This window comes from Pelobates fuscus, chromosome 3 (genome assembly GCF_036172605.1).
Source record: "Pelobates fuscus isolate aPelFus1 chromosome 3, aPelFus1.pri, whole genome shotgun sequence".
NCBI lineage: Eukaryota > Metazoa > Chordata > Amphibia > Anura > Pelobatidae > Pelobates > Pelobates fuscus.
In genome coordinates this window covers 249,851,095-249,923,183 of record NC_086319.1, presented here as the reverse complement: position 1 = coordinate 249,923,183, position 72,089 = coordinate 249,851,095, and the positions used below count along the sequence as shown (strand labels likewise).

At 41.1% G+C, this 72,089-nt stretch overlaps 2 protein-coding genes across 3 annotated transcripts in view; one reads left to right on the top strand and one right to left on the bottom strand.

The window, feature by feature from the left end:
* Positions 1-19,557: 19,557 nt before the first annotated feature.
* ZC3HC1 (zinc finger C3HC-type containing 1) lies at positions 19,558-60,190 on the bottom strand. Its single transcript, XM_063448308.1, has 10 exons — positions 60,064-60,190; positions 54,815-54,928; positions 53,049-53,200; positions 41,030-41,113; positions 39,486-39,613; positions 29,547-29,704; positions 24,746-24,965; positions 23,502-23,690; positions 22,030-22,239; positions 19,558-21,388 (listed from the first exon to the last, which is right to left on the bottom strand). The coding sequence occupies exons 1-10, from the start codon at positions 60,177-60,179 to the stop codon at positions 21,320-21,322; spliced, it is 1,440 nt and encodes a 479-aa protein (XP_063304378.1). The 5' UTR covers positions 60,180-60,190; the 3' UTR covers positions 19,558-21,319.
* Positions 60,191-69,507: 9,317 nt separating this feature from the next.
* Positions 69,508-72,089, top strand: part of KLHDC10 (kelch domain containing 10) — a 96,221-nt gene continuing 93,639 nt past the window's right edge. For both annotated transcript variants that reach the window (XM_063445472.1, XM_063445471.1), the window contains exon 1: positions 69,508-69,579. In XM_063445472.1, the coding sequence (XP_063301542.1) occupies positions 69,513-69,579 (67 nt within the window). In that variant the 5' untranslated portion in view covers positions 69,508-69,512. The remainder of the gene's footprint in view (positions 69,580-72,089) is intronic.

Sequence of the window (72,089 nt, the reverse complement as noted above, 5' to 3'; positions counted from 1 at the left end):
CAACATGTGGGGCTAGTGAATTAAATTAAAATATATATTTCATTTCCTCTTTCCCTAACTTGCGTATATAGTCCCCGCCCCTCCAGTCCCTTTTGACCTCTTTGATGGCACAAAAGAATAGATCCCCTGGATTCTGATCATGTACTTCTTTAAAATGTAGCGGAACACTATGGGTTTCCAACCCATTTCTAATATTTCTAATGTGTTCTGCTACTCTTATTTTCAGGGGTCTGATAGTTCTGCCTATGTATAGTAAATTACATGGACATTTTAAAACATATATATTACTCCTTTTGTATGGCAGGTTAGATGATATTTTATGCAGTAGGGTTTCTTTATGATGTCTCCTATATCTGTTAAATGTATTTTTTTATTATTAGTCGTTCTGCAGGGAAGACACATTCCACATCCAAAAAAGCATTTCAAGTTCTGTAAAAAGTGACTGGGTTTCTTTGGGCTAAGGCAACTTTTAACTAAAATGTTTGTAAAAATTTTTGCACCTCTATATGTAATTTTAGGTTCAGACTGTAGGATCTTATTTAGGATAGGGTCATCTTGTAATACGTGCCAATATTTTTTAATAGTTTTCTTTATTTGTCTATTTCGTCCATTATAGTTACAAATAAAAGAGATGTCACTGGCATTTTTTTGTTGTTGTTCTTTTTTTGGTTTATATTTAATAAGTTCCTTAATCTGTACTTTTCTTACTTCTTAGAAATTCTTTTCTAAAACCTCTCTGTTGTACCCCTTCTCTATGAATTGTTGCTTAATATAATTTGCCTGTTCCATATAGTCTGAATCTTTTTTGCAGTTTCTTCGAATCCTTAGGAATTGACCTCTTGGTGCATTTTTCAGCCATGGGTTATAGTGACAACTATTTCTTTCTATATACCCATTCGCATGAACCGGTTTAAAATAATTCTTGGTGTTAATATTCTCATCTTCTATATAGATGTGTAGGTCCAGAAAATGTATTTCCACTTTGCTACTGCAGCTTGTTAGGTGAATCCCCCAATCGTTTCGGTTGAGATAGGTAATAAAATCCTTCAATTGTTCTTGGTTGCTTGTCCAAATAAAAAATATATCATCTATGAATCGGCGATAGGACACCAAGTATGCCCTCCATTCATGGCCCTGGGTGACAAATGACTCTTCCCAGAATGCCATGAATAAATTAGCGTAACTGGGGGCAAACTTGGTGCCCATCACCGTTCCACATATTTGCAGGTAAAAATCGCCCTCGAACCAAAAAAAATTATTTGTCAGAATTAAAAAAATGCCCTCTAAAATGAACTCTATCTGTTCAATTTTAAAATCTGATTTGGATAGGAAATGGCGTACTGCTGCCATCCCTTTCTCGTGTGTTATTACACTGTAGAGAGAAGTGACATCACAGGTTACTAATGAGTAACCCTGCTGCCAAATGGTGTCTTCCAGAATTTGTAAAATATGGATTGTGTCTGTGAGGTACGATCGGTTTTTAGAGACTAAAAGAGTTGCAAAAGAGTGTCTATGTACTCTGATACCCGCGTGGAGATAGAGTCGATGCCTGATATTATAGGCCTACCAGGGGGCTCTGTGATGTTTTTATGCACTTTTGGGAGATGGTAGAAAACTGGAATTTTGGGATTAGTTACAAAGAGATATTCTGCCTCATTATCATTTAATATCTTTAAATCCTTCCCTTTTTCTATATATTCCTTAAATTTAGTGGTGATTTGTTTCAGAAGGTTATGCGTAAGCTTTTTATATGTCGAGGAATCCAACAAGATTCTTATGGCTTCCTCCAAGTAGTCAAACCAGCGGATAAGGCGGGTGGGGGTGGGGGGTGGGGGGGGGGGGTTGTGATGTTCAATAGACTGGGATCTATTGAACATCACAACCCCCCCCCCCCCACCCGCCTTATCCGCTGGTTTGACTACTAGATCAGTATTGTCTCTTATGTCCTTCAATGCTTTCTTCTCTCCTACAGTTAAATGTTGTTGATATTTATTCTTTTGTAAATTTAACCACTTCTTTCATGACCATGTTTTCAAACGTTTTCATTTCATGAGAAATTAAATGGCGTGGAAAAAAATGCGATTTCTCTTTTAGTGATGTGTGTTTGTACTCATCCATATTTTCTTTGGGTGCTTGTTCTATTTTATTAAAACATAATTTTTGTAGACATAATTTCATAATAAAATGATTCATATCTACAAAAAAATGTTAAAGCATTAAAATCCACAGTCGGGGCAAATTTAAGACCTTTCTTTAACATACTTATGTGTTCCTTTGTTAATGGTTCGTCTGCAAGATTAAAAATCCCATCTATATTGATGTTTTCCCCCTCTTCTCTCTGTGACTCCTTCCTATTTCTTCTCTGTCCTCTTCTTCTTCTGTTGATCTTTGTCTTTTCCCCTGCATGTCCCATAATTGTGAGTCGTTTATCCATTTTCTTCTGTTCTGTATCAGGTCCCTCCGAAAAAAAGAAGGTGACGGAGGAGTATCTGGGGGTAATGATTTCCTAGTGCTTCTATTCCTCGTTGTAATTAGTTCTGGTCTTTCACTTGGAACCTGCCTCGAATTTAGTGCTCTTCCCATTTGGTTTTTTTTTTGATGATGGCCTGAGATGCCTTCTTTTACTGCATCGCTATATGTTTTAGAAATAGTGGCATTATGGTGTCCTTTTGTCTCATGTGTTGTAGTATTATCCCTACTTGTGTGTTGCTGGGTTGCTATCGTGTATCTCTCTTTGTATGATTTATTTCTAGTTGGTGTGGTTGGTTTATAATGTGAAACAGGTGTGTCGTGAATCATGTCTCCTCCTATTTGTTTTCCACTCAGTCCTTATTCCACTCTTTTCCTGTGGGTGTTTATTCTGTGGGTCCCTTTCCCTTCTCATATTTGCCCTAGTTATTCCCTTAGGGGTCTTACGCTCCAATCTATCTTGGTGATTTTTCCTCCAATTTTGTGAGTTGTACATATCGTGGGTAAATGTTTGTTTATGACTTATTTTTTTATATAATTTTTATTGCTGTTTCCCTTGTTTTTAGGGTTCCTAATGTTTCCTGTTTTATAGTAATTCATATCTCTTTGATATTTACTTTTTTTTGTTTCTATGATTTCTGATTCTATCCTGTCTACTTTTTCTTTGATTTCCCTTAAGGTACTATTGTAGATTTCAGGGCTTGTGGATTCTATCAAGAGATTTTTCCATTTGTTTATCTCTTCATCCAGCTTAGGGATATTCTCCTCCCTTCTTGCCACTATATATCCCATGGTGCTGAATGAAAAACCGCTCACTGACACAGACGTGCTCCCTACAGACAAGCTCACTGATGCACACATGCTTCCTACAGACAAGCTCACTGACACACACTCTCACTACAGACAAGCTCATTGAAGCACATATACTCACTACAGACACGCCCATTGACACACACATGCTCCCTACACAAAATCTCTATGACACACACATGCTAACTACAGACAAACACACTGACACACACACACATGCTCACTACAGACAAGTTCACTGACACATACAAACTCACTACAGACAAGCTCTCTGATACACCCATCCCTTCTACAGACAAGCTCACTGACGCACACATGCTCACTACAGACAACCTCACTGACGCACACATGCTCTCTACAGACAAGCTTACTGATGCACACAGGCTTCCTACAGACAAGCTCACTGAGGCACACATGTTTCCTACAGACAAGCTCACTGACACATACGCTCATTACAGACAAGCTCAATGACACACACATGCTCACTACAGTCAAGCTCACTGACACACACAAATTCACTACAATCAAGCTCACTGACACACACACATGCTCCCTACAAATGCATTACAATCAAGCTCACTGACACCCACACACATGCTCCCTACAGAAAAGCTTACACACACATGCTCCCTACAAATTCACTGCAATCAAGCTCACTGAAACACACACATGCTCCCTACAAACAAGTTCACTGATACACACAAAGTAAGTACAGACAAGTTTACTGACACACACACACATATATGCTCCCTACAGAAAAGCTCACTGATACATGCTTCCTACAGACAGGAAACACTGAGACACACACAACAAGCGCACTTAGTAGCAGACACACACACACAATAACTGTTATGGGCTGAAGTTTACCTGGCACTGGGGGGGTGAAGTAGCCATTTTCTGACTTCTTCCTTCCAGCGAGGTCAGCAGCTTGCATGCAGGGGTGGAGCTAACAAGCAGGCAGAGCTTTTGCTTGGGAGGCTGGACTAATGTGCAGGGGTGGGGCATGCGGCGCTATATCGCTGTAAATTGTGCAGGGAGACTGACAGCCTAATCATGGTCGCACCAGCCTCCAGCACCTCCCTCCTTAATCTCCTGGAATTGACACAGACTGTCACAGTCCGAAGGGGAAATAATTAAAACGGCATTCGTGTAATGATTAGGGCTGCCTGCCCGTCGTCCCCAGGTGCTGCAGTTCACCGGGAAATTTCCCGATATCACAGTGGGCCAGTCCAGCCCTTTTCCCTGCCAGACACAGAGGCTTCCTTTCAGCTCTAGTGATGCACTCACAGCTTCGGCAGAGCTGCAGAGGTCATAATAAGCCGATCCAGTCACCATTCATTGGCTGAGAGCTTCAGCTGAACTCTCTCAGTCAATGAATGGCACACTATGCATGGAAATGTGCACAGAATTAACATAAGCCAACCTAGAACTCTTGTTCACGGCTGGCTAAGGATGCCCAATTATGCTGCTGGAGATAGAGCTATATATCCGGCAGCAACGGGGTTAAATTCCGTATGTGCAGCGTTTCATAGCAAAATTATGCACTATATACTCCAAGCACCATGATTACTTCAAATCACTGAAGTGGTCATGGTGCTTGGAGTAACCCTTTAATTGGATGACTGCACAGTTCTTCAAACTCTGTGCAAAAACTTTACATATTGTTTTCCTAGTGCATACACACCTCAGTGTCCTTCATGTCAATATTGCTAAACTCTTTGTCCATTCCAACCTTTCTTCTTTACACATTCAATTTCTGCTACACTATCTTAGCAACATAGATAATATCACCGCTTTCTAATGTTGCATGTAACGTGTTACGTGTATGTTTTTTGCACTCTCATAGAGTTTATTTACCACCTTGTTTACTGCAGCCTCCTATTCATCAGCCTTGCTCAGGGAGGTCCCTCAACATCTTCTGGATTTGAACTCAATTACATGTATGTATTGTATACATAGCATTGAGGAATAAGGAGGTACTTTATAAACCAATATAGTATTCTATTATTGCATACCTCCCAACAGTTTACATGAACAAAGAAAGACAGTTTAATTTTAAGCATGTGAATGTGGGTATGGTCACGGATGGGGCTGTTCTGAGAAATTAGGTGACTTGCAAAAAACTATTTATTTTCATAACATAAGTAAAATGTAATTTAAAACAAGAATAGTGTATCTTATTTACGACTGACTTCTAAAACCATTTATTGTGGTTTAAAAACACATTCCTGTGAATATTATTGCTGTGGAGCTTTGTTATATACTCGGCCACACCTCGAAAAGAGGGACATTGGGACAGAAAAGCGGAAGAGTAGGATTTGGGCCCAACATAGGGACTGACCCTCCTAAATAGAAACACATGTTAGGAATGTTATTGTGAGTGCTGTAGTACAACCAGACAGGCTTTTTAAAGGAATAGTTAAGGCACCATAACAACTTAATCAAAATTAGGTTGTTATTGTGCCAGAACCTCTCTGGTGCTGTTTATTTTCAAGCCAGTTGAATGAAGGGAGATTCACTGGTTGGCTGAGAGCATCAGCTGACATCTCTTAGTAGATTAGCGGCACCACTGCACTATTCTGTAAGAGCCTACCTGTTAAGACTTTTGAGGTTTAACAGTGCAAGTGCAATTTGATGAAGTTGCTATGGTGCCCGGAGTGTTTCTTTAAACAGCAAACTTGAAAAACAAACACACTCTCTCTCCTGATGCAAGCTGACTTATAGTGGAATTAATCATGTTCCTGTCGTAGTGTAAAACTGTTAATTGCTATTATGAAATATGTAGATAATATGTTTATGGAGGCCTCATTCTTTCTTTCCACTCTAACCAGTTCAAAACTACTTTTCTTAACACATGACTCAACCTAGCACAACCCATGCTAATCCACATTCTTTCCTGCTGGGTGTGGTGTTCTGTTTAACCTAGCTCGGCTAAGTAGGATGCTGTTGATCTCCATCCATAACCAATCTTACAGTATTTTACTTATTGGTGCTAAAGTGACCTACTAAACCATATAAGCCAGCAAACAGTAGGCTCATTGTTTTCATTAAATCCCCTCTGCCCCCTCCCTACTACTTCGTCTTTATTTTCGTCTCCTTCAATCTAATAAGTAAGCACTTACTTTTTGATGCTTTTTCTGATTGGTCTAGAAGAGAGTGTTAGCTTTACTTTAATTTTGCCATTGTTATCTTTTTTTATTTTATTCACTTGCTGCCACGTCTGAGCCATTCCCCCATTTTCCCTCCTCCCTCATTTTATTCCTTAGCATTCTGACACCCTCTCCCGCTGTTCCGAGGTTTACCACGTTTCCTTTTGTCCCTTTTTTCACGTTTGCCGTGTTTGGTAGCCATTTTCTGTTTTATTTTGGGGTTTTTTACGGGTGTTGCGCATCTTGTGAGATTTACTTGTTTAGCTGGTTCTCAACTATTTTTCCTGCCCTTTTACCTCACAGGCACTTCACCTCACTTGATACTGTTATTTGCCTCCCTCTGCTGCCATGTAATGTTTAAACGCTATACAGTTATTTGTTCAATATTTTTTTTCTGCATCAAATATTTTCAACCAGTGTTTCCCTTATCTCCACCACGCCCTAAAAAAAATTTCACATGGGATGTTACTTTGGTTAGTTTATTGCAATCTCTGGGACGATAATGATTCGTTATCGTTAAAATTGTCTTTTAAACTTACTGTATTATGGCTTATTTATTTCAAACATGTTTCTAATATTAAAGTTGAGTTAGTTAATGGACAGTTTTCCCCTACTGCTTGCTCGTTTACTATGCACACACTAAAATTGGTATTCAATCTGCCTTCTATACTTCCTTTCCTAATCATCCTGATCTTTGTGTAGTTAAATGTCTCAAGCTGTACAAGCAAAAAACAAAAACAAAAAAAAATCTAATCAGACACTCAGCCTTTCTTAACTCCTTATTTTATGTTTGTAACCCTTTCCTTCCGAGCTCTCCTGCTACTTCAGCTAAATGACTTGGACCAGGCTTCCTCAAACTCCGGCCCTCCAGATGTTGCTGAACTACAACACCCATGATTCTATGAATGAAATAGATAGGCTGAGAATCATGGGAGTTGTAGTTCAGCAACATCTGGAGGGCCGGAGTTTGGGGAAGCCTGACTTAGACTAACCATGGCTGGTAATCGTGTTTCTGTGATTGGTGGCATTCTTCTATAATCGATATGTCAACTCAAGTTTTTCAAGCTGGAGGTTGACATATTTAAAGCAGCATAGTTGGTCTTCTGAATGAACTTTTAAGGCATTCTATTTTAAGCCTGATGGCTCATGTGTCTAGTGTAATTCTATATAAAGCTCTGTTTATCCACCATAAAAAGGATGATTTGACCTTTCTGGGGAAAAGGGAACTGGAGACGTAGCATTAATCAGAAATTGGCTGCGCAATATACGGTACCTAAAGGGCAGTTCCTACGGATGCGTAGGAATTACTCAAACCAACAAGATTTTGTTTCTCAGTCATACGCCTTGAAAGAACAATTAATACAAAAGGGATAAGATAGTGAAGTCCTTGATAAAAGTATTAAGGATGTTTCACTTTTAAATAGGTCCCCCTTTTTTAAAAAAATTAAATGGGAATTCAATATAAGAGAAATTTGGGTAAAACTCTTTGAGATCTGTATATCTCTCTGGCTCAGCTTGAAAACGAAAACAAGCAGAATACAACAATATATAGAACAACCCAAATAAGAGATCTCTAAAAAATAGATTAGAGGGGGCCGAGCCAGACTGTGGAGCTGTGCAGACACACTATCTGTAAGCTACTGAGCCTGGGCCCGATTATCGGCTGTAATCGCCTCATCTTGAACCCCAACCTACCACATCTTGCAACATAGAAGCTGGTGAACCAAGGGATACCTTGCATGCCCAGAATGCCCGCTGGATTGCTTGAGCTGAGGCTTGGGGTCTACATTACCCAGAGCAGGGGAGAGGCAGCCGCTCTCCCAATCCATCAACGCACGCAGCATCCACGGTACCCGTCTACCCCCCCGTCTCCGTCAGGACCGGTGGGGGTTATCCCGGTCCCAACTGTCCCAATCCGCATACCTCTGTGGACTCCAAATGCTGGCACCGGCCACAACCATGTACCATACCTGCAGGCCGCTCGTCACTCCAAAATGGTGGATGCACATTCTAACGGGGTCTATGTGCCTCCGGAGTACCGTTACAGCACAAACAAGCCTCTAATCACCCGCTTGGACAAGTTGTTCGATAACTTCTGGGCACGGATTGAAGCCCGACACGCTGCTGCACAGACACAGCTGCAGGAGAGCTGGAGCACAAAGGGTAATCAGAGAGGCGGCAGCCGGAGAGGAACTGGGACACCCTCGGGCACTACTTTGACGAAGCAGTCCACAACTCTCCACACTAGCCCATCTGGGCCAAAGGCCATCAGGGGAACAACCCAGGTGGAGGCCTAACCGCCGTAGGTGGCACAACAACACCAAAGCCTCCAGACCTGTCCCAGCAGGGACGGATCCAGTCTTCGGAAGCCCCCGAGTCTGTGGCTACGTGATGCCGGCCTTACAGCAGGCCCGGAGCTGGAGGGAAGAACCGGCTAGCTCTTGGCTGTCTGCCAAAATCAGCAATTGCCCAGTGCCGTCGGCACAGATTTCACCTGGAGTAATAGGGTGACCCACTAGCCCCTGGGGTGGTCCCCCCCACATACATAAAACATGGACGCTAGCTCTATATGTCCTGATGCCTCACACTGATGCAGTACTCATATTTATATGCTTATGTTCCCTTATATTGTTTTTGTCCTTCTTAATCTACCTGTCCGAGGTCTTAAAAGCTTTTGGGTTTCACAGAACTATATTCAAACGAATAATGAGCTTGTATATATCTCCATCTGCAAAAGTTTGTGGAGGGGGATTAGAATCTGAAATATTCATGATAAACAATGGGACAAGACAAGGCTGTCCACTTGCCCCTATGCGTTATATCCTCACTATCAAACCCCTAGCCACAATTATTAGACAATCAAAAAAGATAATGGGAATTTAAAAAAATAATCAATATAAAATCTTGCTATATGCAGATGATATAATTCTCACTCTCGCCTGCCCAGAGGTCTCAATTCCAGCCATACTTAAGTGTGTAAAGGAGGTTAGTATTATATACAACTATAGAATTAATCTAACTAAATCTTATGCTATATATTGTAATGTAACGGATTCAGAGTTAAACATCCTAAAACAGAAATATAACTTTAATTGGTCTGACGAGTCTTTTGATTACCTGGGAATTAGATTGGCATTTAACTGGAATAAAATTATTCAGAATAACTACTCCTCTCATCTTCAAGAAATAAAAACTCATTAATTAAATGGAAACCATTATATAGATCATGGTTGGATGGAATTAGTGTAATAAAAGATTACATTATACCTAAACTCGAATATCTAATGAACATAATTCCACTGAGGATAACCAAAAAGATCCTGAGCAAGTTTCATGACATTTTCCTGAAATCCGCATGGGGTCACAAAAAAAACAAGAACTTCTTGTAAAAATCTTTGTCAAAACCAACAGGACGGTGGAGTCTCATTTCCAGATGTATTCATGAAACAGATTGCAATTATGGTTACGCATCTTTTAGCTTCTTATTATACAAATCCAGATCAAACAGCCTGGATAGAAATTGTAAAACAAGCTTTGGAATACTTAGAGCCTTCCTGTTTAATCTGGCTGGATACCATAGTTTTAAAAAGCTAAAAATTCAAAACAAAATTCTTATAGACCTATTTAGGTCTATGAAATATCTAAAAACACGTTATAAAATTGAAAATAATCTCTCAGTCTTGGCACCTATAGATGTACTTATGGGGCATCCTTCAGACATAAATCTAAGTGAATGGAAAGAGGCGGAATTTAAACTTTTGGGAGATCTATATATAGGTAACAATCTAAAATCCTTTCAAGAAATACAGGAAAGGAATATCTCTTTAAAATATGAGTTTTTAACCTACCAGAAAATAAAAAACAATGTAAGAAATAAAACAATAGCTCCAGATTTATTTGATAAAATATTCTCGATAGATGGGAATAATAATTTAATCTAAAAAATAAACAAGATACTCTATGAACATAAACCTAAAGGGAAATTAAATAGTATCATGAAACGGAAACAAGAAATTGAAGTTGATTTTTCAGATGAAGAGTGGGCAAAAGCATTAAAGTTAACCAAAAAAACTATTCATAATATTATCATCTGAATATTACATTAAGATCTTACACAGATGGTATATGGTTCCGTCAAAAGTATTTAAATTTCAAAAGAATATTTAAAATATTTGTTGGCGATGTAATTTAAACCCGGGTACACATAAACACATATGGTGGGATTGTATACAGCTTCTGCCTTTAAAAAATAAATTAGAACCAGTTATTGGTAACATTATGGGTCTTACATTTCGAATATCATCTCATACCTTTCTTTTTGATTTAGACCTACCTAATAATAATAAAAAATATTTTCACATACTGGTGATACAAATTCTAACGGCAGCAAAGATATGCATCATTAGATGCTGGAATACATCTATAATCTCTTGTTGGACCGAGATACAAATTCAGGTGAATTATCAAAGTTTGATGGAAAAAGCGGTATATACTAACCATGGTAATCTTATTATTATGTTATTTATATAGCGCCAACAAGTTCCACAGCGCTTTACAGTGGGTGGATGAACAAACATGTAGTTGTAACCAGACAAGTTGGACACACAGGAACAGAAGAGTTGAGGGCCCTGCTCAATGAGCTTACATGCTAAAGGATCTTGGGATTTACCATAGTATGGAGTGAATGGAGATTTTACAGTGGTGGCATATATGGACCTCCCCCTTGACCCCCCCCCCCCCCCCTCACTGACAGTGCCTTATTGTGTAAATGGTTTATCTGGCTGGTAGTAGATATGAGGAAGATTGTTACCCTATGTCTTTCGCGTAATTAAAAATAGCAAGTACATAGAGTTGGAATGAATGATGGGGGAAAGATATCTAAAATGAGATTCCACAGGAATGGTATAATGTAAACTGAGTAATGTACAACACTTAAAGATAAAATGGAACAAGAAAAAACAAATGATGATTTAAAAATACCAATTTCTGATGTAAAAAAAAAAATAATTAAAAATAGATCCCCTCTTGTAAAATATAGACAAGATAAGACAAGAAAAAATGAGAATCAAATTCCATTCATTTAATTTTTCAAGTAACGTGGATACTATTAAAAAAAATAATTAACAAAAACTGGCATGTTTTAAAACAGGAAGATGAAATTCAAGAATTTATAGGCTTAAAACCCAAATTTATTTTCTGAGAATTTTAAACAGATTTTAGCAAGTTTTATTGAAAAAGAAGTTCCAAATAACTTTCTGACAAATATGTCACAACAACAACGTTTTTCTTCACTCTGGATTGAGCAATGACTGTAAAAATGCTAATATATCTAACAAAAATGTTATGGAATTTAGTTCATTTGTTACGAAAAAAGGCATTGATGTTATGGACTGGCCCGCCCGTTCCCCAGACCTGAATCCAATTGAGCACATCTGGGACATCATGTCTCGCTCAATCCACCAACGTCACGTTGCACCACAGACTGTCCAGGAGTTGGCAGATGCTTTAGTCCAGGTCTGGGAGGAGATCCCTCAGGAGACCACCCGCCACCTCATCAGGAACATGCACAGGCGTTGTAGGGAGGTCATATAGAGCCCAATTCAAAATTCTGGCGCTTGCTTACAAATCCCTACATAATGCTGCTCCAACATACCTATCCTCCCTCATACACAAGTATGTCCCGTTGAGACCCCTGCGCTTATCCCAAGACCTACGCCCAGGGGCGGACTGAGAACCCTCAGGGCCCCCGGGCAAAATAAATCAAGGGCCCCCTTACAGGCCCCACCCATACTCCGCAGCAAGCGCCACCCATGTCCCGCCTCCATGCACCGCCTCCAGCCACACCCTACACAATCTTTAGACACAAGGAACAAAAGTGCAATAATCCCTTCAAGGCCCCAGTAGAGACTACAATTGAGGGCTAATGGGCCATGGAGGGGGGTCTTTCTAGCAGAGGCTATCTCAGTGTCCTTTAGAGAGTGTGTTAGAAAGAATCCCCTCCAGGCCCTATTAGAGACTACAATGGAGTCTAACAGGCTTGGAAGGGGGTCTTTCTAACAGAGGCCATCTCAGTGTCCCTGCTGGAAACAGTCGCCTCCAGGCCCCAGTAGAGACTACAATTGAGGGCTAATGGGCCATGGAGGGGGGGAGCATTCTAGCAGAGGCTATCTCAGTGTCCTTTAGAGAGTGTGTTAGAAAGAATTTCCTCCAGGTCCCATTAGAGACTACAATGGAGTCTAATGGGGCCTGGAGGGGGGTCTCTCCAACACTCTGGTTCCTATTCACAATATAGCAACACAACATAGCTGATACCTAGGCCAAGTTGGCTCCTCTTACCTTAATTACTGTTGCTGGCTGGCAGTCTGTGGGCTTGCTGGAAGGCTGTGGGCTTACTGGCTGCGGCTGGCAGGCTGTGGGCTTGCTGGCAGGCTGTGGGCTTGCTGGCTACTGCCAGCAGGCTGTGGGCTTGCTGGCTGCGGCTGGCAGGCTGTGGGCTTGCTGGAAGGCTCTGGGCTTACTGGCTGCGGCTGGCAGGCTGTGGGCTTGCTGGCAGGCTGTGGGCTTACTGGCTACTGCCGGCAGGCTGTGGGCTTGCTGGCTGCGGCTAGCAGGCTGTGGGCTTGCTGGCTGCGGCTGGCAGGCTGTGGCTTGCTGGCTGGCAGGCTGTGGCTTGCTGGCTGCGGTTGGCAGGCTGTGGGGTTGCTGGCTTTAAGCCTAACTGGTGGCCTGTAGACTGGCTGGCTGTCTACTGGCCAGCCTGTGGGCTGGCTGGCCTGTGGGTTGGCTGGCTTGCCGCTACTGGGGCACTCGTAGATTATTTAAAGAAATAATCCATGCACAATAACCACTACTACTCTGTGTAGTCGTTATGGTGCCAGGAGGGCCGGGCCCCCCTCCCAGAGTAAGTAGTCAAACCGTTTAAGAACAGTTTGACAACTTACCTGAGGTCTGCTGGGATATGAGGCTGTAGTGGGGTATAGGAGCAGTGGTGCAATGTGTAAGGGGTGCAGTCTGTGTGAAAGGTTCAGTGTGTGTGAGGGGGTGTAGTGTGTGAATGTGTAGGGTGTGTGGGGCAATGTGTGTACGAGGGGGCTGTGTATGTGTGTGGCAATGTTAGTATGGGGGGCTGTGTGTGTATGGGTGGGCAGTGTATGTGTGTGTGTGTGAGGCAATGTGTGTAAATGTGTATGGTGTGTGTGGGGGCAGTGTGTGTGTATGGTGTGTGTGGGGGCAGTGTGTGTGTATGGGGGGCAGTGTGTGAATGGGTATAGTGTGGGGGCAGTGTGTTTATGGGGCTAAAGTTCACTCTCACCACTGCGACCACCAGGAATACCTGGTGGTCACAGTGTTGAGAGTGAACTCTAGCCCGTAGCTCCAGGGCTAGAGTTTACTCTTGCAAGAGCCGTAACGTTGCCGTGGTAACCGCGGCAACGATCTGTGCTCGCGCAAGAAGGACCCAGAGGAGCTGCAGGCTGAGCTCCCGGGTCCTCTCTTCCACCCTCCCCTGCCGGCTGCCCGCACGGTGCCTGCGGACAGGGGAGGGGGCAATTGCCCTCCTCTTACTCCCCCCTCCCCCTCTTCTTACCCCCGCTCCCCCTCTTCTTACCCCCCCCTCTTCTTACCCCCTTCTTACTCCCACTCTCTTCTTACCCCCATTCTTACTCTCCCCTCTTCTTACTCCCCCCTCCCCCTCTCCTTACTCCCCCTTCTTACTCTCCCCATCTTCTTACTCCCCCTCCCCCTCTTCTTACTCCCACCTCTTCTTACTCCTCCCTCTTCTTACCCCCTCCCCCTCTTCTTACCCCCCTCCCCCCTCTTCTTACCCCCCTCTTCTTACTCCCCCTTCCTCTTTTTACTCCCCCCTCCCCTCTTCTTACCCCCTTTACTCCCCCCTCTCTTCTTAATCTCCCCTCTTCTTACCCCCTCCCCCTCTTCTTACTCTCCCCTCCCCCTCTTCTTACTCCCCCCTTCCTCTTTTACTCCCCCTCCCCCTCTTCTTACTCCCCCCTCCCTTCTTACCCCCTCCCTCTTCTTACCCCTCTTCTTACCCCCTCCCCCCTCTTCTTACTCTCCCCTCCCCCTCTTCTTACTCCCCCCTTCCTCTTTTACTCCCCCTCCCCCTCTTCTTACTCCCCCCTCCCTTCTTACCCCCTCTCTCTCTTCTTACCCCCTCCCTCTTCTTACCCCCTCCCTCTTCTTACCCCCCTCCCTCTCTCTTTTTACCCCCCTACTCCCCTCTCTTTTTACCCCCCTCCCTCTCTCTTCTTACCCCCCTCCCTCTCTCTTTTTACCCCCCTCCCTCTCTCTTCTTACCCCCCTCCCTCTCTCTTTTTACCCCCCCTACTCCCCTCTCTCTTTTTACCCCCCTCCCTCTCTCTTTTTACCCCCCTCCCTCTCTCTTTTAACCCCCCCTCTCTCTTTTAACCTCCCCTCTCTCTTTTAACCTCCCCTCCCTCTCTCTTTTAACCCCTCCTCTCTCTTTTAACCCCCCACCCTCTTTTAACCCCCCCACCCTCTTTTAACCCCCCCTCCCTCTCTCTTTTAACCCCCCTCCCTCTTTTAAACCCCCCTCCCTCTTTTAAACCCCCCTCCCTCTCTCTTTTAACCCATCTCTTTTAACCCCCCTCCCCCTCTCTTTTAACCCCCCTCCCTCTCTCTTTTTACCCCCCTTCCTCTCTCTTTTAACCCCCCCTCCCTCTCTCTTTTAACCCCCCTCCCTCTCTCTTTTAACCCCCCCCCTCTCTCTTTTAACCCCCCCCCCTCTCTCTTTTAACCCCCTCCCCCGGGAGGGGGGCCCGCCATCAGGGGGCCCGGCCGCCCCTTTAAATGCTGCAGCCGCCTGAGCGCTCTCTTAAGAGCGCTCAGGCGGCTGCAGCTTCTCACCTCCCCTCCCCGTAGCGTGGCCGAGAGGCTCTGCGTCCGCGGTGCCGACCGGATTGATAGGAAGGTGCACACACACTGAGTGTGCACCTTCCTGTCAGTCCGGCCGGGTACAGGAAACAGAAACTCCTGTTCCGCGCCTGCAGCATTTAAAGGGGCGGCCGGGCCCCCTGATGGCGGGCCCCCCTCCCGGCCGGGCCCTCGGACCATGTCCGAAGTGCCCGACCGGTCAGTCCGCCCCTGCCTACGCCTATCCTCTGCCCGGATCCCCACCTCTGACGCTCGCCTTTAAGACTTCTCCAGGGCTGCAGCTATTCTGTGGAACTCCCTTCCCTCCTCAATCAGACTTTCACCCAGCCTCCACTCCTTCAAAAAATCTTTGAAAACTCACTTCTTCATTAAAGCGTATCCCCCACCCCATGACTCCTTTCCTGCAACTGTCAAAAATGACCTACCAAGCACTCAATAAACCCTTCTCTAACAAACTATTTAATTCCCCTACTTTAACCCTTTGTGTCACTGTACCCCACTCCCTCTAGCATGTAAGCTCATTGAGCAGGGCCCTCAATCCCCTCTGTTCCTGTACGTCCAGTGGTCTGATCTCAATTATGTGTCTGTTAGTCCACCCATTGTACAGCGCTACGGAATTTGTTGGCACTATATAAATAATAAAATAATAATAATACAGGCATATGGAGGCCTTACACACTACTGAGCCTCATTTTGACTTGTTTTAAGGACATTACATCAAAGTTGGATCAGCCTGTAGTGTGTTTTTCCACTTTAATTTTGAGTGTGATTTCAAATTCAGACCTCTATGGGTTGAAAATTTTGATTTCTATTTTTACATTTTTGGGTGATTTTGTTGTCAGCACATCCAACTATGTAAAGAACAAAGTATTTCAGAAGAATATTTAATTAATTCAGATCTAGGATGTGTTATTTTTGTGTTCCCTTTATCTTTTTGAGCCATGTATGTGTGTGTATATATATATATATATATATATATATATATACACACACACATACATATATATATATATATATATATATATATTTTATTTACAAATTACACTATGTGTTGTACCATATCTTTTATAAACAGGAGATTAAAAAAAAAATCCTTTCTATTGGCTACTAAAGAAATAACTGATTAGAAGGCAAATTAAAGATCTCTGTGTGCGCTTATCACCGTGCTGGATTTTTATTTGTATCACATTCAAGGTGTAATTAGTGTCAATACACTTGGGTGTTTGTAGCGGCACCAGATTCAGATCTTTGTAGTGCCACTTTTTCATTCAGTTTATTACCTTTTCACAATTTAATAGAGGACCAAGACTCAAAGTACTGCTGGAGTGGAGATGTATCAATACATAGACATGAAAGTGCAATTCCTTCTTTAGGGCCTGGGCCAGTGTCATAAAGTAGAGACACTCAGAATAAGGATGGTTTATGTGTAAAACGTTAATTTGCTTGTAATTAATGACATATTTTGCAGCAAGTGGCCTTGAAATTAGGCTTTTTGATATAAGAACAGGGCTATAATATCTGGTCAATTGCAGAACTGTATTATACAGATAGTCTTCATATACTGATTATACACATCAGTGCACTGTATTGTAAAAAAATGAAACAAAAGAAAACACACGTAGACTTAGATCCTCTCCAATAATCTCTTAACTAGAACAATTGCACCTGTGACACCAGTAAATTGTTAAGGGAAAAAATATATATAAAACAACTTCAACTTATAGATACACAGCCTCCCAGATGGTAATCGGCCAAAATAGATATATACAATTTAGTGATCCTGCTGGTTTACCTAAAAACAAGGATATGACATAGTGCAATATTGTCTCTAACAAAAACTGATTTTGCAGTTGCACTTACAAATTTGAGAAGATAAAAGCACCTTAGGGGAGCCACACTATTTCAATAGGGGGCTGAAACTATTTTTTTATATTTTTGCAGTGCATAGGAACATTACAGACAAGCTTGAGATGCCCCAACAGCATTCCTCATCATCATGTAAGACAATTGGGGTACTTGTAGAGACACGCACAATTTTTTTTCATAGATAGAATAACACGGTAGCTATGTCGATTAATGCTAGAGAGGGTAGTTAACCCTAAGACAGTAACTTTGCTAAAACAGAGGTTAGTGTGCCACTGGCTGGTGCCTTGGGAGGTGTTGCCTTGGAAAGTTATCAAGCAGACAGAACATGGTTGGAAAACGCTATCACATAATGCAGTTAGTTTCAGGAGTGTTGTCTGGGGTAAGTGGTAGGTTGTACAGGGTTTTGCAATCCCCCTAGTCAGGGTGTGTGGGATTTAGCACACAAGGAAGACTGTATGACAAACTTGCAAGAGGGTGCTCTAGTATTAACTACGATTGGTCCGCAAGCGCCAATTCTCTAAAATAACAAGCTTCGCCAACATGGAAGGCCACTCACAGCGCTGCCGAAGATAGGGCACCTAGCTAAAACGCATAGAATAAATGGAGCACGCTAAGAAATACTAGGTAAACTACATATAGCACTATGCCAACATTAGGTTACTTTACAGTCCCAGAGCGTGGACTAGGTTGGTACCACTTGGTTAGAGTCACTCAACCTATGCTGGCTGTTGGTTTGGTCAGGGTATAGATGCTAGGAGGGTCCCAGGATTCTGCAGGAGCGCGTTGGGGGAAATACCTCCCGCCCCAGGCCGATTTGCAGGCCAGCATCTCTGATCCACGGACTCAGGGCTCAAAAGAGTCCAAGTCCAGCCCCATGTTGGAGAGACAGGAGGCCCTGGTGTTGTGTCTCCGCTGGCGGTCTTTTGCCAGATTGGTCTATGCATTAGGGTCTTGCCCTTAGTAGCCTTCGGTCCAAGTGATCCCAAATCAGGGTTACTTCGTGTTTGGGTCATTAGATCACCCGCAGGGGTCCCGCGACCTCAACTCCGTGCAGCATTCATCTGCCTTTCCTCCAGGATGGCCCAAAAGTGCTCGAGAATTTCATCTAGTTGCTGTAGGGAGCTGTCGAAGTCGGGTTGCGGCCTCCCTTGCTGACTCCTGAGTTCGTTGCCAGCGTGAGTGAGGAAGTTGCAGAATGTGCAGTCTCAGAGGCTCGTTAGTGTAGCAGGCCAGCCAGTGTGGACCGGGATATCCCCCACCGGTCCAAAGGTGGCAGGGGAGGAACTGAGCTGTAACTTGTCCTGTGGATGGCTCAGTGCCGCTCGGTACAGCAAGCGGCCGTCTCGCCTGTCCGACAGGCTCATTAGGCCTCACGCGCTCCACCAGGGTTTGCAGAGGGATCCGCTTCCAGAGATGCGCTAATGTGCTCCGGTGGGCTTCAGACACAGGTAAGTCTCGCATTAAGGGCTTCAGGGCAAACTGGAACTCGCTTTGTGGGCTAAAAATAGAGCTTGAAGCAGGAGCTCCAAGACGATGCTGCCAGTTGCCATGCTGCTCAGGTCCCGTGCCCCTGAAACTCCTCTTTTGTGCTTGCCACAGAACAGACTGACAGGTAAATCAGCAACTTGATCCAGAGATTTTTTCCTAAAAGTGTATTTAATGGTATATAAATTATAAAAGGTTGAATGCACAAAAGTGCTAAAAGAACAAGTCCCACGCATTTTGTTCTCATCTGAGAACTTCCTCAGGGACCAAGTTTCAGCCCCCTATTGAAATCAAGTGTGGCAACCCTAAGGCGCTTTTATTATCTCAAATTTGTGAGTGCAATGGCAAAATTAGTCTCTTGGTTTGTCACAGACAATATTGCACGGTCATATCCTTGTTTTTGGGTACACCAACAGAATTCCTCTATTTTCTGGGTTGTATAAATCTCTTAAATATACCTTGTTATATGGAAGACCCAATATTAAATAGGGACAACTAAAATACAACAACAAATTCTAAATTATTTCTGCTAGTAATGTGAACTAATGATGCAATCATCTAAGATGGGGAAAAAAGTCTACTAAGCAGGAGTAATGGAGACAAAATGACTGCTGTAGGTCAGTGACAATGGCAAAATGTAATTTAAATAAAAACCTGGCCTCCTGACTTGCTTTCTTATCCGGTCTGTATACCATTGTGATCTACTCGGGAATGGAACAGTTTTCCATCTCCCCCCCCTCCCCCTCCACTTACCTTCTAGATACTCTCCTACATGTCATAGGACAGATGGAAATTCCCCAGACATGCCAATGACCACAACGTGACATAGCAGCAGAGCGATACAAACAGCAAATGTCAGAGCAACCAATTAATACAAGCCATTTTATTTCAAGGGGATAAAATGCATAGCACACATCTCTAGCATACTTACAAGCTTAACATTTGGCAATTTTCTTCAAAGCCCTTCACCATTGTGCTTTATTTCCCCACACAGGGTGTCACATTAAAAGAGTTGACAATTTGTGAATAGGTTTTCTGGCACCTGCTTAGCAGGTTGAGCTCTTAGAGGTTACAGCCACTAAAACCATACCAATTGCTACTGTACATTCAATATTTCTTTGCATTACACCATCACGATAGGGCAATGGATTGGAAGGAGGTGGGGGTGTGGACCAATGTATGCAAAACTGTTCAATGAATATTCAGCCACTTTGATATTGCAACATTCCACCTTCAAACACGGTAAGGGAATCTTCAACAAAATAAACAATTGCCTACTTTTAGTTAGCTTGGCTGTCTTCTATAGGGGAGAAAAAAAAATGTTAAATTGAATAAGCACCAACATAAAAGGTTTACTCTAAAATGACAATCTAGAATAGTCTGTACACACATAATATACTACCAAGAAAATAGCATTGATGGCCAATTGTATTGTAGATGGTTTTGAACAATGTTTCTGTAAACTGGCAGTATATAATTTTAAATAAAGTTGATAATACATTTAAAGTACCCATGTGAACTTTTCTATATTAGTTTATTAATCTCTATGTCAATTACTTACTACATATGGAAGGGATGATATGAAATTGGTATCCTACTGGTATTGGCATGGTTAGTAGAGATTCTCGGCCCCTGGCAACCTGAAGCCCAGCCTCAAAATGAAAGAGACAGAACTACGCTTCCGTCTTGCACCATACCGATTTATAGCAGCGGTAAGCTGAGGGCCCATGCTCTCAGAAAGTTACTACCTGCTACTCCTGATATTGAGTGAAGCAGGTATATCTCCGCATCTGCCATATTTTCATTGGAAAATAGTCTGCAGGCTGCCGGGGACAGAATTTTGACAAGTAGTAAACTGTTTAGTAGCAGTGTGGAACCTGACACCCATAGACTCTAGGCATCAAAACCCTTTCAATCCATTGAAGTGTTTATGGTGTATACAATTTTCCTATACATATTGTTGTAATTTCACCAACATATTTCATTTAGTCCTTTAAAGCAATGTAAGAAGACCTGGAATATCACTGGACCTACTGTATTGTACTCCTAATGCATTTAAAAACAACCAGTTAATTCAGTATGGCATTCCAATCTTTTTTTCAAAACAAAACAGTTATACCATAAAGAGAATCGTTGGAATTCAAAGCCAAAGCCGCTGAACTAGAAAATTTCCAGTTAAGCTACTTTGGCGTTAGATTTGGAATTCACTTTTAATGCCCAACATTCTCAGTTTAGTAAATAACCCTGTAGAAGTAGTGACAACATTCACCCAGGTATATATTCTTGGTTTTACCCAATGTATTTACTATAAAAGAAGCAAAAAAATTAATTGTTTCTAATTTTCATACAAGCAAGGAAAATAAAAAGTTTTAATTTGTCCTTTAGTCTCTATCACATTTGGTCCACCAGCAAGTTGTCTACATGTTTATTAAAGGAATCAAAGCAGCCATAAGATGTTTTCACAATGGAAAATACTTGCAAAGAAGGTGTGGATATCATGAACCAAATACAGATTACCCAGGATTAGTGTAACACAATACAAGTCTATACTGCTCAAAGCAAGGTGGACATAAGAGAGGTCACATTGGTTGGTTTGAAGAAAAAGAAAAAAAAAAAGTCTATATGTGCATTCATGATGACGTAGTCCTCTGCCACTGACGAAATATTCTGAAGACTTTGTAGGATTTTTCTGGCACAGTCTACAAAAAATAAATAAAAATTAAGTGTATATTACCATAGGTTTGCACCAACACTCACATACATTTCAGGCAAAATATATAGAGGTTACAATTCTTCAAATTAGTATTTAGCTTTCTGCTGGCATGACTACTTCTATAAGAATCACACAGATGATCCCACATGGGGCAAAAACAGACACCTGTAGCTGAGCAGAAGTACATTTACCTTTCAGACAAAAGGAATTAAGATGTTCATAACCCAGAACAACGAAAACCTAGACATGAGGCAAAGCTGTTTGTTTGGCATTCTGCGGAAAAACATTCAGTGTGGCTGTGAATAGGACCGGTATTCCATTTGCCTTTGGAGTTGCAAATGCTACACTTTGTATTTTAGAACACACACACACGTTAAGATTTCTCTATTTTAAGCTACTGGCAAAGGATAAAATGTTTTTGCCAAGAGCAGTTCATTTGATTCACTCAGTGATCGAGGTATGGATTGTCAATGTTACTGATTGCAGGTGGGCATTTGTGTAGCAGGTAGAGAATATGAAAGCATGCATTTTCACCCCTTCTCCACTCGTCTGCCTAATAAGTTACAAGTTTCATCAAGGAGGAAATTAAGATGGTCGTGTTTAGGCTGGAAGTCTCCAAATACTTACAGATGAATCTTGGTCAGCAAGGGCTCTGGATTTTACATCAACCATGAGCACTTTTAGAACTTCCTTCCAACCACATTCCACAATCTTGCCATTTTCTACACTGTCATTTTTGCCTTTCTCCATATTGATAGCATTCTTATACACACTAACCCACGGACACCAAGTCCTGTGCTGAGAAAGAGGGTCAAAGTAGCCCCTAGGAGAAGTATCCTGTAAAGAAGAAACAAGGAGACAAAGAAACAGGGAATTAATCGCTTTTGGATCACCGGCCTTAAAAAAACAAACAAACAAACAAACAAAAACACAATCACCCTTCTTACAATATCGGTAAACATAAAGCATTGGTTCCAGCAATAATTGAGAAGTAAAAAAAAACAAAAAACCCACAAACTTCTGTTTGAGGCCACAATGATTGTTAATATGTCAATGCTACTTGAGCACCTCCCCCTCCCCCCATTCTGCAGGAACAGCAATAGGTTAACCTCGATTGGTGGTCATACGGACAATCACTACAGACGCTTCTGTGAAAGAGTAAGACACTACATTTTCAAACAGATAGTCTCAGAAACCACCCTATATGTCCTACCCTAGCAATGCTTTCCTATGGATAAAGTATTGGATTAGCTGAGCTATAAGGGATAATGGGGGAAGTACACTAACTTTGCAGCTGGGGGTCGGTTATCAAAAGGCAACATCTTTGTATCCCTAATGCTATAGTGTACCATTCAAAATCTGGCAAATTTAATAAGAATAATAAATAGTTCAGGCAAGGCAAAGCAAGTACAATTTAAAAGGAGAAACGTTAAATATTGTTTCATGTCAATGACTGACAGAGAGCAAAGATGGAGAAGCCAAGTTGCAGAATAAAGAGGTGTGGATTTCTACATTTAGTTTTATTCTTCACACCTCACATGTACATATATGTTAAGCATATGGCTTAAATATAATATTAAAAAAAACTTTGAAGTGACAGCTCCTTTAAAGGTAGGCCTATTTAAGGTCTCAAATAATATTTGAAAATCACATTCATGGCATTATATCCGTTATTAGCAAAGATAAGAGACTACATACAGTATATTGTCCTCGGTCAGCTGCATACATATAGACACTATCCTTTTAACATAAGCATAATCCAAGTCTCTAGCGTCCAGCTAGATAGCCTAGGAGTGATATTCATATAAATTTTAATTCCACTCCTAATTTATAATCCATTTTGTGCTTGAAATTTCAGCAGAACATAAAGCCTTGGAAAAGGAGTTGGTTAGTACTTGCTTTACAGAAATACTAGTGCTCCTACCCTTATGTGCCTGTTTTGTTTACCTCTGCATATAATGCGTTTAACAATGATATAGCAGTCTCAGCAAATTTATGAAACCCCCATTGCATATTAAATGTCATTGAATATTTATTTTAATACATGGCCTGACTCAATCATAAAGGGTAATTTTGTTAAGCCTCAGAAAAGTACTCACAGAACTGCTGCTGGAGCAAAGTCGTGGCCGTTTGGGCTTGCGGTGAGGGCTGGAGTGCGTCTCGGCACCCAAACCAGTATTTTCTCCTTGTCCCATGCTACGGGTTACTGGGCGACTCCTTACTGCATCAGAATCTGCTGGGCTTGAGAAATCCCAACTGCGTGTCCGAGTATATAGAGACGAAGGGCTCTGTAACAATAGCAAAGAGGAGTATGAAATGTATTTTACTGCTCCATAACCATTATTTTCTGGTTTTGTTTTCATTTTTTTCATAACCATTATCTTAGAGCTTATTAGGGTAAAAAAAAAAAATAAAAAAAAAATAAGCAGGTATTGCCTTTATTTTTGTCCAACAAAGTCTGCACTGAATGTTCCCTTGAATGCCTGGACCACTCTTTACATTACAGTAAACACATACAAACAAAACATGACACATAAGTAAAATACATAAGACAGATCAGTTCTCTGGTTGCTTATCTAGTAAAGATTTCCAAATGGTCTCATAAAGGGTTACGGTTACTTGAATGAAGGAAATCTCCACTCTTGTAGGTATTGTAACATATAGGCAGTATACATTTTGCTTTTGTTGAGGAGTTATCTTTTGTATACAATTCAAACATTTCTCATAAGAGATGCAGCTCTGTTTCAATCAGAACATTCCAGCCCCCATAATAACTTAATCTCAATTAGGTGGTTATGGATTCTTCAGGTCCTGGGCGCTGTCTTACCCTACAGAATTTAATTATTTTAAAACTAATTTGTCCACCTAGTGTCTGGCCACAATTCCCTATGGTCTTCCCCTTCAGCCTTTGTACTACTAAGAAAGATTTATCCTTTGATACTGTGAGGATATTTATGGGGTAAAATATAAAAATATGTTATATAAACCAAAAATAAAATTTAATATAATTATTTTTTGGGGCACAGTTTCCCCCTTGATTGATTTAAAGCGAAGAGCTACCTTTCGGTTTACATTAGCTGCATTACAATCAGTTTAGTAATGCAGTGAATGGAGTAAGAAAGATTAAAGAAGAAAAAAAAAAAGGCTGTTTTTACACTGTTACAAAACAGTCACTTCTGTTAAGCAGTGACTTTTCAGTAGACATTTAATTTCATTTCCACAATACTGATGACAAAATTAGAGCAACAGCTGGCACTATCAGCACATGACTGGTCGCCCGTTGAGAGAAATGCACTAAAGGTTTCTTTTAACCACTGGTACTAGAATACACTAAAGAACCTACCTGCTCAGGTTCACGGCTACGAGTGACCCTCCTGTTCGAGGACATACTTCCCAGGGGTGTTCTATCATTTTGACCTTCTACTGGAGACACAGGAGTACCAGGTGTCATTGGAGATGTCTCCATTTCCATGGTTTCCAGTTGCAGGAAGCCCCACAAGCCAACTTTTCTCATACACCGCGTACAACCAATAATGGGCAGGGAGGAAGAATGAGTTGATGGACTGAAAAAAAAAAATTTAAAAAAATTAATGCAAGTCATCAGCACTTATTTCCATCAAAATGGAAAGAACCAGGTAGGTGTGGATTGATTATAATGTAATGCAAGGTGTATGTAAATAATTTGCAACATTTAACAAATTAAAAAGGACAAGCAATTTAACTTTTACAGATTTTTCTTGTAGGACAGAAAAAAAAAAATATTCCCCTCTGTTTATTGTATAAAAAGTTAAATAAATGAGGGGGAGAGCCCATGTCCACTTTGAACAGAGACGACCGCTTATAACTTTGACAGACTTTGCATTATCTGAGCCAATGCAGAATGGCTGAGCTGGGGTGCAGAAAGAGCCAGAGCAAAACACTTTAATATAGTTTAAATTTAAAAAAATAAAAATAAAAAATAAATAAGAAAGAGGGGTTGGGGGTTAATTTAAAGACTCCTTTGCACCATAACTACTCTAGTAAAGATAACAACAACAAAAAAAACATATAAAAAGGAAAATATATTCAATTCCCCCTGGATTGAAATTTCATAGAATATGTAGATATAGGTTTGTTTGTTTAAAAAAATATTTCTTATACTTTTCATTAATTGTATCGAGCTATCTGCAGTTTGTGCTTTATATTGTATATAGGCTGTACTAAAATGTTCACAACATTATTCTTCTTTACAAAAGGGTTTACATATGCCACGCAAAATATAACCGGTAAACAAACCATAAAAGCTCATTACAAACTTAGGTAAAACAATGGTGAAAAGGATTTTTCTTGAAAGGACCTTACAGTCTGAAAGAAGAGTACATTGGAACACAAAAGACAAAGTGCAGTCAAGTCTAATTATTTTTTTTATAAGAAGGGACTTCTACAACAACGGCAGATAGAAAATATATAGTGTAGTTTGAATAAACCGTTTGAAGGCAATGTTATGTGAAGCGAGACAGGAGTTAAATCAATTCATGCACAGTGCAGTTTTATATATGACCTATTCAGGACGCTAGTGTAACAGATGAGTCTAGGCACACATAAGACTGACAGTAAAGGTAGTGTATACCTAGGACCAAAGGTCTAGGTAACACAAGTGAGATACAGATCTCAGAAGTCTGCTAAAATAAATAATCTTTAATTAGGTATACTTAACCATGAACAAATACAACAACATAAATGTGAATACTTAAAATAAAAAATCACCCAAAACGGTGCAAGAGGAGATCAAAAGGGGCTCAGGGAGTAGTTGATGAGATATCAACTTAGGCAAAAGTGCTCTAGATGTATGCTCATTACTGGGGAATATGAATGGGAGGTACCAATGTACACTAGACTAACCTGCTGATTCGTAAACGGAACCAAACCCTTAAAACTAGAAGGGGAAGAAACCGCTAATATGATACTCCAACTGTGGAGTGCAGCATAGAACCGTAGAAGTGTATATTCTTGTGGAGGTATAGGTACAATGAGCTCCTAACAATATAACCCTTCACGGTATTGCAACAGGTGATGTTGCATACTTGCTTAGTGGCCACGAGTGGATCCTGTAGCCATCACAAGGTAACCCTAGAGGGTATTGCAACAATGATTGTTACGGAAATATTCATATAGCCACACCTGAAAAGCTAGATGCAAGACAGTAGCATAAAGTACTAGGTAGATAGTATAGATATGGGATACTTAGATGTTCCCCTATAGAATATAAACAAACTCAACACTACTTAGAACTACCCCCAGTGCTGTATGCACTGACTGGTAGATGGTGTAGATTGGGATACTTAAATGTTCCCCTATTAAATGCAAACTGACTCGATGTTACTTGGAACTAACCAAAGTGCTGTATAAATATCAACAGGCTCAACACTACTTGGAACTAACCCCAGTGCTGTATGCACTGACTGGTAGAAAGTGTAGATTGGGATACTTGAATGTTCCCCTGTTAAATATAAACGGACTCAATGATACTTGGAACTAGCCACAGTGCTGTATGCACTGCCTGATTAAAGCAAGGCTAATAGCAAGGCTAATAAAGTCGTATAGCACACTTGGTTTATCTTAGCTGGAATCCAACAGATAGTATTAATTATAGTACAAATCTCTTATTCCCTCCAAAAAAATCTCCAAACAGGCCCCAGCTCCTCTTGTCTTAATACAACACCCTTAACATAGTGAAGTGAAAGATAGTGAAAAAACCGTGATTATAAAATCATCTAAATTCTCTGCATGTCTGCCTAACGCGTTTCGGCGCTGTACAAATCTTTCCTTCACATTTCGTTATACTTGTGGTCTGCTTATGTACATACTCCTCTGTACATATCACTTCTTTATCAGGCCATCATCATGAACCATACTACTGGCGACCGATTTTAAGGTCTACCAGTCAGCAACTAATATATAGTACGAAGGTATCCTTATGATCCTCTCCAACTTTGAGGCTATATGGATACAGCAAGTTTTACCTTCGGCTGGGTAATACTTATTTAGTTCCCAGTCTGTCCTATATGTACCAAAATAAGAACGTCACTTCGGCTGGATAATGTTCCCAGTCTGTTCTATATGTACACAATTAGGACGCTACTATTATGCACTACAATGCCCACCATTGGGTTATCCTCATTGATGTGTTTTCTAACCAGTCCAATGCTGTCACACTCATATTGCGGTTTAGCCTATGACCCTGTCAGCACTTTACACTGGATTTCGGCTTCGGCACTTAGTCCCGCCCCCCCCCCCAGTCTGATTGGTCAGAACCTATGAGATGGACAGCTCGAACACACATCACTGCTGATGGGTGTATCTAACTATAGCTCCGGCATTAAGCCCCACCCTGGACCCGCTCTGATTGGCCAGAGGCTGCAAGACTGATGTCTCTTACACCTATCACGAACGAGGGGCGGATCGAACTTTATACTCCGCCCATGCTGTTGCTGATTGGACGAATTTCGGCTAGGATTTATACTTAATAAGCTCTCTCGAGCATTTGCTCAATGACAGCCTTTGAGAAAGGCGCTTTGTACAGCGCCGAAACGCGTTAGGCAGACATGCAGAGAATTTAGATGATTTTATAATCACGGTTTTTTCACTATCTTTCACTTCACTATGTTAAGGGTGTTGTATTAAGACAAGAGGAGCTGGGGCCTGTTTGGAGATTTTTTTGGAGGGAATAAGAGATTTGTACTATAATTAATACTATCTGTTGGATTCCAGCTAAGATAAACCAAGTGTGCTATACGACTTTATTAGCCTTGCTATTAGCCTTGCTTTAATCAGGCAGTGCATACAGCACTGTGGCTAGTTCCAAGTATCATTGAGTCCGTTTATATTTAACAGGGGAACATTCAAGTATCCCAATCTACACTTTCTACCAGTCAGTGCATACAGCACTGGGGTTAGTTCCAAGTAGTGTTGAGCCTGTTGATATTTATACAGCACTTTGGTTAGTTCCAAGTAACATCGAGTCAGTTTGCATTTAATAGGGGAACATTTAAGTATCCCAATCTACACCATCTACCAGTCAGTGCATACAGCACTGGGGGTAGTTCTAAGTAGTGTTGAGTTTGTTTATATTCTATAGGGGAACATCTAAGTATCCCATATCTATACTATCTACCTAGTACTTTATGCTACTGTCTTGCATCTAGCTTTTCAGGTGTGGCTATATGAATATTTCCGTAACAATCATTGTTGCAATACCCTCTAGGGTTACCTTGTGATGGCTACAGGATCCACTCGTGGCCACTAAGCAAGTATGCAACATCACCTGTTGCAATACCGTGAAGGGTTATATTGTTAGGAGCTCATTGTACCTATACCTCCACAAGAATATACACTTCTACGGTTCTATGCTGCACTCCACAGTTGGAGTATCATATTAGCGGTTTCTTCCCCTTCTAGTTTTAAGGGTTTGGTTCCGTTTACGAATCAGCAGGTTAGTCTAGTGTACATTGGTACCTCCCATTCATATTCCCCAGTAATGAGCATACATCTAGAGCACTTTTGCCTAAGTTGATATCTCATCAACTACTCCCTGAGCCCCTTTTGATCTCCTCTTGCACCGTTTTGGGTGATTTTTTATTTTAAGTATTCACATTTATGTTGTTGTATTTGTTCATGGTTAAGTATACCTAATTAAAGATTATTTATTTTAGCAGACTTCTGAGATCTGTATCTCACTTGTGTTACCTAGACCTTTGGTCCTAGGTATACACTACCTTTACTGTCTTACTGTATATAATACAAGGGTTACCCCCTACTGAGATACGATCTGGACACACTTACCTTATCCCCGCAAGGGGGTACTTTCTTTTTCTACACATAAGACTGATTAAGAATATATTGCAGTTTAAGAGTGTGTGACGATTTTGTACTATAAAATTCAAATATGTGGGATCTTTAATATAAAAGTTGGCAATATTTGAAAATTGGATGTATGCAATTAATGAAAAATGGCATAGGCAAGGATCCCACCGGAGCAGCGAGATTGTGGGATAGGACTGATCCTTGCACTTAAAAATGCTCCACCAGTACTCTTGATTAAATTCCCTAAAACATAATCTGATCTCTTCTCTCCACTATCTAAAAAGCTTTGTATACAGACTTACCTGCAGCTCCATCCACACAGCGCGAGAATGCAAGCAGAGATGTGAACATGCAGAGAGTCACTGACGACGCTTCGAGCAAGATTTTCTCTTCCCTCCTTAGCTTTCAACTCATCGTCTATCAGGTGCAGGAGTAAACTCACTGTGTCCTCTGTGAGGTCCTGATAAAGAGGAAAAAAGGTAGCTGGTGTCACATTTACCAACAATACTGAAAAAGGTTATTTCTATTTAAAATAAATGTACAATGCCAGACTATGAATTGGAGCAGCTTTCAAGATTCAACTATCTATGGGCATGTACATTTTCATAAAGGCATACAGTGGAGTGCTAAAAGAATATGGAAAACAGTACCCTTATACAATTAGGGATACCATATGAAAACTACAATACAAAAGAGAGCACTATATGATGCAATAAAGTCTTAAATCAAAAAGTGTGGGAAAATGATAAATGGGAACACACTCAAAAGTGTATCACCAATAGGATAGGCTCAAATCACTCTGGCAGATGGGTTATATTGTGACACTGTCCCTCTTCTGTCTTTAAATTGGATGCACTCAAAAGGGAGACTATAAAAACAGAGAAGCAGCAGTCTCTAGTGAAGCATGTCACGCAATTTAAAGTGACTCAGTGCATAATCATATAGATGCTAAACTGCTCACCTACTTTAGAAGCCTCAAACCTTGGTTCCAAGTACAATAGCCTCGTGTCACTTAGGGGGAACACTGTCCTTTCTTTGAAGTAGTTGCTGAAGATGGCACCAGACAATATTAGCAGGAAAGTAAATATTTTATTAAGACAAATGGTACATAAACAATAAAAAACATAATACAAGTCTAAAGTGCTGGATCTTCCTGAGACGCGTTTCAACGTTTTCTGTGGCTCCCAACCAGTTGAATCTACTTCCGGTGTCTGGATGTTTTAAAGATCATCTAGACATGATCCTATTAGTCTGTTCTATCTCTCACCATCCAATCACGGACGTCCGATTCCGTGGGAGTTCATTATGCTAGCTGATTCTTCTGATCTTCCCAAATAGACGAAAGTGGTGCGGCATAGATCCGGCCGCATCACTCGTCTATGAACTTCCATCTTGTTTATGGGCAAAAGTCATGGAAATTGTATGGTGTAAAAATGGATGGAAATGACGTGGCGGGTCCAGGATCACGTCCCTTCCGGTTTCAGTTCGCACATACAACCATATTAACGAAGGGCAAATAGAACGAATCCACCTCATCGACTTATTATATATTGTTTTTTTAACTACTATTTGTCTTAATATTTACTTACTTTCTGCTAATATTGTCTGGTGCCATCTTCAGACTCTACTTCAAAGAAAGGGCAGTGTACCCACTAAGTGACACAAGGCTATTGTACTTGGAGCCACGGTTTGAGGCGCCAAAAGAAGGTGAGCAGTTTATCTATATGATCATGCACTGAGTCACTTGATATTGCCTGACATACTTCACTAGAGACTGCTGCTTCCCTCTGTTTTATTGTCACTCTTTTGCGTGTATCCAACTTAAAGACAGAAGAGGGACAGTGTCACCAAAGAACCCATCTGCCAGAGTAATTTGAATCTATCCTACTGGCCCTACACTTTTGAGTGTGTTCCCATTTATCATTTTCCCACACTTTTGGATTTAAGACTTTATTGCACCATATAGTGTTCTTTTGTATTGTGGTTTTCATATGGTATCCCTTATTGTAGAACGGTAAGTTTCCTGTTTTTCATATCCTTTTAGCGCTCCACCACCTAGTATGTTTGTTCATATTATCTTATGCTGTGTGTAGTTGGGGAGGAACTCGCATTAGTGTGGTAGCAGCTTTTATACATATATAATGGAGAGTTTTTAAGCACAATATTCACACAGATTCTCTCTTTTTTAACAGTTTCATAAAGTTTAAATTAACACTGTTAAAACAAATGTGTGTCAGTAGAAGAATTAAAAAAAAAAAAAAAATCTCATGTCGCTGACAAAGACTACACACTGCACATTTATCTGGCTTCCCATGTGCTTGAGTATCCAGGTTAAAAATGCTCCGCAGACCTACAAGATCATTCACAGTCTATGGCTTTACTATCTTTGTACAAGGGAAAAACAGTAATTTTACTTTACCGTAAATTCCTTTTTTCTTAGTATAGTGGCAGTACTTACAAGTGGGGATGTGCCTTATGGTTCTGGACAAGAAGCTCCCCATTCTTAGAATTTAAATGCTGTGCTCCGCCTGCTGCCTACATATAACCTGTAAGCCAGAGTATCACTCCAGTAATACAAAAGAACCAAACGGAGACTGGATAATGCAAATTCATTTAATCCATATGAAAGAGGAGGGAAAGCCAGTACTGCCACTATACTAAGAAAAAAGGAATTTACGGTAAGTCAAATTACTGTTTTTCCCTTCGTATAGTGGCAGTACTTACAAGTGGGATATAGCAAGATCCCTGCAACAAAACAAAGGGTGGGGACTCAGCACTGCTTGGAGCAACTTACGCCCAAAAGCAGCTTCGGATGATGAGAATACGTCCAGCCTATAATGCTTGATAAAGTTATGTAAGGAAGACCAAGTAGCAGCTTTGCAGATGTCTTCAGGTGAGGCGGCTGCTTTTTCAGCCCAGGAGGTCGCCATAGCCCTAGTAGAATGAGCCTTTAACAGGAATCTAAGGGGAATCCCTTTGGATTGATAAGCCAACCTGATGGTATTTGTCAGCCCTCTGGCCAAAGAGGGTCCGGAGACAATACAACCCCTGTTAGTGCCTTGAAAGTATACAAATAGATGATCTGAGGATCTAAACTCCTGAGTCTTCTGAAGATAGATCTTCAGGGATCTTCTTACATCCAGGAGATACCACTTTCTTTCCAGATCCAATGCAGGAGATTGACAAAAGGCCGGCAGGATAATAGGTTGGTTAATAGCAGCACTTGAGATAACCTTAGGCAAAAAAGAACGCTTGGTGTGCAGGACCACTTTGTCTTGATGAAAAATGGCGAACTCCGGAGAGGAAGAGAGAGCTCGGATCTCACCTACTCTCCTAGCTGAGGTGATAGCCACCAGGAAAGCCGTCTTGAAGGTAAGCAGATAGATAGGAACCTCCAGTAATGGTTCAAACGGCGGTTCACAAAGGGCTTGAAGCACCAGAGACAGATCCCAGGTAGGGAAAGGTACTAACTTGGGAGACCTCTTCAGCATTATAGACTTAAGAAATCTTCGTATAAGCAGGTTTGAGGCAATGTCACGAACCAGGAAGTGACTTGGAGCTGAAATCTGGCCTTTGAGTGTAGAGACCCCTAGGCCGGCTTCAAACCCATCCTGCAAAAAAGAAAGAATTTCCGGGACCGATTCTTTGGCAGGATCCGAACCTCGAATGGAACACCAGGTTCTGAACTTCATCCAAACCCTGAAGTAGATCTTAGAAGTGGACAAGCGGACAGAAGACAGCAAAACGTCACATAAGTGGTCTGAAAGACCATGTTCTTGGAGGATCAACCTTGCAGCAACCATGCAGTCAGATGAAACATTTCCAGGGTTTCTACGGTCACATGCTCTAATATGTTGGCAGAGATTGGGAGAGACCAACGTGAGACAGTCATGTTTTGCACTTCTGAAAACCAACTCCTGTTCGGCCAGAAGGGCAGGACTGCTAAAATTCTTGCCTTCTCCCATCTTATCTTCTGAACTATTCATGGAATAAGAGCTACAGGAGGGAAAACATAAGCCATGTCGAAGTTCCAAGGGATCGATAGACCGTCTAAGACATCTGGGTAATCTCCTGCTTGGAGAGAAGCAAATCTCTGCACTTTTCTGTTTCTCCTTGTGGCCATCAAGTCTATATATGGCCTGCAGAAGTGGGTAACCAGCTCCAAGAAAACTTGGTTTGATAGTGCCCAGTCTGCCTGAGATCAATGACTTGTGCTGAGGTCATCTGCAATAACATTTAGAGACCCACTGATATGGGTAGCGGAGATTGCGAGAAGATTCGCTTGGGCCCAAGACATTATATGGTAGCAGAGATCCTGTAGAGCTTTCACCCTTGTGCCTCCTTGGTGATTTAAATACGCTACTGTAGTGGCGTTGTCCGACTGAATCTTCACTGCCTGATTGGTGATGACTGAACTGAAGGATACCAGAGCCTTCCATACCACTTAACTCCCTGAAATTTGAGGAAGCGCATGCCTCTTCTCTGTTCCAAAGACCTTGATGGAACTGAGAACCTAGATGGGCGCCCCAACCAGTCTGGGAAGCATCTGTGGTTATCGTAACCCACTGTTTTTGTGCAAACGATAGGCCTTTAGAAATGTTGCCTCTGTCTTTCCACCAGTTTAGTTGAGTTTTTACCACTTCGGATAGGTGAAAGGCAGAGTCTAGATCTTCCTGTTTTCGTGTCCATTGGGAAAGAATGTACCCATTGTAATGGTTTTGATTCTGCCTTTGCCCATGCCACTGCCGGGATCGCAGAAGTGAGGAGGCCCAGTAACCTCATAGCATCCCTGATTGAGCTTAGGTTTTTCTGCATCTTTGATACCGCTTTTAAAATCCTCATTTGTTTCTCTATTAGTGGAAAAAGAGACAGGGACTGTGATTCTACCAGAAGACCCAAGAATTCTAGACTCCGCGAAGGAATCAACTTGGATTTCTTTAGGTTCAGGAGCCAACCGTGTTCTTTTAAAACCTTCATAGTGATCTTGAGATGATATTTTAGAATTTGTATTGATTGGGCTTTCAAGAACCAATCGACCAGGTATGGAACAATCGAGATACCTTTGAGACGTAAAGCTGCTGCTATGGGTGCCAGGGTTTTTGTAAAAACCCGAGGAGCCGAGGACAGGCCAAACGGTAGAGCCTTGAATTGGAAATATAGAATTCTTCGCCTTCCTGTTAAGACCCCAAATCTGAGAAACTTCCGGGAAGATTCTGAAACCGGAACATGGAGGTAGGCATCTTTTAGATCTAACTTTGCCATGTAATATCCTTTTTGTAAAATGTGCGTTATCGACAAAATATTTTCCATCCGGAATTTTTGGTACGGTATGCAGGCGTTGACCGTTTTAAGTCTAGGATAGGCCAAAAGGATCCGTCTGGCTTTTGAACCAGGAACAGACGTGAGTAAACTCCCTGAAATTCCCAACATTTGGGAACCATCTCTACAACATCTTTCCTTAAAAGAATAAGGGCTTCTGTTAGGAGTGCCTCTGTTTTCTTCCTGGAAGGATAGCTTGACAGTAGGAAGGATGGTTGTGGTCTTGCGGAAAACTTGATTTTGTAACCTTCTGAAATAGTTCTTATAATCCACCCATTTGACGTACTCTTTTCCCATTCTTGGGCGAAGAACCAAAGGAGTCCTCCAACTCTTTTGGCGTCAAAATTTTTTCTTTTTGTCTTGCCTGTTGGGTTCCTGTCTAGACCACTGGCTGCTTTTCCACCATGTTTTTGAAACCTGTGAAACCGCCCTTGGTAACGAAAGGACCGCTGACCCTTGTATTGAAATATTTTATATCCCTGAGTTCTTGATTCCAGAGGTAGGGCTTTCTTTGTTTCCGACGTCTGTCTAATAATGTCTTCTAAAGGAGTTCCAAAAAGTTTGTCCCTCTCAAATGGTAATTCACACAAGGCTGCCTTAGATGCTGAATCAGCTGTCCATGTTCATAGCCAAAGCGCTCTTCTGGCCACTGATGACAAACCCATAATTCTTGCTGATAAACGAAGAAACTCAGAGGCATCCGAGAGGAATTCATTAGATAATTTCAGTAAGAACATAAGATGGGCAGGATCGGTACCTGACTTTCCCATAAGAGACTCTTCCAGGGCTTGAAGCCAAACGCTCTGTGCCCTGAGAACCGCAGAACCTGCAATTTCGTCTCTGCACTGGTAGCCTGCAGCTTGGAAGATTCTTCTACACAAAGTTTTGGCTTGTTTGTCCATAGGGTATTTAAGTCCTGAGACTTCGCCAATGGGTATAGTGGTCTTCTTTGACAGCTGTGCAATCTGAATATCTACTTTAGGAAGATCTTCCCATTTTTCATCAGACTGTAGCTTGAACAGAAGTTTAAAATGTTTAAAAATAAATGCCTGTCTTTCAGGATTCTTCCATTCTCTATGAAGGAGATCCAAGCTTTTGGGTGGCATCAGGGAACCTTTAACCTTACCTTTGGTAGGTTCTGGTTCTTGTACAGCTGTCGTCACTTCTTTAATACATTTTTTAAACTCTTCTGGTGGAAATCCCTCTTCCACACTTGAAGCTAGGCTGGAAATATCAGAAGGTGAAGAAAAAGAGCATTCTCCTGAAGAAATAGACAGAGAAGATCATCTATTTCTCCTATGTTTCTTAGGCAGCTTCTCTTGAATAGCCGGCTCTTTCTTAACAGCATCTTTAAAAGATTCGAGTGTCTGGGACAAATTTTCCTGAAACCAGCCCAGGAAGGATGCCATATCAGTCTGCTTGGCTTTTTCTAGCAATTCCGTTGAGCACTGATTGCATGTCTTCTTGCGACATCCGTCAGGTAGAGGTACAGCACATTCCAGACAACATAAGTGCTTAGATTTGCTTGTGGCTTTCTTAGGAACAGATGCTGACATCTTGTCTTTATCGGTCTTATCCGGAGATATAGGACTGGACATATCTGTGGAAAAAACACCAGAATATAATAATTTTAAGAGCATGCATAATGATAGGTGAAAAAGGAGAGTTTTAAGAGTTAAATCTCACCTCAAATCACATAAGATCTGTGTAGGAGGGCTGGTGACACGGAGAACCAGGACTGTACACCCACTCTTGGGGTCAGGAAGGTTCTGCACAGTTTTTTAAGTCCAAAATTAGAAACACTGTTTTGCGCATGCTCCGTAGCGCGATTCTGTGTTTGGTGGAACACAACGCCTCCCGGGCGTGCGTTCCACCGCTGTGCGCATGCGTAATGATCAATGAAGGAGGACCGCCCGGGAACTCACAGAAATGCCACAAATAGTAAGTACCCGGTCGCGTTCCGTAACGCGAAACCGGACGTACTGTTGCCGCTCAGTTCCCGCCCGGGGAGCTATCGGCACTCACCTCCCCGGTCAGCAACCTGTGCTGACCGAACCAATTCTCCACCTGCACTGTGGGGAACCTGTCCGTCCCATTGCCGGGACAAGAAGAACTGGAGTGATACTCTGGCTTACAGGTTATATGGAGGCAGCAGGCGGAGCACAGCATTTAAATTCTAAGAATGGGGAGCTTCTTGTCCAGAACCATAAGGCACATCTCCACTTGTAAGTACTGCCACTATACGAAGGGAAAAAGTGGACACTCCCTAAGATCAGCATACACATCACTACTCTTCTATACAGATTTTCCACACACCCATCTAAGAGGCATGGCATTCTGTCACTATCAAAAACCTGGCCAACAGAAGTCTGCTCTTCAGACTTTTGTTCTCTTAAGGATTACTTTAACCCCTTAAGGACGCTGGACGGTTCAGGACCGTCATCGGCATTTTTCACTTGCCGACCGACGACGGTCCTGAACCGTCCTAAATTTAAAATGTACTTACCCGATCGCCGTCGTTCCCCCGGCGGCGATCGGCGGTGCTCCCGGTGTGGGGAGACTGCCTGCAGCCCAGACAGTCTCCCCATGGCGGTTTAGGACCCCTGTGGCCATGTGATCGCCCAACAGGGCGACCACATGGTCACAATAGGTGTCCATGTGTCTGCCTGCAGGGGGACTGTCTGTGCTGACAGGCAGTCTCCCTGCTGCTGTAAAATCAGAAATAAATTTAAAGTGAACGTTAATAAAAAAAAAAATATTATAATATATGTGTATATATATGATATATAGACATATATTATACCTATATAATATATGTCTATATATCATATATATAATGTCATGCTAAGTGTATTTTTATATTAATATGTACATATATTAATATAAAAATACACTTATAATTAATTTACACACGTATATATATATAATATATAATAACTATATATATTGTATATATATATTATTATAAAATACGAATAATAAATAATTTTAATTAAATTAAAAAAAATTAAAATAATAATAAAAATTTTAAAAAAATTATATATCTATACGAAATTTTATTCTAACTGTATTTTGATATTAATATATATATATTTATATCAAAATACACTTAAAATGAAATTGTATATATATCTATGTATATATAAATAAATAAAAAGAATGCGAACTATTCATATGTCCATATACAAAATTACATAAATAATTATATAAATATACACGTAGACTTCAAATATATAAATATGATATATATTTAAATTCTACATGCGTATTTATGTAATATTTTTACATAATTAAGTTATTTTATTGATTGCAATTTAAGGGACCTGCCTGCCAACCCAGGCCGAGAGTACAGAGAATTTAATTTGCTATCACTGTATTTTACCCTGTAACGTTCTACGACACCCTAAAACCTGTACATGGGGGGTACTGTTTTACTCGGGAGACTTCGCTGAACACAAATATTAGTGATTCAAAACAGTAAAACATATCACAGCGATGATATTGTCAGTGAAAGTGACTTTTTTTGCATTTTTCACACACAAACAGCACTTTTACTGATGATATAATTGTTGTGATACATTTTCCAGTTTTGAAACACTAATATTTGTGTTCAGCAAAGTCTCCTGAGTAGAACAGGACCCCCCATGTACAGGTTTTATAGCGTTTTTGAAAGTTACAGGGTCAAATATATGGGTCAAATATTTTTACATTGAAAATGGCCAGGTTGGTTATGTTGCCTTTGAGAGCGTATGGTAGCCCAGGAATGAGAATTACCCCCATGATGGCATACCATTTGCAAAAGAAGACACCCCATTTGCAATACCTTGGGTTATGTCCAGTCTTTTTTAGTAACCACTTAGTCACAAACACTGGCCAAAATTAGCGTTCAATTTAGTTTTTTACTTTTTTCACACACAAACAAATATGAACGCTAACTTTGGCCATTGTTTGCGACTAAGTGGCTACTAAAAAAGTCTGGACATACCCCATATTGAATACCCTGGGTTGTCTACTTTAAAAAAAATATGTACATGTGGGGTGTTATTCAGCGATTTATGACAGATAATAGTGTTACAATGTCACTATTGATACATTTTAAAAATGTATGTTTTGAAACCGCAATATCCTACTTGTACTTATAGCCCTATAACATGCAAAAAAATAGCAAAAAGCATGTAAACACTGGGTATTTTTAAACTCAGGACAAAATTTTGAATCTATTTAGCAGTTTTTTTTCATTCGCTTTTGTAGATGAATAAAATATTTTTCACATAAAAGTAAAAAAACATGTATTTTTTTAAAATTTTTCATCATATTTTTTCATTTTTTAAAAATTAAATTACATGAGATTATATAAATAATGGTATGTAAAGAAAGCCCCTTTTGTCCTGAAAAAAACTATATATAATTTGTATGGGAACAGTAAATGAGAGAGCGGAAAATTACAGCTAAACACAAACACCACAAAAGTGTCAAAAAGATGCCTGGTCGCAAATGTACAACATCGCAAAAAAAGTCCGGTCCTTAAGGGGTTAAGCATTATATATTTCATGCACTTATGTTTTCTATTGAGTTTTGTTGCAGATATATTTGGGGTTTGGTTAGCATTACATATGCAACAATTCTTTTTAGGTTTTGTATTGCAAAATGTCGTCGTCGTCCCCCCCCCCCCCCTCTTTACTGTGGGAACAGTGCTAGAGTACCCCTGGTATCATAACAATTGCAGTGAGTATGATATTCTGAGCAATCATTTAAACCTAAACTACAAGGCCACATTACAGCTATTTCTCCATAGCTACAATGGTTCATAAGATATTGAAAATCTTTCATAATTTATAAAATACCCTGATAGCAGACTATTTTTAAATACACTGTTGAATGGCTAACTATTGTTATATAGCCATTTTTTGCAACATCCTTACCATATTTTTCAGGTCCTCGGATTTGAGAGATGGCAACTGGAGTTCTAGCTTACAAAGATTTTGGAAATGTTCCACAAAATTATTCAACACCGAAGATGGCTCTGTGACCATCAGAGCCCAGAAATGTTCTGTGTAACAGAAACAAAAACAAAAGTTAAAGTATTGCTTCAATATCCAAACCACCAGAAATTAGCCACCATGAGCATAAGAGGCAAAATACAAACTGAACAAGATGCCAAGATGATTTATGATAAAAGGTGATTTTTTATTTCAATCAGATTTTTTATTTTTAAATTTAAATTGGATTTCTTTTAATAACATTCAAAATCTAAAGATAGTTTTCTATTTAAGGTATAATTCAGTCCAAAAGCTATTCAACATGAAACATATACAGTACTAGTTATGTATCAAGAGGCTGTGCAGTCATGCAATATTTACATTTTTGGTAAATTCAATTAATCCACGTTAATTGAACTTGTTCAGCAGAGATAACATGCACTTTTTACAGTATACATTTTTATAAAATGAAGATACAAAGTTCAGAAAAACAACCTTTATCCCATTGTTATTCTGCAAAGCTATGGGCACACAATGAACATCTTACCTTAAAGGGTTACTTCAAGCACCCCAAACTCTACAGTGATTTGAAGTGGTTATGGTGCCTGGACTCTATCTGCAGCTTTTCAATATGAAACTGTACATACTGAGATATTTTATATTTCTGCTAGAGGTGTAAAGCAACCTCAGCTAGTCATTAGTATGTCAGGAGGCAGCCCAGAATTCCAGGCTGGCATATGTCAATTTTGTGCATATTCTATACAAAAGAGTTCCATTTATTGGCAGAGAGCACTCAGGTGATGTTCTCTGACAATTAACAGCCAGGCGGATTGGCATCTAGCTTCTGCAGCTCTGTGCCCACCAGGGATCCAACTAAGAGGGCAAACCATTGCAGTTTAAGGTTTTTTGTTTAACCAATTAAGTTAATTATTGATGTTTAAGCAAATACAAAAATATGTATGCTATAAAATACTTTTGTTAAATAAAACAATTTAACTTGTTCTCAAAATAGGAGTTAACCTATGAAACTGGAGATCATGCACCTTGCAAGGATTTCAACACGATCAATGTATTTCTAATTGTTTATAACAAAATCAGTCCTGGTATCACTGTTAAACCGATCTGAAAAGTTAACATTGTAAATATGAAATCTTAACAAGAAAGAATGAGTCCTAATGTTTAAAAATCAGGATTTAAATCTGAATCATAATGACTAGTGATTTAACTCTTCACGTAAATCAAATCTACCCTGTTGTCTGTTATGGGTTTTAAAAAAAAACAAAAAAAAAAAAAAACAACTATTTAACTGCTTTGTGTAAGACACCTTTGCACAAGAGAATCTTGTGTGCTTAGTGCTCTGGGACACAGATCATATTAGGGTGCTATGTAATATTTGCAGATATGTATTCATGCATTACACAGTACAATATTTTAATAATTTGTTCTTCAACATGTCCTGGTCAAACCTAAACGAACAGAATATGTACCTGGGCAAGGACTGTCAGGCCAGAAACAGAATTCTCTGTGTCCTGTCCTTAGTGCTTCCTGTAGTTCCAAACAGCGTTCTTTATCTGAGAAAAATTAAAAAAAGAGAACACTTTTATTTTACGCATGAATACCTTACGTTAACAAAGCCGTAACAGTTGAAAAGCGCCACTATACGTGAGAAATATGCAGCAGATAAATAAATAATGTGGAATCACGTGTGTTATTTATTTTTACCCAAATGAGAAAACAATGACCTACCAAATCTAACCCAAATAATGCTCCAATATAAAAGATGCAATTGCAATAATAATATAAACAAGCACAATGGAACGCAAAGTGCTCCATAAAATGTACTCTCTACCTCTAAACCACAATAATCCACGATAGTTCAACAGTATATGGCAAACCTATTAAGCTTGACAAAGACCACTTGGGATCAAAATATTGGAGAATTACTGAGGCAGCTGAATCTATTTAATTTTTGAATTTCTTTCTCACACATACTTTATTTAATGACACCATCTGTAGACTAGGGGCACAGCTATGGGGACATGCTGTGCCCCTAGTTATCATGTGATCACCTCTGGACACAAAGCATCATGGACCTTGTAGTCCAGACACTTTACTTCATTAGCAGCACAATGGTATTAAGTATCAATTTGAATCCTTATTTCCTTTGCTCATATTAGTACTCTTTGCCATCTCTATTAAATGTTAAACAAAAACTGCTTTTATTCATTTTAAAATTCATTACCAGTCATGCGACCCCTATTGCAGTCACGTGTCTATGTTACTGAACACGTTCTTTCCAATGTGTATTGCTCTGTGAATTAATTTTAGCTCAAGACCTGTTTGTTCACTTCATAAAGCTTCTACCAGCAAAACGCATTGTGAAAAACCCTCCTTTTGTTTTATGGGTGCGTTATATTTTACAATAGACAAGATTATTTTGTGAATTGGTCCTGTGTTATCATACCCTGGAAGTTCCTGGTTACACTAAAGATAATCTCACATCACCTCTCCTGAGTCCATCTCCATATCCTAGGTGTGGATTATACCACCATTTGCAAATGGAGAAAAGAAGATGCTCCAAAAAAGTGTAAGCAAGTTTTCACTCAACTTCCCATAGATTTATACTTGCGGTAAAACTATGTATTTCTCTTGCGCTTATACTCTATATGCTATTGACTGTCTGGTGGAGGCCTAACAGATATATCCTAAAGCGTAGATTATGCTGCTTTATGCTGATTTCCTGGAGGTGAATGTTTACTCCATGTTTGCATTTGGCCTATTATATTTGGACTACTTTTTCTTGGAATACTACACTATTGGTATTCCGTCTGCATTTTCTTCACATATTATCCACAAAACATCCCATCTGGTCATCATGGTTAATACCACACATACTTACTTGCTAAAGCACAGATTATACCGCTCTCTGTGGTTTTCTTTGAATTTATTTTTAGGATTCATGTGTGTAAGTGTGTTTTGGGCTTATTACACTTAGACTACTCTTTTCGCATACTACACTATTTTTTTATTTTTGTAATTTACTGTCATAAATTACCCACTAGGCATTTTATTTACATGTTCTTACATTGCCTGTACTGCATGTGTATATGCTTACACCAGCCTGTTATCGCCTAGGTGAGGAATATATAGCTACACATTATTATTATTATTATTATTATTGAGCTAGCTGGTAGCTCTTCACTGCCAAAACGGTTTATCTTGTAGGAAGTTCGTCTATAAAGATTCATTGGGACGGTTATTACAACACAGAGGTCACCAATTATTTTAAGCTTTTCCTGTTTATATGCTTTGTTTTGCAAGGTGTTTTCTACTATATTAGGCTTAACCTGTGTTCCCAGTCCATTTTGTAAATGTATTGTGGTGGAGATGTCCACTTTGTTTTTTTGTGATAGGATAAAAACATGCAGTGAATACATCTATGCATATGATAGGATTCACTGACAATGTGACTTTTTTGGACTGGCTCAGTTGCAACCAAATAGAGAGCAGCCATGTCTGTGAATGATATCTGTTTATTCACAGCTTAGCTTTGTGAACAGTGCTGTAAGCAGTACTCTTTAGCTGCCAACAACACATGCACACAGCCTCAGCTCTCTGGAGAGCCAGATGGTAGGAATGCATGTGCAATGTACGTTTCCATGTCACTGTTCGGAGATGGGATTTTAGTTGCACAAAGTACTGCAGGTATAAACAAAAATGGGCAAGGAAACCAGGTGTTAGGTACTGCTTTCAATGTAATAATTTTGGCATAGCAAAGTTGCTATGGTGCTTAGAGTGACATTTTAGCATTGTGGAATCTCTTTACAACTGGGATAATGGCAGGAACACACCTAAACAATGTTGTGGTATAAGACTCTAAGGACTCAAACATAAGCTTTATTTTTATGCAGCATTTTTATTAAAAAAAAAATAAAAAAAAGGGGCGGGGCCTGACTACCGAGCAAGCAGGACGCATGTTGAAGGAGCTCCTCGGCAAATACAGAGAAATTGGCCCAAAACTTGCTACCTGCTATACAGTACCGGCAGAACCCGATCTCTGAAGGCACGGGAGAGGCCGGGCACCAATTTCTACTACCTTGCTGAGAGCTTTATGGGCTCTGACAGTCATTGCGGCCTACAAACTACACTGAGGCGGAGGACGCGGCCGATCTCCCGCCTCGCCTGCACATCGACGACGGTCTGGGCCACGCTTCCCCCCCCTATGGGCCGGTGGGGGTTATCCCGGCCCCCACGTAGCAACAGGACACAAGCAACTGTTTAAAAGCACCAAGCAACTGAAACTGCAAATCGGCATGCTGGCTGTAAAGATGGCCGCCACACGAAACCCAGATCCCTGGGCTCCCCACGAGGACAGCATATCAAGGGCATTTGATCGCTTTTGGGCACAACTCTGGGAGAAACTTGCTGAACAGGCAAAAGGTGAGAAAGGGAAACAATACACAATATGTGGGAAGAAAGTGTTAGCAACCAGTGCTATAAACCACCTGAGTGGGAACCCCTTATACCACTCTAAATAACAAAATATAAATACATACAATTGGTGGAACACTTTGGGCGGATCTATAGGAGAAATATATCACATAGGGTAATATTGTAAAGGCAAGTAAAATAATTAAGAATCAAGAGTAAATACTCACAAACATGGAGCCAAATAAAATCATAAGGCTCTCATGAATAGCGCAGGAGGACTCTTTTAGGACGCCCTCAATCCTGCTTCCTGATGTATTTGATGCAGGTGATAGATGAAAAAAAGACGTCTTTATGAAAGGATAATTCTTTATTGTAAAAACATGCACCTATATATAAGTGCTGATGCTGGTTAAAAATAGTATATCTGGGATATCTCTATATGGGTACTGTCTGGAATCAGGTCAGACCCAATCATAAAAGTCCCAAAAAAAAAAAAAAAAAAAAAACAGATTTAAAGTCCAATGTGTCTTGTAAAAAGTCCAAATGGTACCTTTGGTAGCTTCTGTACCAATGCCGATACGCGTTTCGCCCCTATGGGGGCTTCCTCAGTCGGTGTAATGTTCTAATGGGTCCTCTTCTCTTTATACATCTTCTTACTGGCGTTTATTCCCGGGTTTTTTTCCTCGTTGCTTCCGGGTTCCGGCGTTATGCGCACGTGGAACGCAACGTGCGTTCCAACCTGTACGTCGTGCGCTCCACTTCCGGGTCGCATAGAGTGACGTCATTAATTGTTGCGACCCTTGCGTCCCTGGAACGCACGACGTATCGAATGTGCGTTCCAGTACATCCTATATACTTAGATGATATACAAAATTATTACAGTATTAAGTTTCAAACGGGAAATAGCAGCAATGGCATACACTCCTACAACTGTACCATGTAGCACCAAATTTCATAGCTGTCAATGGTGTACACTTCCATAACTAGCTGTTCCTGATTGTAACTACATCTATATTAAAAAACCATATTAGGTTAATATTAATAAAATATACCTAAATAATTGATTTACAAAATTACATATGATACCAATATATCAACATATGATTAAATTTCGTAGTCATCTTATGTAAAAATATAAATAAAATATAGATCTAAAATATGTGCTGTTTTAAAAAAAGTGACAATTCGAAATCCGAATTAAGACCATGTGGTGTTAAAGTGTTAAAATTAAAAATAAACTTCATTTCCTCCTTCCCTAGTTTGTTAATATAGTCCCCACCTCTCCAATCTTTTTTCACTAATTTAAGGGGACAAAAAAAAAGAGGTTTTCTGGGTTTTGGTTGTGGTGTATCTTGAAGTGATTAGAGACGCTGTGAGTTTCTAATCCCTTTTTAATATTCCTAATGTGTTCTGAGACCCTCACATTAACGCATCTAATAGTCCTTCCTATGTATACCAAATTGCATGGGCACTTCAAGAGATATATAACCCCTTTTGAATAACAAGTCAATTGATCCTTAATGGAAAAGATGGTATTCGTGGATTCTTTAACCTCTGTTATATGCCTTTTTACGCTCTTCGTGGTTCTGCAAGCTAGGCAGGACCCACATCCGAAGAAACCTTTTGTTTGATTCAAAAAGTGCTTTGGTACATGGGGTTCCTTACTACTATGGACTATGGTTCTCTTTAAATTTGTGGCCCCCCTATAAATAATCTGAGGTTTTGTAGGTAGCACTTTCTTAAGTATTGGGTCGTCTTGTAAGACGTGCCAATACTTTCTAATGGTTCTATTAACTCTTTTGCTGTTGCCATTGAAATTGCATATAAACCGAGCATTCTGTAATGTTTTTTCATCATTTTTCTTTGGTTTGTAGGTCAGTAGTTGTTCCCTCGGGATTTTTCTCACCTCCTCTATCGCTGTGGTTAGAAGTGAGTCATCGTATCCCTTCTCCATGAATTGGCTTTTTATCTTTCCTGCTTGATTTAAAAAGTCTGTCTCGTCGGTACAGTTCCGTTTTATTCTTAAAAATTGGCTTTTCGGTGCATTGGTTAGCCATGGTTTGTGGTGACAACTATTTTGATCAATGTACCCATTGGCATCAACAGGTTTAAAAAAGTTTCTGGTCTTAATCGAATTATCTTCTATAAAAATATGAAGATCTAAAAAATTAATACTTGTCGAACTGTGGATCGTGGTGAGGATGATTCCCCATTCATTATTATTAAGAAAGGATAAAAATTGTTCTAAAACTTCAGTGGAACCATTCCAGATCAAGAGGATATCATCTATATATCGGCGATAGGACACCAAATTCGCCACCCAAGAATGTCTCGAGAAGATATATTCTTCCTCCCAGTATGCCATGAAGAGGTTTGCATAACTGGGTGCGAATTTGGTGCCCATCGCCGTACCTCGGATCTGTAAATAAAAAGTGTCCTGAAACCAAAAATAGTTCTGGGTCAGGATCAGTAAAATCCCTTCTAAAATGTATTCTATTTGGTCATCTTTAAAATTCGATTTTATTAAAAAATGCCTGACTGCTTTAAGACCTATCTCATGAGGAATAATACTATATAAAGATGTGACGTCACTTGTGACTAGATGATATTGGTCTTTCCATTGGATCGTATTTAGGAGCTGTAGGACGTGAATCGTATCTTTTAGATGTGCTGTAGTGTTGCTCACTAGGGGCTGTAACAGGGTATCGATGTATTCTGAGATTTTAGATGAAATAGAATCAATTCCAGATAATATTGGACGACCTGGAGGGTGTAGAGGGTTCTTGTGGACTTTCGGAAGGTAATAGAAAACTGGGGTTTTAGGGTGCGGGACAGAAAGGTATTTGCCTTCTTTCTCCGTTAGAATTCCCTTATCTAGCCCCTTCTGTATGAAGTTTGCAAACTGTTCTTTAATTTCATTAATTGGATTCGAGGTTAATTTTTGATAAGTTGTAGTGTCGGATAGTATTCTCTCCGATTCTTGTACATACAAAGTCTCGGAGAGGACTACCAGACCCCCCCCCTTATCCGCTGGTTTTATGATTAACTCTTTATTGTCTTGGATGCTCTTTAGAATCTTTTTTTCTTTTACAGTCATATTTTGTTGGTATCTATTTAGTTTCTTAATTTTATTAATATCCTTCATAACCATGGTCTCGAACGTTCTCATCTCATCCGAGACCATGTGTTTGGGGTAGAATTTTGATTTATCTTTTAATTCTGTATGACAAGTATTAATTTTTTAGATCTTCATATTTTTATAGAAGATAATTCGATTAAGACCAGAAACTTTTTTAAACCTGTTGATGCCAATGGGTACATTGATCAAAATAGTTGTCACCACAAACCATGGCTAACCAATGCACCGAAAAGCCAATTTTTAAGAATAAAACGGAACTGTACCGACGAGACAGACTTTTTAAATCAAGCAGGAAAGATAAAAAGCCAATTCATGGAGAAGGGATACGATGACTCACTTCTAACCACAGCGATAGAGGAGGTGAGAAAAATCCCGAGGGAACAACTACTGACCTACAAACCAAAGAAAAATGATGAAAAAACATTACAGAATGCTCGGTTTATATGCAATTTCAATGGCAACAGCAAAAGAGTTAATAGAACCATTAGAAAGTATTGGCACGTCTTACAAGACGACCCAATACTTAAGAAAGTGCTACCTACAAAACCTCAGATTATTTATAGGGGGGCCACAAATTTAAAGAGAACCATAGTCCATAGTAGTAAGGAACCCCATGTACCAAAGCACTTTTTGAATCAAACAAAAGGTTTCTTCGGATGTGGGTCCTGCCTAGCTTGCAGAACCACGAAGAGCGTAAAAAGGCATATAACAGAGGTTAAAGAATCCACGAATACCATCTTTTCCATTAAGGATCAATTGACTTGTTATTCAAAAGGGGTTATATATCTCTTGAAGTGCCCATGCAATTTGGTATACATAGGAAGGACTATTAGATGCGTTAATGTGAGGGTCTCAGAACACATTAGGAATATTAAAAAGGGATTAGAAACTCACAGCGTCTCTAATCACTTCAAGATACACCACAACCAAAACCCAGAAAACCTCTTTTTTTTGTCCCCTTAAATTAGTGAAAAAAGATTGGAGAGGTGGGGACTATATTAACAAACTAGGGAAGGAGGAAATGAAGTTTATTTTTAATTTTAACACTTTAACACCACATGGTCTTAATTCGGATTTCGAATTGTGTCACTTTTTTTAAAACAGCACATATTTTAGATCTATATTTTATTTATATTTTTACATAAGATGACTACGAAATTTAATCATATGTTGATATATTGGTATCATATGTAATTTTGTAAATCAATTATTTAGGTATATTTTATTAATATTAACCTAATATGGTTTTTTAATATAGATGTAGTTACAATCAGGAACAGCTAGTTATGGAAGTGTACACCATTGACAGCTATGAAATTTGGTGCTACATGGTACAGTTGTAGGAGTGTATGCCATTGCTGCTATTTCCCGTTTGAAACTTAATACTGTAATATGTATTCGATTGCCATTGCTGCTATTTCCCGTTTTAAACTAAATACTGTAATAATTTTGTATATCATCTAAGTATATAGGATGTACTGGAACGCACATTCGATACGTCGTGCGTTCCAGGGACGCAAGGGTCGCAACAATTAATGACGTCACTCTATGCGACCCGGAAGTGGAGCGCACGACGTACAGGTTGGAACGCACGTTGCGTTCCACGTGCGCATAACGCCGGAACCCGGAAGCAACGAGGAAAAAAACCCGGGAATAAACGCCAGTAAGAAGATGTATAAAGAGAAGAGGACCCATTAGAACATTACACCGACTGAGGAAGCCCCCATAGGGGCGAAACGCGTATCGGCATTGGTACACAAGCTACCAAAGGTACCATTTGGACTTTTTACAAGACACATTGGACTTTAAATCTGTTTTTTTTTTTTTTTTTGGGACTTTTATGATTGGGTCTGACCTGATTCCAGACAGTACCCATATAGAGATATCCCAGATATACTATTTTTAACCAGCATCAGCACTTATATATAGGTGCATGTTTTTACAATAAAGAATTATCCTTTCATAAAGACGTCTTTTTTTCATCTATCACCTGCATCAAATACATCAGGAAGCAGGATTGAGGGCGTCCTAAAAGAGTCCTCCTGCGCTATTCATGAGAGCCTTATGATTTTATTTGGCTCCATGTTTGTGAGTATTTACTCTTGATTCTTAATTATTTTACTTGCCTTTACAATATTACCCTATGTGATATATTTCTCCTATAGAACAGGCAAAAGGACCTGCAACCACAGACCCGAAACAAAAGCTAGCGGCGACAAAAGCACCACAGCCTACACCATTCAGTGGCACCGAGAGGCTGATCATAATGAAAAGACGGAGGAAGGCACGGAGGATACCCCAACTCAGTACGAGTTGTCCCACTATCAGAGCTCACTTGCCTGAAACCCAGTCCGTGCGAGTGAGACCGCCCTCGCACAGCTCTCTGCCTCGGATGACGAGCACCCCATGGAGACACCGGCTGCCGGCTCACACAAACAGCGAGCCAGCCCAGACCACCCACAGCACGCACGCACAAGAGACACAGCCGGCTCATATGTGTCACCTACCAATAGACCCACATGCCAAACACCACCTTCCAGGGTCACTGCGCTTCCCGCCGTCGGGAGTCGGCTGACCAGGGACTTGCCTTCCACGGCGGAGGTCACACCAAGGCTGTCTGACCTACCGGACCCCTGTGGATGCCACACGGTCTAAGGACAAGGTTCTATTTTTACCAGCTGCTCTCTCACTTAAAACAACTCTCTTTTATTTGCCACCCACGCTTTGATGCAGAACCCACTTAACCTGACGGACTCCTGCAAAAAGCTTGCAGCCATGGACACACACCATTATTTGCCTTTGCATTGAATATGCCTATGATTAGCCAAGCATACTGCCCATTGATAAAGTGTTGTACACATAGCATGGCACACGCATCACTAAACTGCACTTGTAAGCCTTAGAGCACAAACACCCACTTAAAGCAGCGCAGCGTGTCATAATAGTTAGACATAAGATAGGAGTGCATAGAATGTTTAAAGTGAAGCCTTTAAGCTATAATTGGTCTAAGATTTAATTGTTGAATGCACACAGTCTGATATGTACCCTATTGTAATGCAATGATTCCCAGCCCATTGAATAACAGGGCCTATAGCATACCCTAGTTTGAGTTGAACCATGGCTACACACTCCAGCTTACAGTTCATGTGCTCAATTTGCAACAGCTAGCCTGCCATCAGACTGAATCGGCTATGCCGACTTGCGGGTCTGAGGCCGGACTGCAATTATTACCCTAAACAAAATGGCTAGCTGACCTGACCTTTAAATGTCATACATTGAATCCTGAGTATCATGCTCTTGAGTATTATGTTTTGGTTTACTTTATACTTTGCTTTATATTTCTAATATCTCTCTATATGCCATCTAATGACACTGCAGGGAGGGTGCCCTAGGGTGCAGTAATTAGGTAGTGCGTTGGTTTATAACTACACTTGTATATAATCACAAGCCTAGCAAGCTGTTTTGTTCCCTAACAAAAAACTAGCATAACAAGCCTGTTGTAATAACTCCGATATACACTATCTCAACCATACTGCTATTATACAATCCGTGCCTATATACTATGACTAAGATAGCACAGCAGAACAGAATTGATAACTAATCGTTAGTACTTCATGGTATTTTAGTTCATCTCATATCGTCAACCTGTTTAGTTAAGCTTGGTTAACAAAAATATATAAAAATGTGCGAATCCTCATGCCACTGTCAATCTGTATTGATCTATTGAAATACGCTGTTGTGGCGACTGTTAATATACTGTAATCATCTGCACATCAAAAATAAAGAATTAAAAAAAAAAAAATAAAAATAAAAAAAAAAATAAACTGACAGTTTAGGCACCATAACAATTTAATCTAAATTAAGTTTTTGAGGTGCCAGGAGGCCCCTTAGCGGACTTTTACCTTAAGAGGTTAAACCATTCTCGACCGGTTTAACCCTAAAAGTGAGCCTCCAGTGCTGATCCTCGGGTCCCCCAGATGGCATCTGGCTTTGTAAACTCAGTTTACAGCAGATATAACTTTTTCAAGCCAGTTTTTTAAATTGGAAGTCACTGATTGGCTAACAGCATCAGCTGACCACTGAGAACAGTTTAAACTCTTAAAGGCAAGAGTATCCCAGGCCTCTTGACACCATAACAACGTTATCTAGGTCAAGTTGTTCTGGTGCACCGAGTGTTCCTTTAATGGTTAAAGTAGCTCTGTCAAACACAAAAAAAAAACAACCTATCTACGGTGTTTGTTTCCAAATCTATTTTTTTCTGAGCACTCTAGTTTTCATAAACAGGAAAACTATGGATTACTTTTCCTTATGTATAGGAGCCATGCTGACAAAACTCAACGGTTACTCCAAGCACCATGATCCTTCATCATTCTGAAGTGGTCATGGTGCATGGAGTTGGTTTTCAGTTTAAAGGTAAACTGCCCATTGGAGTGGTCTGGGTGCCAACTCCCACTACCCTTTACCCTGCAAGTGTAATTATTGCAGTTTTCATAAACTGCAATATTTACCTTGCAGGGTTAACTCCTCCTCTAGTAGCCGTCTACTAGACAGCTACTATAGGGCACTTTCGTGATTATAGCACACGAAAAGTGTGCTAGAGCGTCGCTGGACGTCCTCACGCTATGTGAGGACTTCCAGCGTCTCTGAAATCCCCATAGGAAAGCATTTTTCAATGCTTTCCTATAGGGAGGTCTAATGCGTGGGCGGACCATGACCCAGTGTCGAGGGACATCGCGCTGGATACAGGTAAGTCACTGAAGGGGTTTTAACCCCTTCAGCAACTTGGGATGGGGGGTGGGAGGGAGAGGGGACCTGCAGTTTGTTTTCCTGGCACAGCTGCACATACAAAGATATAGCCCAGTGCCGCCAGAGGTTTAACTTCCTCTGGCAGCATTATCAGCCATCCCCCAACAATAGTATTCTTTGCACAGAGAGTCATTCATTGGTTGAGAGCACTCAGCTGAGACTCTCACGCAATTCTGCAGAAGTTGGATGTGCATCACCCATTTCTAAAGGAGGCTTAGCATCCAGCAGGACCCAAATAAGAGGGCAAAGCATTGCAAAGTTATTTGCCCCATTACCTGAAACAGCCCAGGGTACTCCTGGCACCATGACCATTACAGTGGGTTATTGTGGTTATGATGCTTAGCGCAACCTTTTAAAAATGGCAACTAAAACAGAACCAATCACATTTACCCACAATCCATTGCTAAAATCAATCTCACAAAAGAGCAAACAGCAGATACCATAGCAAAGGAGAACAAAATGGCTGTGCCCAAATATCGAGATCTGGCACAGATCAAGTTAGAGTGAATTTCAAAATTAAGGTGTAACTTTGGCCTTAAATTCGGAATGCACTTTAGATTCTCACTTTAATAAAGTAGCCTGATAATATTATTAATAACGGAGAAATCAAAGACAACTTAAAAGAATATTCTTGGCTTTTTTTCTGCAAAATGATTCACTGAAAGCATATTGACTGTGTTAGAATTTTGCACCCAGTCAAAATATATACTGGGACAAAGGAAGAACTACTTTGCATCAGTATTTTTCCTACACCTGACCCTTCTTGAAAATGGGCGTAGCAGTCAAGAAGTCTGAAACCCCCAGCAGTCGTCAACGACGGCTGAAGGGAAATTTGCTCCATCTATGGAGGATCCCACGGTCCCACCATAAAGTTCTCCCATATACAGGAGTGATATTGGCTCCTGGCAGCTGTAGCACCAGGAGAAGAGCCCAGCAGAAAAATTAACTCACCTTTGCATGCTGCCCCACAGTGTCAATGTTACCGCCGTGGTCTTTGCTAATTATGCAAATTCCCCAGACAATGACAGTGCTGCTTTAAAGTAAAGAAGGTAGCAGCATTATAATTTAAGACCAGTGTTTTGTGATTAGCACTTAGTACCTTTGGAATTCAAATACATATCCATACTTACAACTACTGAAATCCATGGATGGCTGCAGTCCGGCACATAGATAGGCACTGCAACTGGAGCATTTCAACATGTCGCACTCCACATTTAACCATCCATACTTTGCACAGAGAAGCGGTGACAATTCAGGTGGCTTTCCAGCCCACTTCACTGAGTTTTAAGGTCAAGGAAATATGCAACAACGCACACGTGAAAAATTATAGAAAATGTATGAAGTGTAACACTACCCACTAGTGGGGTCCACCGAGCACCATTTTCCATCTCAGACAAAGAGTTCCTGCTTAGGAGCTTCAGTTAGACCTCCCAAGTGAACATCTAGCTCATTAGCCAAGTACATCAACTGATTGCTCTCTGCCAATTATATAAGCCCTGGGCCACTAGACTTAGCTCAAACAAGGAGCTTCCAGCTAGTGAAGGCAGGAAGCCGCACAGTGGCCAACTACCAGGGTTTGCTATTGGAGTTCAGCCTGTCCAATGTAGCCCAAAACAGGAGTACATCTTTTACTTCTAATCGAGGCTTGCTTAAGATTCATCTACAGTTGGAGGAATGCAAGAAAAAGATAAAAAGGTAATTAATCTGTCATTAAGCTTCTCTATCCCTTCCTTGAAAATAGATCTTCAGGTATAGTGGAAACATCAAGTATACCTGTATTGCCAGATTTTACAATTTTGCATGTGATAACTCTCCCCCCCCCCCCCCCCCCGAATCACAAAATACAAGTAGAATGGAACTGAAAGTGGTCCATACATTTTACTATTTTGCATGTGATAACTTGTGGCATTCTTATGCTGTCACAGACACTCCAGACTGCAGGGCAGAGCCCAATGTGTACACATTGCAAATTAAAAGTAAAAATATGATGCACACACCTTGAAGATGGACAGTAACTTTTAGGTCTTGATCGTAACTAAATACCCAAAATTTTGTATACATTTATTATTACATATACACATCCCACAGCATGCACAATCACATTTAGACAAAAACACATAAATATGTATCAAAGAATTTGATCAGCAGTATTGTTCAACAGGTTTTAGCTCCTCCAGCTTTGTTTAGTAGTCTGGGTTCTGGGCACACACTGTGGCTGGTGACACTCTATGATGTACAAACACAGACATCGAAACTCCAGGACACAGGTAAATGCATTAATATACAGTGTTGATTATTAAAAAAAAAAATAATAAAAACACACTGTTCCTTCTGCAGTTTACATAGTAGAACATAGCCCAATAAGTAAATTACCTAGGTTATTTACTTGAAAGGCTGTGTTATATTACATGAAAACAGATTAAACGGTGTTTTGTTTTTTTCCCTTGGATTATTTTTTAAACTTTTTTCAACAAATACTACATATGAATGCACTTCGATATCACGCTCAGGCAAACCCTGCACAACCACACAAGACACTTAAGGTGCATTGCTTAGGAATGAGAGAAAATGGGGATGTTCTTAATTCCTGCACAAGGGACGCTGAGATTCTAAGCCCTAGAGGATATTTACAATGAAGGGGCACCATAGTATTCTTGGCATCATGACAACTACAGTGTGTGGTAGTGGTTATGGTGCTTAGAATATTCCTTTAGAAAGTCTAGCTAGCTTACAAAATGTAGGCCAAACTGAAGGGGTGAATTTTGTTTTATTTATTTTTCCAAACAGCTATGGACATTCAACCCCAGGAAGACAATTTAGTTTTCAAATCAAAAGTCAGTATTTAGGGAATATCTCTGAAATAGTTTAAAGAATTATCAAAAAGAAAAAGGATATGGTGAAGGATTCCACTCTGCTAAAGAACGCATCTCTACTTGTTGTCTCACTAGAAGCAGAATCTGACCCAGCTTCAAACCCATTGTTTTCATCAGTCGAGGCAACAGTTTCTTTCCTAAAATACAAACAAAGATTTAAACAACATGTTTTCTTTCAATAACCCCAACCCCCTTAAAAAGAAGCAGCAGTAAAATTATTCCTAGGGTAGAGGGTAAACCAGACATGGACTCCTTACTAAGTTTGCCTAGAGAGGCATCAGCTACGCTTCATACACCCCAATGAAAGCAAAACCAGTTTTTTAAGCCTCTTAATCTCCCATTCAGAAGAAACTGGGAAACATTTTGGATCAAAACTGCCCGTCAGGGCAGAATCAGTTCAATATTCATATGGTTTGGGTTTTCTTTCTAACGGCACAAGTTGATCTAAATCAAGATTGAGAACAGTGGGTCCAACAATTGGGAAAGCTATGAGAGTTGTCTGGTTTCTGTATTTGATTGCTCTGTTTTGGTTTTATAGGTAGAAACTACAGGTACAATTGCATGGCGGTGGTGGCATCAAGGAAACTAAATTCATGTATACAGAATATAAATAGATCTACATATCAGGTAACCAGAACATACACACTACACATTTACTATAAACTTTTCACATATAGGATTACAATTTACCTAAACCATACCTTTTCATACATAGCTAAAGCAGAGAGCAATCATAGTATATGTGGTATTGCAGCTAAGCCAAATAGAAAATATTAGCGACACAGATGTATAAAAAAAACATAAAAAGGATAACATTGCAATCTGTGTATATTACACACCTGTTGAGAAAAGCTTTAATAATCATAGGGTAGACTGCTAAAATGACTAAAGGTTGCTTCTCCTTTCCAGTACGCGAACCTAAAGTGTCCTTTAAACTTAGTTTCTAATCGGATTGTAGTTAAAGGAACACTATAGTCACCTAAATTACTTTAGCTAAATAAAGCAGTTTTAGTGTATAGATCATTCCCCTGCAATTTCACTGCTCAATTCACTGTCATTTAGGAGTTAACCCCTTAAGACTGCAGCCAAATGTACAAGTTGTGAAAAGAACAAAACGTAAACAAAACCTGGCATTTTGTGCTATATGTCTGTCCAACCGTAATTCACCTCTTTCATATTAAATGCACCCCCCCTTATTATATATCATTTTATTCAGGGGAAACAGGGCTTTCATTTAACATCAAATATTTAGGTATGGAACATAATTTAATATAAAAAAATATATATAAAAAAATGGGAGAAAATAAGAATTTTTAAAAAAATGTTTAGTTCTACGTGACATTTTAACTGTGGATGTCAAAATACGGTTTGCTTTTACTGCAATAAAGTACACATATTTGTATTCAGCGATGTCTCACGTGTAAAACAGTACCCCCTATGTACAGGTTTTATGGTGTTTTGGGAAGTTACAGGGTCAAATATAGCGTGTTACATTTGAAATTGAAATTCGCCAGATTGGTTACATTGCCTTTGAGACTGTATAGTAGCCCAGGAATGAAATTTACACCCATAATGGCATACCATTTGCAATAGTAGACAACCCCAGGTATTGCAAATGGGGTATGTCCAGTCTTTTTTAGTAACCATTTGGTCACAAACACTGTCCAAAGTTAGCGTTCGTATTTGTTTGTGTGTGAAAAATGCAAAAAACGCCAATTTTGGCCAGTGTTTGTGACTAAGTGGCTACTAAAAAATACTAGACATACCCCATTTGCAATACCTTGGGTTGTCTACTATTGCAAATAGTATGCCATCATAGGGGTAATTTTCATTCTTGGGCTACCATAGGGTCATAAATGCAACGTAATTTTCAAAAACCCCATAAAACCTGTACATGAGGGGTACTGTTGTACTCGGGAGACTTCGCTGAACACAAATATTTGTGTTTCAAAACAGTAAAAAGTATTGCAGTAATAATATCGTCCGTGTAAGTGCTGTTTGTGCGTGAAAAATGCAAAAAACTTCACTTTTACTGGCGATATCATCGTTGTAATACATTTTACTGTTTTGAAACACTAATATTTGTGTTCATCGAAGTCTCCCGAGTAAAACAGTAACCCCCATGTACAGGTTTTATGGTGTCTTGGAAAGTTATAGGGTTAAATATAGTGCTAGCAAATTAAATTCCCTATACTTTCGGCATGGGTTGTAAGGCAGGTCCCGCTAATTGTAATTAATTAGGATACCTAATTATGTAAAATTATTACATAAATATATATATATCATTTTTTAAAAATATTTTTATTTATATATACGTATATATTTATGTATATAGATATATATATTATTTCGTTCTACGTGTATTTTGATATAAATATATGTATATATGTATATATTGGTGTCATCTTACATATAATTGCCGGCTAGTTGCTTACGGAGCCAGTTGCAATAGATGCAAAAACTTTACAAGCTATCAGCGATACGCGAGTAGTCTTTGGGTTCATGTTATAAAAATTTACTTGCTAAGTGAACTAAACGATAAACACAGTATACACACATAGTCAGCGGATATATCAAGTACGTGGGTTTGTACTGAGAGTCCAATTTGTGGGCCTGCAGTGGTGTGTAGCGAAGTCCAAGTGTGGGTAGCATACCCACTAGATGAGTCTCAGGTCAGGGAGCCTGTCGCCTTCTGTGCCACAGCTCTGGGAGCGAACGGGGTGATGTCTTCCATGTTCCATAATGGGCGTGCGCCCACAGATGCTGCCGGCAGTGAAAGTCCCAACGACTGTAAGAAGGTAGATGCCTCAGTGATATGCGACATGGATAACTGCTTTCCTGCTTGTTCCGTCGTGAGCCCCATTTATATGGGATGGAGTTCTCCCTTAGCTGCAGGGTAACGGGACGAAGTGACCTGCGCCACATGAGGGTCTGCCTGGATAAGTCCCTGTATAACGTTAGGGTATCACCCTCAAATGTAACTGTAGGTGAGCCTTTTGCAGCTCCCATTAGGGCCCCTCGGTCTAATATAAAGAGTCCAGTATAAACTTAATGAGCACGTCCCTTGGAGCTTCCTAGGGTGCCTTGGTCGCTTTGGGGAGACGAAAGCAGGAGTCCATTCCTACTTGTTTTGCCTGCTTTGGGACTAGTAACGTGGCTATGAGCCTCCTGCAGTAATGTGGCAGCTCCACAGTGGTGATCGTTTCGGGAACTCCTCGGATCCTCAAATTCCTTGCTTTGGCCTTGTCTTCCATGCTGGCCGTTTGGACTGTCAGCGTGGCACATTGCTTTTGCAAGGATCCCAGTGTTGCATCTGTGGCCGCTTGTGCCACCCTGGTGCCTTTAAGGGACTCTTCGATGGATCCTACACGGCCATTGAGCGTCGAGACCTCACCTCGCACTTGTGCCATGTCCGCGTCGAACATCGCTTTAATTTCTGTCATTAGCGCCTTGATGTTGGCCTTTGTAGCTGGAGCCGCGTCCCCTAACTCGTGAGGCGGCAGAGGTAGGGTTTGTATCCTCCCGGGAGCGGGATTAAAGCCAGATACACTATCCTCATCCGAGGATTGGGAGGCATAGGCCTCCTTCGGCGCCATCTTGGCGGGCGCATGCCGTTGTGCCTGGCGCAGAAAAGTGCCTATATCCTGGGAACCGGGATCCGGATCGGCTTTTCTTCGCCTTCTTCCCCATGGTGTGCGGGATCAATGGACCGGTTTGCGGGTCCCAGAGTTTGTTCTGGCCGCTGAAATTAGTGGTTTAGCGGGTCCCGAACACGGAGCTGTCGTGTGTTGCGACTTGTTCGCTCAGGCGCTGGCTCCGCCCCCCCTTAATATTTTATTTTTAATGATTTTTTTTACGTATTTACATTTTTTTTATATTATATAAATATATATATATATTTAATCAGTATCAGTCTACGTGTAATTTGATATTAATATATATATATATATTATATTAAAATACACCTAGACAGTATGTATATATATATATATACACATACACACACACTTAGATTATATATATATATATATATATATATATATATATATATATATATATATATATATATATATATATTTTTATTTCTTTTTTTACACTTTTAACATTATTTGATTTTATTTTCAGCCAGCAGGGGGACCAACTGTCATTACAGTTAGTCCCCCTGCTGGCAATACAGAAGCCAGCTATACCGGCCATGTGATTGTGAGGTCCTCGCAAGGACCTCACTCTCACATGACGGGGGGGACCGGAGGAGGAAGATCTGCTGCAGGGGGGCTCCCTGGGAGTCCCCCCAACCGCGATCGCCGGCGTGGGACCGCCGGCGACCGGGTAAGTAAGGAAAAACCGGAGGGCGTACTATTACGCCCTGCGGCGTTTAGAGACGCTCTAAAAAGGACGTAATAGTACGCCCGCCGGTCTTAAAGGGTTAAATCACTGTTTCTGTTTATGCAGCCCTAGCCACACCTCCCCTGGCTATGATTGACAGAGCCTGCATGAAAAAAAAAAAAAAAAAAACTGGGTTCCCTTTCAAACAGATGTAATTAACCTTAAATAATTGTATCTCAATCTCTAAATTGAACTTTAAATCACATACAGGAGACTCTTGCAGGGTCTAGCAAGCTATTAACATAGCAGGGGATGAGAAAATCTTAAACAGAACTTGAAATAAAGAGCCTAAATAGGGCTCTCTTATTACAGGAAGTCTTTATGGAAGGCTGTGCAAGTCACATGCAGGGAGGTGTGACTAGGGTTCATAAACAATGGGATTTAACTCCTAAATGGCAGAGGATTGAGCAGTGAGGCTGCAGGGGCATGTTCTATACACCAAAACTGCTTCATTAAGCTAAAGTTGTTCAGGTGACTATAGTGTCCCTTTAAACTGTTCTAAAAAGCAATTTCTGAATTACACAATTTTCTTCCCCAAAGTATCCGCCCTCATGTCCATTTATGTGCGTTCTGATTGTATCTGACTGAACAGGATTGTAATGGCACTTGTTAAAATTGATCAATGGAGGGAAAAAAAAATATAAATAAACACGAGGTATTTAGTTTATTTTCCATGTTCTATTGAACAGTATTGCTTTCACAGAAGTACACTGAGCAGCCCACTCTTGCCACACGGTGTGTGTATAAACTTATTTTTTTATCGTTTAACAAAGAGCCCCAGCTATAATAAATCAGGTGTGCACTGCTGACCAGCTAACTCTCCATCATTTGACCTGCACACAGTGTTATATGGGAGGCGCGGCTCTCTCTGATCCCCATGGCTCACCTGGCCTCGGTATCTGCACTCACTATCCCTTCGTTTATCAGCTTCCTCACTTTGCCAGGAGTCCCAGCTGGGGATTTCAAGGGAACCTCCACATTCTCCACACTGGGCGCCGCCATCTTTGCCACACCGGAACTTTATCTCACGGAAACCGGAAAAAGGAGAGTTTTCAGCTTCCGGGACACATAACCCCTCCCCTTTACCGGCGCTCTTTGGACTTTCTGTGGATGAAATATGTTTAATAACATCTTTGCTATGTTTGTGTTTACTAGTTTACCATAATATATCTCATAATATTAATTTCAGTGGAGCTGTCTGGCAGGGAATGCATGTGTCTTGGTCCCTCTATGGCAGTATTGGGGTTGCATGGTAGAGATCCTGTCTGTGGCAGTATTGGGGTTGCATGGTAGAGATCCTGTCTGTGGCAGTATTGGGGTTGCATGGTAGAGATCCTGTCTGTGGCAGTATTGGGGTTGCATGGTAGAGATCCTGTCTGTGGCAGTATTTGGGTTGCATGGTAGAGATCCTGTCTGTGGCAGTATTGGGGTTGCATGGTAGAGATCCTGTCTGTGGCAGTATTGGGGTTGCATGGTAGAGATCCTGTCTGTGGCAGTATTGGGGTTGCATGGTAGAGATCCTGTCTGTGGCAGTATTGGGGTTGCATGGTAGAGATCCTGTCTGTGGCAGTATTTGGGTTGCATGGTAGAGATCCTGTCTGTGGCAGTATTGGGGTTGCATGGTAGAGATCCTGTCTGTGGCAGTATTGGGGTTGCATGGTAGAGATCCTGTCTGTGGCAGTATTGGGGTTGCATGGTAGAGATCCTGTCTGTGGCAGTATTTGGGTTGCATGGTAGAGATCCTGTCTGTGGCAGTATTGGGGTTGCATGGTAGAGATCCTGTCTGTGGCAGTATTTGGGTTGCATGGTAGAGATCCTGTCTGTGGCAGTATTGGGGTTGCATGGTAGAGATCCTGTCTGTGGCAGTATTGGGGGTTACATGGTAGAGATCCTGTCTATAGTTTACTACAATTCACCGATAAGTAAGTAAAGTGGATTTCAAATTTGAGGTCAGACTGAACTGAAAATTTAGCTGAAGTATTAAAGGAACAAGAGTTACCACTGATTTATGTGGTTATAGTATTACTGTAAATTCACTTTAAATTGTCAACGATTTATAATTAAGAATTAAGTGAATAGCCCTGATTAGGTCTATCTTTTAAAAAAAAAAATTTTTTTTAACTCATTTAAGTTTTTGTACAAAACACAAGTCATGGACATTGAACGTTTAGAAAAACAAGCACTTTTTAAACTTTTTGTGCTTTTGTTCCTAATGGGTTTGATATTACAATGTGTGATGAAGCAAGGACACTTTAAGGAAAATAACAATCATGGTTTATGTTAAACTGTTCCTAAACTGGGGGATGGAGCAAGGGCACTAGGCATGCAAAATGCATACATGCAGGGTTATTTACCCAAGTGAAAATTGTCCGACATTCAAAGTGAATTTCAAATTTAAGGCCAAATTAGCTGTATGTGAATCAGTTGATTTGGGTAATTATTCCAATTTGTATACTTGAACTTAAAGAAACACTATAACGTCAGGAACACAAATGCACCCCCTAAATATAGTGAAATCATACCATTATTCCAGTCTACTGGTGCTGGCTCTGCGCCTGATCTGCCTTCTTGGCTGACATCATCAGAAGTGATGATCTTAGCCAATCGCAATGCTTTCCCATAGGAAAGCATTGGATTGGCTGATATTGTCAATTCTGATTATCTCAGCCAAGAGGGTGTTGCAAAACACCATCCTGTCCAATCAGCATCTCCTCATAGAGGTGTCCCTAGGCTGTAATGTAAACACTGCCTTTCCTCAATGAAAAGACAATGTTTACTCAGAAAGCCTGCAGAGACTGTCTATACTCATCAGAACAACTACATTAACCTGTTGTTCTGGTGACTATAGTGTCCCTTTAAATATAAAATTCACTTTGACCTGACAATACTCACTTCAGTAAATAACCCTGACAGACACATTAACATGCATAAATAAAAAAACAAATACTAATCAGTATTAAGGTATAGCATCACTTCTTACTTGGGATCTGACGATAGCTGCTCCACACATCCTCTTAGCAGAAAGTGAGAGCTAGAAGCTTCCTTTAGCTCTCCTAAGCTAAACGCTGCAGTGCACGGCTAGTTCATTGGCTGAGAATGTCAGCTGATCGCTCTCAGGAAATGAACTGCTTAACAGGGCGCAACATCCTGTGGACCCAGGTAAGAAGTCAAATTATTCTAAAATTTCTTTACAACTTACATTTGGGATGCGCCACTGCATTCCAGGCACAAAACTAACTAAAGCAGACGATAGTTGTCATGGTGCTTGGACTGTTCTTTAAAATATACAAACACTGTGATTCATATACTAACTCACTGACGTGCATCAGCTACTCACTGACCAGGCCCGGACTGGCCATCGGGCACACCGGGCAAATGCCCGGTGGGCCCCGGTGGCCATGGGCCTAGGCCGGCAGGAGAAGTCCCAGGATCTCCCCTGCCGGTCTATGCGGGGCCGGCACTATCCGAGCGCCGGCCCCGCTGTTTTCAATGAAGGGCCGGGGCCGGTGAGGAGATCAAAGATATCCCTCACCGGCCCACTTGGACAGACCTGCGGCACATGCGGCTGGGGAGGGAGGTAGAGGACCCGGCGGAGCTCTATCTTGCAGCTCCGCCGGGTTCCTCTCGCGAGATCCGGCGCGTTGCCATGGCAACGACCGGATCTCGCGAGAGTGAACTCTTGCCCGCAGGCTAGAGTTCACTCACCACTGGACCACCAGGGATGCTGTCGGAGTGCGAGTTCCGGTCCCCCCCCTCACTCTCCCAGGTTCCAGCGTGCCGGTCCCCCCCTCCCAGGCTAAAGGTAAGAAGGGAGAGGGGACATTATAACTGCTTAATTTTTATTTTTTTACCCCACACACACACAATCCATTCAAACATTCACACACAGCACTATCACACACAGCACTCTCACTCCCATCACACACAGCACTCTCACTCCCATCACACACAGCACTCTCACACCCATCACAGCACTTTCACACACAGCACTCTCACACCCATCACAGCACTTTCACACACAGCACTCTCACACCCATCACACCACTTTCACACACAGCACTCACACCCATCACAGCACTTTCACACACAGCACTCTCACACCCATCACACACAGAACTATCACACTCAGCACTCACACACATCATCCACAGCACTATCACACTCGGCACTCTCACACACATCACACTCAGCACTATCACAAAACACATCATACACAGCACTCTCACACACATCACACTCAGCACTCACGCACATCATCCACAGCACTATCACACTCGGCACTCTCACACACAGCACTCTCACACACATCACATTTAGGACTCACACACACATCACACTCAGCACTATCACAAAACACATCATACACAGCACTCTCACACACATCACACACAGCACTCTCACACATCATCCACAGCACTATCACACTCGGCACCCTCACACACATCACCCTCAGCACTCACACACATCATCCACAGCACTATCACACACATCACACTCAGCACTATCACAAAACACATCATACACAGCACTCACACACATCATACACAGCACCCTCACACACATCACCCATCATACACACATACTGCACCCCTCACATACACACCGAACCTCCCCAACACACTGCACCACACACATACACAATACTTCCAAACATATATATATACACACGCACACACACTACATTCCTGACATACACACTCTGGATACCCTATACACACTAGATTCCTTGTAAGCAAACACATACTACACCCCTAAACACACACTCTCTAAAACACTACATCACATATACACACACTATAGCCTGTATGCACACACTTGCTACATCCCCTATACACACATTCTCTACAGACCCTAGCCACATATGCATTACATTACACCACAAACACAACACGACTAAAACCGACCTTATTACACAATACCAAACCACAATCAGCTCACTCTATACACACACACACAATCCCACAAGCAGGCTCCAAACACAGCACAATACTCTTTCCTGGCATTTTTGTCTCCTGGTATCCATTTATAGAGACACCAGAGACAAGTTGCAAGGAAACACAGTGCAAGCATGTTATTAAATTTGCTTGCACTGTGCAGAACAAATACAGGGCTTTTTTCTCATGCTAGAGCTCTTTAGCAGAGCTCTGCGCATGGTCTGCCCTGGCCTGCACTTTGAGAAGGGGGCGTGTTTGTCGTTAGTGACGACAAAACACACCCTCTCTGCCCCGCCCCTTCTTAGTGGGCCGCTGTGATAAAAAAATGCCCGGGCCGAATTTTTATCCCAGTCCGGCCCTGTCACTGACCCTCAAGCTACAACTCAGAAACACACACTGCAACTTATACACAGACTGACAATCAAAGTAAGGCAAATGTGTGCTTTGTCACAATAGAATTAAATACTTCGTGTGTTAAAAATGGGGAAAAAAACCAAAACATATAAGATACTTCAAAAATACTAGTTTGTAATATGTATGGGGCAAATCCCCAGCATTTGCAGCTTCATGCAGTGAGATCTTTTCAAGATCAGAAGTAGCTGACACCTATCAACTAATCCTGTTCCATTTTTTTCAGGGGGCTTGGTGAGTAAAGCTTTTACATCTTTTCACAGTAGTTAAGCCAATTACAGCAGTTACCGGTACATTGTTCAGAAAATATCAATGAAACAATTTTCCAAGCTGATAGCGTTGATCAGGGTGAGCCAAAAGTTGGTGACTCCTGAGTTCAATAATATTTTGGCACTCCCACCTAAGGTTTGGTTTAATGAACCATTCCACATTATCACGACACCTCCTATATTCACTTCCCCTTACACTCTGTTGGATGAGCATAATAGGAAATATAATAAAAACATGGTGTAAGCGCACAGTGTCAAGCAAATCCACACATTATATTTATATATAACCCTATATATAATCTCTTTAGATGTTAAAGAGGCAAGCCAAGTCTTGATGTGGCAAAATCAATAAACAGCATAAAAAGTACAAATCTTCAAAAAGGCACTCCTACATAAAACCACTCACATGATTCAGAGCTGTATCCAGGCTCTGTAAAATCATCTTATAGATGCCCCCTTCTTTGACCAATGGCTAAGGGCTTCTTAAGTATACAATTCATGTAAATGCCATTTCAACCAATGGGATAAGTATTCAAAACACAATTCATTACAAATACAAACGATTGTCATTCAATTTAAATAGCGTCCTATTCTCCGATATCCCCACGTCTATTACTTCCACATTACAAATTCCTGCACCCAAGGGGTTAAAAAATAGACAGAGCTCCGCGTAGTAAGCCTGATACACATATTGGGGAAAGTGGGCCTTTAATTGATTTGTCAAGCAGAAAGCAGGGATCCTTTTCAAGTGTTACTGTAGAAATAGCAAGCCTAAATAAGCAGCGCCAACATATTCAGCAGCGCAGTACAATAGATAAACAAGGTAAACATTTTATTCTAACACATGTTTCTAACATATTTGATATACAGGAACAGTAGATGAGAAGGGCCCTGCCCAAACAAGCTTACAATCTAAAGATATGTGTTGGTACTTGTCACTGTATGCATACTTGAAAGTTTGGGTATCTATTTTTTGTGCAGATGTATGTGTTCACTTTTAAATGTAATCACAAATCCTGCACCCCCAACTTCAGGTGTCTGTCCCATTTCCACGTGGGGCTGTCCATTTTGGGTACTGCTGGTGATGTGCCATAATCCTAACACTCCTTGTCCTGATTTCATAACTCCCATGTTGGGAGGTATGAATTAGATTCACCCTAATTGTGGTGAAAGTACAACTGCAACAAGAGCTAATCAATAAGCTAAAATATACATATAAATTCACCACTCAAACAGGGCTTAGTATACATAACAGCAAGTGGAAAGCAGTTTAATGAAATATTAAGAAGAGGATGTGCCAACATGATGACAAAATGCTTTACAAACTGGAGACAGAAAAATACCTTGCTTTCTCAATAGAGACCCTCTAACACAGGGAAAACTAATGAGCATTTCTTGCAGTTTCATGTTTTGAATGTATTTTATTACAATGAAGAAAGGATCACTAAGCTAATGCTTTTTTCATTCTTTAGGTCCCCGTCAAAATAAAATTAAAGGGGCACTCTAAGCATCATAATCATTGCTGGCAACATCCTCTGAATACGATTCAAATTGGCTTGACACTTTTACAGATATTGATATTAATTCTTCCTGTGTATAGGCATAATTCATTGGCTGTGTTTCCACTGATACTCTCAGTCAATTAATTCCGTCCAAAAATTGGTGAATTTGACGTATCTAATGCAGAAGGTGTTCCTTCCATATGAAGAGGATGTAAAGAAATTAAACAGGTACTCTAAAAGAAAGTAAACTAGGCAAGTAGAACAGAGCCAGAACTGTCCCGGGTTTAACCCCATAAATGGGAAGGAGGGGTGTATACATGTTTTGAAGGCGCTTAAAATGATAAATGAGTGATTATGTAAACAATAATTCTGATTAGTTGCTAAAACACCTTTAATTTAATATTTAGTCACTTCAAAACAGTAAACGTATGTGTTTGGTTGCGATTGTGATTGATTTTTCTCAATAAAGATTAATGAATCTCCCCAACAAAACATGCTTATTCATGCAAATCTGTGCTAATATACTCTTAAAGTGTTTTCAATCAATGTGCAATTCAATAATAATTTTTTAAATAATATACAGGGTGGCCCAAAAGTTGATTGAGACAGTTGAATCAGTGCCAGCTTAACAACATTATGGACCCCCGGGCAAAGCAGTGCACTGGAGCCCTGCCTACACAAGCAGTCACAGGAATACAAATTTAAATTAGCGATAAAATTACGCTTATATTTATTGGTGAAGGGTGCTGTTTGTGTGAGAGGTGCAGTGTTTGTGTGAGAGCGGGGTACTGTGTGTGTGTACGGGGAGTGCTGTGCGGGAAGGGTGCTATGTGTGTGTAAGAGGACTGCTGTGTGTGTGAGAGGGGTGCTGTGTATAAGAGGTGCTGTGTGTGTGGGAGGGGATGCATAGGGAAAAGAGATAATTTTTTTCTCTTACCTTTAGTGGGAGGGGGGGGGGGCACTGCCAGCCCTGGTGGTCCAGTGGTGAGTAATGATCTAAAGCCTGCAGCTCCTCTGGCAAGCATCTTCACCAGCATGCTCTCCATGGGCTGGCAGGAAAGATCAAAGGATCTCTGCTTTCAACCCGGTACATTGGCAACGCTGCGGGGCCCCCATGCTTGTAGGGCCCCCGGGCAACTGCCTGGCGTGCCCATGTGGAAGGATGATCAATTAAATTAATCACAACTTGTATGAGTACACACACATACTGACTCACAAGAAGTGGGAGTTATATTTCAGGCATTTAAATATCAGTGTGGCAGTTAGAAAGAATAGTGAAAGTGCAGTTAAAATATTTAGCAAATAAACTATACTGTATACCTTCTTTTGGGCCATCCTGTATAGTAATCTTGTGCTGTTTAAACAAAGTGATTGAACTGGTACATGGCAGAGAATTGAGCTAAAGTTATTTTGGGAAAGAAACGTACCTTTCTCAAGACAGCTTAGTGAATGGGGGGTCACTGATTGGCTTTGAGCGTCAGCTGACTGCTCTCAGCCAATCAACATCACCCCTGTCCAAAGCTGGATTCCGCAAGGCAACTTAGGGGTTTAACCATTTGAGGCAAGAGTGTATTCAGGGGCCTCCTGGCACCATAACAGCTTAATTTAGATTAAGTTGTTTTAGTGCCTGGAGTGTCCCTTTTACTCCTTAAAGAGACACTGTAAAATGGACCACTTCAGCTCATTGAAGTGGTCTGGGTGCAATGTCCTTTTTGCACTTAGGGCTGCAATGTTTACATTGCAGCTTTAATTCTGCCCACAGTGGCTGTCTACCAGACAGCAACTAGAGGGCTTCCTAAATGGAAATGGACCTTTGTTCCGGTATCTGATGCTGGACATCCTCACGCTCTGCATGAGATTTTTCCCAATAGGAAAGCATTGATTTAATGCTTTCCTATAGGGAGGTCTAATGGCACGCTGTATTTTCCACGCATGCGCATTAGCACCCGCTCATCGCGGTTGTCGGAGAAGGCAGAACGTTGGCCCAGTGCCAAGGGACATCAGCGTTGGGAAAAGGTAAGTAAATAAAGGTTTTTTAACAGAGGAGGCTATAGTGCCAGGAATACAGCTTTGTATGACTAGCACTTATAGTATCCCTTTAATTTAAAAATATAGGCAAAAGTACTAAAAGTAGTAGTTTTATTTAGAACTGAGTCGTGAATTTTTCAGCCTACAGGTTTCCCAGCTATAAAGTAGCTCTGTCACTGTCTGTGGTCTTTGCGGGGGTCTGGTGGCCATGAGGGGAAGGGAAAGTGAGATGTTCCATCAACTCCTCTTCAGCTCCTGGTGTTTTAGTTGACGTCAGCACATTCACAGAATTACAGCACTGAGGTCTATGGAGATATGGGATGACAGAGCTGCTTTAAAGTGTTACTTTAACCCGGCAGAAAATGTATTATATAGCTTAACTACCCCCTCCCCCCCCCTGTGCATGATGATGAGAAGCATAATTGTGCACAAAGTTGATATTGTATGTATAGTGTTTCAAGCAGAAATGCAAACACCTTCCACCACGACCACTTCTAAAAGCTGAAGGGATCATAGTGGTTGGAGTTACCCTTTCATTTTGCAACCCAGACTTGTCAAATCACACGGCCTGCTGTGTGAAACCCAATTTTCCTTCAGTCCTCCCGATCATCTGACAATGAATCGGCTCTGTCACCTGCTGTCGAGAATACAGAGGGAAAGTGCATGTTTAATTGCACTTGTAGTGCACATTCGGGGCATTTTAACATTCGCAAACGCTAAAGCAGCACTGCAGGGTTGGGCAGCCTGTCTTCCTAGAGTGCATGTTCGCCAGAGGACACGCACGCTTTGTTTGGGGCTGCTGTGATTGATGGTGACTGTGTCATCAATAGGCCCACCCTCTAGCCCATCCAATATTGGCAGGTGTCCCAATTTGCATTTCAATATGGTGCAATTTGTAGTTGAGTGAATAATCCTATGATATCCTTTTGCCAATTAAGTTATTTCGGCCTAAAATGTTAAATTCACTTTGCATTCACTCTGATATCCCAACAATTATCACTTTAGTGAATACCCAAGCAGTCACGTGTGACAGTATAACCCGCTCACTGTCAGTAAGCCCCCACCCCCCGCTGGCTTGCTCTCACAGCTCTCACTGCTCCAGCCAGGCTCTGATTGCACTGCCTCTAGCGGCCGTTTAAAGCCGCGGCTCGTGTTTCCGTGCGGAGCGCTTTGAGAGGTACGCTGGCTGTCATGGCGGCGGAAGCCGGCGGAGGGGAGCAGTTGGTTCGATTCGTGAAGCTGAGTGGGAGAGCTTCAGGTGAGAGAGTGATGGGAGTGAGAGTTAAAGATTGAGAAAATGACCGAGCAGGGAATATACATAGCGCCTGGTCCTGTACCTGTATGGGGCAGTGAGGGGATGGGGCAGACCCCATGGGCTATGTGGGGCTATGGCAGCTGGCTGGGGTGTCAGACACAGGTGGAGGTGGGGGAGGTGGAGGTGGGGGATATTGTATTAATATTGTATCATCCTGTGAGCCGGGGGGGGGAGGGCGGGTACCCCATACACCGAGTGCTCGTACCCCATACACCGAGTGCTCAGGGTGAAGGTATACTGTAAGGGGTTAAAGGGACCCTATGGAGCATGTTTTGTAACATATTGATACAAGGTTTCAGCTGTGTTTGGAGAGTGGTTGAAGGGCAGGCTCCCTACATTTCATTTTATTTTTTAATTCCCTTCTGGTAGTTTTTGCACTTTGTATCATATAACAGTAGTTGTAAGTGCTGTGTACCTGTTATTGGATAGATTGGGCAGTATGAATAGTCTGCTATAATAACCCCTAATGGAACAGGCAGGTCTATTCGATATCCACTGCATGACTTGAACACTTAACTGCAGATATGTTTGTACTGATGCTGCAGTTAACCTAGTCACCTCTTAAGTGTTGTCCTTTTAGAGGTTTCTCAAGGTTTCCGTTAACATTGTTTTTTTTTGTTTGTTTTGTTTTTATCTTACATTTTTGTATTTTGGGGATTAACATGGATTATTGACGTTGGGAACGGTCAGTTTAATGCACGGTAGGCACCAACCGTAGAACTTGTGAAACTGAGAAAAATGAGAACCACTTTGATGGACATTAACTCAATACCCAATGAATTACTTGAAATAAGAGAAATCCTCTCTCTCTCTCTCTCTCTCTCTCTCTCTCTCTCTCTCTCTCTCTCTCTCTCTCTCTCTCTCTCTCTCTCTCTCTCTCTCTCTCTCTCTCTCTCTCTCTCTCTCTCTCTCTCTCTCTCTCTCTCCCCCTCTCTCTCTCTCTCTCTCTCTCCCCCTCTCTCTCTCTCTCTCTCTCTCCCCCTCTCTCTCTCTCTCTCTCTCTCCCCCTCTCTCTCTCTCTCTCTCTCTCCCCCTCTCTCTCTCTCTCTCTCTCTCCCCCTCTCTCTCTCTCTCTCTCTCTCCCCCTCTCTCTCTCTCTCTCTCTCTCCCCCTCTCTCTCTCTCTCTCTCCCCCTCTCTCTCTCTCTCTCTCCCCTCTCTCTCTCTCTCTCTCCCCCTCTCTCTCTCTCTCTCTCCCCCTCTCTCTCTCTCCCCCTCTTGTCTTGTAGGTACAGATTCTACTGTACTGTTATTTTGTAGTTCTGTTCTTTTTATCTCTCTCTAATGTAACCATCTTTAAAATCGTAATTATGATCATTACATTTTGTTACACTGTGGTACTGCTTTCCAGGTACTCATCTTCTATACATATGTCAATTCTTGTTACTGTTGCAACAGTTCTTGAAATTTTTAATTGTCCTTGCTAAAAAAAAATAAAAATAGGACCATATGAGTTAAGCATCACTAACAATGTCCATGGTTTTTGTATTGCACAATAAAAGTTTGAAGATTCATTATTTGAGTCCTGTGAGTGCACTTTCCTGGATGATATATTTTGAATGAAGAAGGCACCCAGGCAAATACAAGACCGTGAGAGTGAGTGCTGGACCCACTTGGATATATAGATAGTAGTGTGTTTTTTTTATCTTTTTCCCTTTTTTGTTCAGTATAACTGTTTGCCCCAAGCTCTCTTAAAGTTAAGCTGCCATCTACAAATTATGTGTCTGAAAAGTTCATATTTAGATACAATCTAAAAAATCACCAGTATTTTCCTCTCGAATAGTGGCAGCACTGACAAGTGGGGATGTGCTTTCTATAATGGACCAGCTCCCCCTTATTTTTGAACATACCTGCCATGCCCCACCTGCTGCCCATATAAACCCTGTACCTAATGAGACTCCAGTTCTTCTTGTCCCAGCAACGGAATGGACAGCTCCTCCAAAGGACCAGGCAGAGAGTGGTGCGGTCAGCACAGGCTGCTGATCGGGGAGGTGAGTGCCCAATAGCTCCCAGGGCAGGAGCTGAGCGGCAAATCTACTTCCGTAAGTTGCGTTAAGGAACGTGACCGGAAGCAGTCTTATGTGGCCTCTTCTTGGGAAGTCCCGGGTGGACCTCCCACTGGTAATGCTCACGCATGCGCACAGCAGTGGAACGCATGCCCGGGAGGTATTGTGTTCCACTGAACACCGAATCGCGCTACTGCTAATGCACAAAATGGTGGTTTAGGTATTTTGGTGCCAAATTTAAAATTCTTTGGCCATAAATGCTGTGCACAACCTGTCTGACCCCAAGGGTGGGTGTCCAGTACAGATCCTCTGTGTCACCAGCCCTCCTAAACAGTTGTGAGGTGTTTGAGGTGAGATTTTAATTTAAAACTCCCTTGAACGCCTTTCGCTTATTGCATGCTTTCTGAAACTTCGTTTTTGTTTCTTTATAGATACGTCCAGCCCTACT

Coding starts and splice junctions, on each gene's coding strand:
- ZC3HC1 (XM_063448308.1), bottom strand. CDS start 60,179: ATGGCGGCGCCCAGTGTGGAGAATGTGGAGGTTCCCTTGAAATCCCCA. Junction 39,614..41,029: donor GCCTGACAGTCCTTGCCCAG/GTACATATTCTG, acceptor TCTGTTACACAG/AACATTTCTGGGCTCTGATG. Junction 22,240..23,501: donor TTTGCTCCAGCAGCAGTTCT/GTGAGTACTTTT, acceptor TCTTCTTTACAG/GATACTTCTCCTAGGGGCTA.